Source organism: Plutella xylostella, chromosome 28 (assembly GCF_932276165.1).
Source record: "Plutella xylostella chromosome 28, ilPluXylo3.1, whole genome shotgun sequence".
NCBI lineage: Eukaryota > Metazoa > Arthropoda > Insecta > Lepidoptera > Plutellidae > Plutella > Plutella xylostella.
The window spans coordinates 2,475,107-2,547,195 of record NC_064008.1 but is presented as its reverse complement, the minus strand read 5'-3'; the positions used below and the strand labels follow the sequence as shown (position 1 = coordinate 2,547,195).

Sequence of the window (72,089 nt, the reverse complement as noted above, 5' to 3'; positions counted from 1 at the left end):
TTGAATATCTACTTTCAGCGTCTGTGGTCTTACGGCTCATGTAATACACAGGATGCAAACAACCATCTTCATTGCTCCTCTGCATCAATATAGCAGCATATGCCACACTAGATGCGTCTGTATGCAGCTCTGTTTCTAACTTAGAGTCATAAATCTGCAGCACTGGGGTGCTAGTAAGCTTCTCCTTCAATTGTTCAAATGACTCTTTCTGTTCTTGGTTAAAGTTAAAGTTACAGTCCTTCTTCATTAAATCAGTCAGAGGTTTTGCAATCAAAGAATAATTTTGGATAAACTTACGGAAGTAAGATGTTAGACCAACAAAACTCTGCAGCTGTTTAATCGTCTTTGGTTCAGGAAATCTTCGTACAGCCTCTGTCTTGTCTGGCGATGGTTTCACCTGGCCATTCTCAATAATGTGGCCTAAATACTCCACTCTTTTGACAACCAACTGTGACTTCTTCCAGTTCATCTCCAGTCCATACTGTGATGCTACTTGCAGTACTTCTTGCAGCCGCTCTACGGCCTGTCTTTCAGTTTGAGCTGGAATTAATAAATCGTCGATGAATATTAATACAATCTTTTTGGCAATCAGCTCACGATAGATTATCGTTATAAATCTTGTGAAAACTTTGGGACAAACGGCTAAACCAAATGGTGCTTTCAAGAACTCAAACTGGCCATTGTGTGTAACAAAGGCAGTAAACTTTACTGAATCCTCATGTACAGGTAGATGAAAATAACCATTTTTTAAGTCCAACGTACTGTATACCTTCGCTGATGCTAACTGATCAATGTGGTCCTCAATGATCGGCAATGGGTACTCGTCCTTAACCATCTTCTTGTTGATTAATCTGTAATCTATACAAATCCGAGTAGTACCATCCTTCTTCCGAGTTAACACTAATGGACTAGCATATTCTGACCAACTCACCTGAATTATTCCATCTTTGAGCCACTGTTCAATCTGCCTTTCAACTTCTTCTTGTTCACTGATGGCCAGCCGTCTTGGTCGCTGAGCCACAGGTATGTCGTCCTTCAGTATAATACGCAGTTGAATGGGAGCATCCTTCGTCTTCATTGGTTGGTAGCCTTCTACCAAACCCTGCACCTGTTGTTGGATGGCTGGGCTAGCCTCACAACCTATATCATAAATGCTATCTGAAACAAAACATGAAATATTGCGCAACCAATCCTCACTCGACGGCAATAACATTATGTTCCCTTCATTCATTAACATTGTCACATTTTGTAAAAAGTCTTGTCCTATTATTAACTTATACGGCATAGAGTCTTTAGAAACGACATGGAATGAAACTTTGTGATATTCGTGTCCATCAATAATCACTGGAACCGTCAACTTTCCCATAGAATGCACTTTCATTTGTCCAAGTCCCGACAACGCAAGTATTTCATCATCACATTTGGGACATCCGATTGTGTTGTAGAACGTTTCCGACATTAAATTCACTTCGCTGCCCGTGTCGATAAGTGCGCTTGCCATATTTTCCATAATCTTCACGTCTTTTTCGGGTTTTTTCAACCATATTTCCTTCGTCGTGTTTGAAACATCTTTGTTTACGTTCAACATAACCTCATTGCTGTCAGTTGTCAAACGTCTGTCAATGTCATCGATTGACATATCGATCGGCACGCCATTGGTCCTCGTATCCGCCATGTTTGCGTAGGTGCTGCCCTCTGTCGTCGCATTTTGATTTTCCGCTGCGAACATCGTCCGTCTTGGTCCACCTTGAAGTTGTCGCGTCTCTCCGCCGCCATTGTTGCCAACCTGCCGGAATGACTGTTGTCCCCGGAAGTTTGGACGGCTAGTTCTTGCATCTGATTGGCCGCCGTAGTTTCCGCTTGTTGAAGTTTGTGCCGATTGCGACGCCCCCTCTGGCTGGCGTGGCTGGACATTGCAACTCGTCGCGATATGCCCAAAACCATTACACTTAAAACATTTTAGCCCAAGATGTTGATGCGGGCATTCTCTAGAGTGATGGTTTCTCTCTCCACAGTTGTAGCATCTCAGCGCAGGCAGTCTGGGCAGTCTTGTATGCGTCATAGGTTCCCTAGGTCTTCTGGTAGCACCTTCTATCTTAAGTTTTTCTTTTACCACCTCGTATATACGTAACTTTTCTTTGAGTTCGGGGTACGTGGTCGCCCCATACAACATAATCTTATTGCATTCTGCGTCTTGTATGCCTTCTATGATGTATTTTATGGCCACGTAGTCCGCCATCCTGCCGCGTTTGCCCAACTCCTTCATGACGAGAAGGTAATCGAGGCAGCTCTCGTCTTCATGTTTCTTACGGCTGGCCATGGTTTCGTGTAGTGTTTTTTGATCTATGGAATCCGGAAATTCTTTGGCTAACGCTTGTTTCATCTCGTCCCACGTCTTGAAAGGCCGCTCTGATTTCAGCCATAGCGCCGCGGTGCCCACCAACGATCTTCTCGCGACAATAAGTTGTTGCAACGGAGTCCACTGCAGTATCTCAGCATTGTCCTCCACGTCTTGAATCCACCTCGAGACAGCGTAGATTTTGTCTTGGCCACTGAACTTAGGAACTAAGTCGTCCCCAAATCCAACCTGCATCACGGGCCGTGTTTCAGCCACCACAGTCTCGTCAAAAGAAGCACTTGCATTCACGCGTCGTCCTTTCGGCATGATTTTGTTGTGTTAATTCACTCGCGTCGTAATTTGTACGTCTTTACACACCGAAAACCAGTAACTACGAAAATTTTCACCCACGTATCCACGTGCGTCTTCCGTCTTGTCGTCTTGAAATCTTCGTGAAATCGTCTTGAATCTTCAGGAATCGTTCGTCTTTAGATCAATCGCGGTCGAGCCCCCAAATTGTGGGGAAATTAGACGCAGATTACTGGTTTTACACGTTTATTTTAATTAATAACTTGCGAGTCTCTTGCGAGTGCACACAACATGACAACAAGGTTATAATATGAATCGCCAGTGGCGCCATCTACCATTTCCTATCATCTTACTCGCTCACTCATACTATCTCACTCCCACATATATAAGAACATACCAACTATAAAACATGACCCCGCCTATGACGCAAAAATAAAATTACTTTGAAACAAAACTCATTATTTTGTACTCTTGGTCTTGGTATGAATTATTTTGAAATTTAGGTCATTTGTTTAGGTAACCTATTTCCTGCGCATACAACTTTTAGTATAATGCAGTGCTAATTAGCTTTTGCATACTTTATTCTATACGCGTATGCTTAACTCTAGGAATGTTGCCAAATATTCAAATTAATTGTTTGGCAATTGTTAGCAAGCACCGCTAGTTATTAAAATTGCATTATTCTACTAAACAGAGTATCAAATATCACATAGTTAACCACATGTTTTACACCGTCTGAGAAGTCAAAATTAAAGGTACTTAAGTGTTCACCTATCAGTATCGTACGTAGCGGACTAAACGGATTTTCATAAAGAAACGGTGTCGAAAATGCCGATGAAGTGGACGCACTTGTGTGAATTTATATACAAAGAATACTGAATTCTATGGGTCCGTGGCGTATTATGATGAAAAGTGGACGCTTACCTGCAACATAAATTAACCTATAGGTATATATATATATATTAGTATATATTATATTTGTGCAATAAAGGATTAAATAATAATAATAATATAGTGCAGGAGAGTTGTCACCTAGCGATACATATGATGTACTACTCTGAACGGTGAAATAACCTCCCATAAGGGCCTCAAACAAGAAAGATACATAAGTAATGATAATTACGCACATGTTACTCTTACAAAACAAATTCGCGTTTTGTTTTCACTTCTCGAATGGTGTGAAAACTCCTGGTGGTTGACATATAGCAGACTCGTCCCCGAATGCTTGCAAAAAGCCGTATGCTAATATGGGCTATTAAGCTCTTAGTTCCCTCCATGTTATGTAAATTTCTGTTAGGGAGATGATTTTCTTGTAAGCAAACGGTTAAGGTGTAAATACGTAGGTTAAGTTAGTGCGAGTATGATACAAGTGGCATTTTTACTTGTTGATAAAGTATAGTTTGGTATAGTAAGTTTTGAATAACCAAGCTATGCCAGTCAATCCAACACTAAAATCGAAATATTTAAAAAATTGTGATAAATATTGATGGCCTTATCACAGGGTTTGCACTTCTGAAAAAAAAAAACGCAATTACTAACTTAGTACCTAAGTAATATTAAAATTAATATATAGATTGGCAATAGAAGTCGGTAATTACTGAGATACTTACTATGTTTATATATTTTTTGTGAACCTAATAGCTAACCGTATCGGATTTTTACTTACAAGTTAAAAACCCGCTTAACCTATCTGTGACAAAACCGTGTGCCAACAATAAACATAGGATTTGAACTTCCAAGCAGCTATTTAAGCTTATTCAAACAGCTCATTGTGAAAACGATCGTGTTGCGGGGCATTAGAGTTTAAATCCGACTGTAAGGCAGGGATGAGTGGAGCACGTGGGAAGCGTCAGTAAAGAGAGGTCGATAAACGACCAAGTGGAGGGAATACCCGACTGGCTGTTTCAATAAGTCTATGGCAGTCTTCTAGCAGTAAGGTAGTTACTTTCATACGATTTCGCAGTGTGTGAAGTTTCAGAGCGGCGGTACCACGATGTCAAAATGAAGTAACATTCACAAAGTTATTCGAAAATCGTTGTCAAAACCGCCAGGCTATCGAAAAAATAGATAGACGATAAGAATAGATAGATAGACGGACAAAAAACTCTGTTCTAATTAATGTTTTCTTTTCGCTTAGTCGAATGATATAATTTAGATCCTTAAATATTGCAATAGACACTGTTATTATGGTGGGTTTAATTTTACAACTATTGAAACCTTGAAATCCAATCATATTTTACATAATTAATATACTGAAACATCTTCTGGCTTAATACACAAGCTTGAAAAAAAAAACAAACGAACGATAGCTTATAGCTTAGGGATCACACTTGGGACCTCTATTTTTTATTCTTTTTATAAATGACCTTGCTGAAACCTTATCTAACCCATGCCTGCTCTATGCTGATGATCTGAAGGTCTACAAAGTCATTCAAGACGCAAGTGACTGTATTTTGCTACAAAAAGATCTTGATCTGATTGCGAATTGGTGCAGTAATAATTTGATGCAGCTCAATGTTGGTAAATGTTCAGTGATCTCGTTTACGAATAAGCATCATAAAATCCTTTATGATTACAGATTATCAGGTCGAACTCTAGGTCGTGAAACCACTATAAAGGATTTGGGTGTTTATTTCGATGAACGACTTTCATTTAAACCCCATTATCAAAATATAGTTAGCAAATCAAACAGAATATTGGGGTTCGTGCTTAGGTCTACCAAGGAATTTAAAAAATCTTATAGTTCGGTCACTCTCTATTATAGCCTTGTCCGCAGTATTCTGGAATACGGTTGTATCATATGGTCTCCTTTTTACATTGTTCATAGCGATAGCATAGAGAGAGTACAAAGGAGATTTCTCAGGATATTGTCGTACAGGTGTAATCTTGGACGCACCCTATCTAACTATGACCAAAGGTTAAATAAATTTAACATTATGCGTTTGGATGTCCGCAGAAAACAATCTGACCTAATTCATTTATACAAAATCATACACAACATGATAGACTGTCCCGACTTGTTGTCCCTAATCAATTTTAATACTCGCAATAGATGTCGCAAATACCTACCTTTTACCCTGAGGGTGTACATTAACAACACTTCCTATTACAATCCAATAGTGAGAATGTGTAGAGTTTATAATGAAACCATACAATCATTTCCAGACATAGATATTTTTGACTGCCGTAGGTATAAATTCAAAGGATGCTTAACCAAAATCTTTCAAAATAGCACGCCATTATAAATTTAACTTTGTCAATTTGATTATTTATTTTTCAAAATTACTTTTAATTTAATAGAATAGAATAGAATATTGTCAGTATTATTACTTTTTTAAATTTTATATCGATTAAAATTTTTAATTAAATTTAAATTGTATCGTAAGTTATAATTATTGAAATATGTTTGTAAATTATTATGTAAAATTGTTTGTACCTATTGAATGAAATTATGAACACTTGATAGATATTATGATAAATTAATTATGTAGCATGTTCCTTATATTAATATGATTATGTGTATGCATGCTTTGGAATGAAATCTAGATCTATGTTCTTCAATGCTTATATTCTTAATTTGTAATGATTTTATTCTGTTTTGTGTACCAAATAAATAAAATAAAATAAATAAATAAATAAATTACAACTTTTTAATGCAACGAGATAGAGTCGTAGTTAGTGCAGCTGGGCTCCTTAAGACCGAAACTTCATTTTCCTCAAGCTTAAGGTCACAGCACACATAAACGTAACGTAGATGGATCGCCTTTCGCCTCGCCTCGGGACTAGCTCGCAAAGCGATCCGTTTACGTAACGTTTTTGTGTGCTGTGACCATTAAGCGACCCCGCTGCAACCCCATTCTCATTCACGCAACGTAGCAACAGAAAACTGCCCTCAAAACGCGGAATCAGCTGAAAAACTTCAAGCATGCAGCTATTTCCGCCAAAATGGCTGCCGGAACCGGAAGTTGTCCCGTCGACGGATATGACACCATGTCGGTTCGCATTATGTCGATCACATCTGTCGCCAACTCAAATGACTTTCAACCTTATGACGTATGCGACAGCGTTGGTTTTTCATGAAACGTTGACCGCATCAAAGATAAATGTTAGACGAATGTGGACTTAATGTTTTTAGCAGTAGGTGTTTTATTGTCTTGTTGTGAAAGATATCCGTGATTGGACGAGCAAATGTAGCTGTTAAATTGTATCGGATTAGGGTTGTTTTAGTCTGCACAGGCAGTTAGGACGGCGAATGTTTTCGCATTCCAAATGTGTTTAGAAGTCAAGTTTGCAATTTCCGATCCGATAATAGTCGCTGCAAGATTACCATTCCAGTTCAAAGAACTACCCATGCGTCTAAGCTGAGGGTTAGATCGTTGTTATTATTAACCGAATTAAATTCAGATTTAAACACTACCATACAGCACCAAAGCTTTAAAAACATTTTCCCATGTTTATGCATTCAGCTGGGTGTCGCGTATAGCTGTAGTCTTTAGATGATTTCAGGTATACTTATGTAGGTATTAACAAGCAATAACACGACATTATTTTCTCACACTCATTTTGTAATTTACATTCGAAGCACCAACTAAGGTCATTGCTACGCGCTTGCTACGAAATTACGTAGCACTGCCGTAGCAATTTCGTAGCACTCTTCTTATAGTGCCTCTCCATCATTGGAGGTTGGCAGTCAGCTCTTTGCAGCGCTCTCTATTCTTGGCTAGTTTCCACGGTTTTTACACCGGTCCACTCTTTGATGTTGCACAGCCACGTCAATTTTCTCCTTCCAGGCCTTCTCTTTCCTTCCACTTTGCCCATTATTATGGTATGTAGCAGCTGGTATCGCTTATTACGCAAAACGTGTCCTAAGTAAGCTACTTTGCGCTGCTTAATGGTACGCACGAGATGTACTTGCTTATGCATTCGTTTCAGAACACTCTTACAGCAACGAAATTTCTAAGCAGGAATGACGACAAAGTGAACTTTTTACAACTACTTAGGGTGTCCTCATGACAGAATGACATTATGAAACACTTGACGCCTCCTACAGACACGTTACGAGCTCACTGTATGAGGGAGTGCTGAAAACGGGGCTAAATTAATTACTAACAACATACACCTAATACTGTTGCTTTTCACTATGATGCGAGAATACTCTTGGCTGTCTTGATAATTACTATGAATACAGTATATTTTATAAGGGTTTATCAAATTTTTGTTTGTATTCAGTAGGTTAGAGGGTAGGACATGCAGAAATTTTCATCCGACTATTCACTCATAACAGTATTTTAAGGTGATGAAAATGTGTAGGTATATATTTTATTTTTTAAGGTAAAAGGGTGTAAACAGTTTGTTGTTTGTATCTATGTGAGGCCATGAAAATCATGATTTTATATTTATTTATGTAAGTATTTGTGATTGGACTCCAAAAAATATTTTAGCATTGTTCAAACCCGTACCAATCCAAACTTACGCTCTCATTATAATTTATAACGATAACAAGAGTTGTAGCTCCGATTTGGCTCAACAAAGTACCAGGCGCTCATGAAATGCAAGCATCAACACCATTCCTGAAAGGAGGCATCCCCATTCGCCTCGTGAACGCCACTCTAGTGATTTCATTTTGTCTTTCAAAGGGCCCAAGTCATTAATTCTACATTAGAGATAAGTGACGTTGAGGATCTCAACGTAAAATTATTTAGAGAACAATTTACTTAACTCTATTTATTTATAGGTATACTTACATAGCTATTGAGAATGATTTGGGTGGCTGCTTAACGAGGGTTTTTCCCTCAGGCTTTGACTAAGGAAAAAATATTTAAATATTAAAGCTACCTCTATCCTGTTTACGCTAACGCCCATCCTTGCTTAAATTTCATGAAAATAAAATAAAAGTGAAAAAACATAATAATACAATACAATCCTCTTTATTTGCACCAAAAAACAGAAACAATACAAAATAAAACTTAAAAATAAGAACAGTACAAAAAGGCGGCCTTATTGCTAATAGCAATCTCTACCAGACAACCTTTGGATGGAAGAGAGTTATATAAATAAATAAAATATGATTAGATAATTACGACTCCTTGTGACCGTGGTTGGTAGTATTTGTAAGTTGTGTGAATTAAGTGCCTATTTCCCCCACAACATAAGCTACACTGAATTATTCCACTCGTTAGTATTCTTGTTAAAATTTTATAGTCGTGCAACCCGAAAAATATCCTACTCTAGCAAAACGAAAAACTAAGTTTAGTGACGCAATCGGTAAGTACGCTTAATACAACGAGATAGAGCCGTGGTTAGCATAGTGCTGCAAAGCTTCGGAAAAAAAACTGCAGCGCTAATCAGAACGCTATCTCGTTGTATTAAGCTAGCTGGTTGCGTGACAATTCTCGTTCGTCGATTTAGAGAGTGACCCCCAGAGCCGCGAGCACAGGATTCAAAACCTCCGTATACGTTGCGTATCGTCAAACGACACTGACAAAATGTAAGGAAAATTTGTTAGTTCCAAAAGTGCCATTTGTTTTTTCCATATGTTTGTGTAGATTCGAAAATAGTCACAGTTGACGATACTGTTCTTTTTCCATATGTTTGTGTAGATTCGAAAATAGTATCGAATCCTGTGCTCGCGGCTCTGCTCGCGTTCGTTTGTTCGGAAAGCCAGAGTAACCCTTCTAGGCGGAAATTTTAAGCTTATTTACGAGTTTATTTTATTTGCGACCACACAAAATGGCGCCGGGAATGCAAGAGTGGGAGTTCGTTAGGAAGTCTCTACTTGGCGGGTAATTGCTCTATTCAATTGGGGTCCTTTGAGAGTGGACGGCTTGTTTCAAAACCGCATAATTTGGATGTAAAAAGTGTTTATTTTAACTAAGCTTGGTGAAGGAATATTTATAAATACAAATATTCAATTGGAATATTAGGGCCTTACCACAAAAACTTAGACAGTGTTTAGCAGATTTTTAGAGCTGCCAAACGCCTACAAAATCTGCCAAATTTCATTTTAAACACTCGTTAAACAGTGTTTAAAGTTTTTTGTGGTAGCACAGTAATAGTCTATTATTGTGGTAGCACAGAAATCATGCAGTTTTTTTTTCTTTAGATATTTCTGACAGCGATATTTTGTTGCAGTAGGACAGTAGGTATTTTTATGCAAACTGAATTATTATGAAATTTCAGTTGCATATCTGGCGATTATCATAATTCCTCGTCGATTCATCAATTCATTATTATGTAAATTATGATGAATGAATATAATAATGATAATGAACAGTGATTGTTGATAAGGTAACTGCATTAAAGTCCAAATAATTATATTTTATATGTAATAAATAAATAATTAAGTATATGAGTCGTGGTGGCATAGCGAATAAAAGCTTCTCATTCAAAAGCGAGGTGTGTTCTTATCTTTAAAAAAGCATAAGGAATATATGAGTTCCCCAAGTCACAGGTGACTAGTGTGATGCGAAGTTATCCAAAAGTGTATCTGCACTAAGGTTCCACTTGAAAGACCCAGGTAGGCCCAATGGTGCAAGCATTACAATAAAGTAACTAGAAACTTACGAGAAAATTTACTCTGACGAAGTAGTTTTAAACTAATTATGTAGATGCCTATATTCTACACGCCTTTAAAATAAAGATTTTACTTTTGGAATTATAAAGTAACTCGCTGCTCCCGCGAGCTTCCCTTCGCCTTAAAAAGGTTTTCCCGTGGGAATTTCGGGATAAAAAGTAGGCTATGTGTTATCCAGGGTATCAGTTAACTCTATACCAAAGTTCATTGAAATCGGTTCTGCTGTTTTGACGTGAAGAAGTAACAAACATACTCACTCACAAACTTTGGCATTTATAATATTACTCGTAGTAGGAGACATTAGTAGCATTGACATACATAGTAATAGTAATTATAATAATTTTTCTTATTAATTCAAATAAATAAATAAATATGTGGGGACATCTCATACACTGCCATCCGACCCCAAGCTAGGCAGAACCTGTGTTATGGTTGTCGGACAGCTGATATATCTACACAAATACATAGATAGATAGATACTAAATATAAATATCAACACCCAAGACCCGAGTACAAATATCTGTCTTTAAAAAAATATCTGCCCCAGCCGGGAATCGAACCCGGGACCTTCGGCATAGCAGTCAGGGCCACTAACCACTACGCCATTCGACCGTCAACTAACCCTACCCCTCTCTTCCAGGGCCGAGGCAGCATGCGGCGATGCTAGCGCGCGGCATGGCGCGGCGCGTGTGGGCCGCGGCCCTCCTGGCTCTAGTGACCGCCGCCCCGCCCACCCAGGAGCCGCAGACCTTCGAGGCCGCCTTCCAAGGTACTTAATACGTGAGCAATAGAGTCTAGGTTACGTTGTGTTGATGCTTGTGCTGCCATCTAGTGTGTTAAAAGGGGAGACGCGTCTAGGTAGGATGCGTGAGCTATAGTGTCTAGATAACATCGTGTGGTTGCTTAAGCTGCCATCTAGTGTCTATAGAGAGAGACGTGTTAAGGCGTTCTGCTTGTTCTGCCATCTAGTGTGTTAAAATGGAAAACGTGTCAAGGATTTGTTGCTCTTACTCTGCCATCTAGAGCGTAGAGCGTGGTATTTACTGGTTTTCTTAAACGTGCTTACATCTAGTGTGTTAAAAGCGGCGACGCGTCATGGTGCTGTTAGTTGGAAGTGGTGCCATATAGTTTGTAAAGAAAGGGACGCGTCGAAGCATTTTTGCTTGCTATGCTATCTAGCGCGCGGCGCATTTTAGCTGCAACGCCTGCACGCAAGATGCCGCGCATTCACTTGTTTTGTTGCTTGTGCTGCCATCTAGTACGTATAGAGAGTAGGTGCGGCGGCGATGCTAGCGCGCGGCATGGCGCGGCGCGTGTGGGCCGCGGCCCTACTGGCTCTAGTGACCGCCGCCCCGCCCACCCAGGAGCCACAGACCTTTGAGGCCGCCTTCCAAGGTACTTAATACGTGAGCTATTGAGTCTAGATTACGTTGTGTGGATGCTTGTGCTGCCATCTAGTGTGATAATGGGGAGACGCGTCTAGGTAGGATGCGTGAGCTACAGTGTCTAGATGACATCGTGTGGTTGCTTAAGCTGCCATCTCGTCTATAGAGAGAGACGCGTTTAGGTGTTCTGCTTGTACTGCCATCTAGTGTGTATAGAGAAGATGCGTCATGGTGTTGTGGCTTTTGCTGCCATCTAGAGCGCAGAGCGTGTGAGCCGTACCGCCGGCGCATTCACTTGTTTCGTTGCTTGTGCTGCCATCTAGTGTGTATAGAGAGTAGGTGCGGCGGCGATGCTAGCGCGCGGCATGGCGCGGCGCGTGTGGGCCGCGGCCCTACTGGCTCTAGTGACCGCCGCCCCGCCCACCCAGGAGCCGCAGACCTTCGAGGCCGCCTTCCAAGGTACGTAATACGTGAGCTATAGGGTCTAGATTACGTTGTGTGGATGCTTGTGCTGCCATCTAGTGTGATAAAAAGGGAGACGCGTCATGATGCTGTTAGTTGGCAAGTGGCGCTATCTAGCTGTCTTAGTTACCGCCGCCTCCCCCACGAAGGAGACACAGACCTTCGAGGCTGCCTTCCAAGGTACGCAACACCATCATACCTAAGCTATAAGATGTGGTTTAGTTTATGTTATTGCTCATGTGCTGCCATCTAGCGCGCAGCATGGCTTGGTGATACACAATACGTGAGCTCTAAGGTTTATAGTTAACATTGTATTGATGCTTATACTGCCATCTAGTGAGCGCGGCTGTAATGCATCAAAAACGTGGGCTATGCTGCATTCAAAATCTATCTTATCATTCGTAGGAATAAAAAACGCTATTCCAGTCCATCGCTATTGGTCTTTTGTGGCTATATACGATGCACTTCGAATCCTCTTAGGGTGCCCGTACACAAGTGACCGATATTTTGTATTTTGTAGGAGAAAATGTCATACGCACATATAAAGCATAGTTTCATATTTAGGTATTACAAAAAAATTAACCTAGGACCTACGACCTTTGATCTATGACCTTATTCAAATAAGCTCTAGATAAAAACATCCATAAATATTCTTCTCTTCACATTAACACGCTCGTAAATTAAAGAAAATTACGTTAATCAACGGCCATTAGTGCTAAAACGCAGGTTTAAAACGAAATAAACGTAACGATATAATCGGGACGTAGGTCCGCCGTTTAATCCGGATTTAAAGTTGCCGTCCGACAAATCTCCCTTTTGAAGCCTCATTCATCGCTTTACTTGCATGATTGAGTGTTTTTTGTAGGTAGGATATGATAAAGGTAGGATTTTAAATCTTGCACTAAATACAAATTTGACTTTGTATAATATAGATTCTGATAAAGCTAACTTTGCAAGAGATACCGGTGTCACCATAAAAAAAGTTACTTTTTTCATAAGAAATATTAAAGGAAGCTTTTACCCGTTACAAAGTTAGCGTTGTTGGATTGTATATCCAACATCCTTTTTACCGCCTAGTAGCTTAAGTGTATCAAATACTTTTCTCGATTTAACTCTTCATTCTATTGCTTTTATTGAGTGCCAGTAAAAAAAAAAACTTGAGTTCTCGAGTGGAGACCGCGAACAGGCAAATGCGAAGAGTGGGAAGCTTTCCAGTCCACTGGACCGACGGACTAGCGCCTTTACATAATCACTATGCTACTTCGCTTTGTGGTGCGATGTGAAAAATTATTAGTGTGTGAAAATATTCACCATTTTGACTGATTCATTAATTACCTAAGTATTATTAAATGATACACTTTCTTTGCTAGGCTACTGAAAGTTTCGCCACTTTATTTTGGTAATATTTAAGATGTTATCTTATTTACGTATTTATCTATAAAAGATCACCGGTAGAGGACGATGAATATATACTTAATACATACATTGGATCATCAACAATAGTCCTCTAACTGTCACTTATACATATATTTACCTCTCTCAAGTAGCAATAAGTCCTCGGCTTTCCTCACCCAACCACTACCAGAAATATCAGTACCTATCCCATGCTACATTAAAATTTGCTATTAAACGAATTTTAATTTACACGATGCGTCTGCATCAGTGTAAACGAAGGACTTCCTCTTATATGTCGAGTAAAAAGTTTCCGAACAAACAAAAGGAACATTTTTAATCAAAGCGTCGCGTATCAGGGAGTTTTCAGCTTTTTCAGCTAATGAAGGTTCGTGCGGTTCATTAAGGAACATTATGATACCGCGAACAAACAGTGGTAGTTTATGTCCAGTTTCTTACTTGAGTTAGTTTACCTAAAAATGAACTTAAATCGTACTCAGTCATACTGAAGTTAACGTTTTCATGTACGAAATTTAATTGCCGTTGAATACAACTTAGGGCCGGTTAATGGTAGGTACTGTGGTAGGTACGTGGTGAGTCACGTGTCAAGCATGGATAGCTGCATAAAAAAATTGTTGTGTTTTAAGTAATGGTTGCAATTTTTTACCAAACATTGCAAATGATTGATTAACTACGGATCAAAAAACTGACCCTCAGTTTAATCAGCACAAAGTTCCAATTCCGTTTCTTAAAAATCGCTCCCGATATCGAACTAACCTTTTCATTTCTCGATTGAAGATAAAAAGCTGACATAGCTATAGCTTTCTAGTTACAGAGACTTCCGTCTTATAGCCTTTATACGGCTTAAAGCAGACAAAGGATAGGAGAGCCGAAGCGATGGTGCTTTAAAAATCTACTTAGAAACTGAGAGCCTTTTACAAGTTGTATTGTGTTATACAGGGTGTCTTATGTTGGTGTTTTTTCTGTGAATTTCTATATTAATAACGATGATTTCTAAAATGTAGGAATTAAAAAAAAAAAGTAATCCTAACTAATATTATAAATGCGAAAGTAACTGTGTCTGTCTGTCTGTCTGTCTGTCTGTCTGTTACTCTTTCAGGCCAAAACTACTGAACGGATTTGAATGAAATTTGGTATGCATACGGTCTGGACCCTGGGAAAGAACAAAGGCTATTTTTTATCCCGGAATTCCCACGGGAAAACTTTTTAAGGCGAAGGGAAGCGCGCGGGATCAGTACTGAACGGATTTGGATGAAATTTGGTATACATATAGTCTAGACCCTGAGAAAGAACATAGGCTACTTTTTATCCCGGAATTCCCACGGGAAAACTTTTTAAGGCGAAGAGAAGCGCGCGGGAACAGTACTGAACGGATTTGAATGAAATTTGGTATAAGTACATTGGTCTAGACACTGAGAAAGAACATAGGCTACTTTTATCCCGGAATTCCCACGGGAATTTTTTTTAAGGCGAAGGGAAGCGCGCGGGAACAGTACTGAACGGATTTGAATGAAATATGGTATACATTGGTCTAGACCCTGAGAAAGAACATAGAGTACTTTTTATCCCGGAATTCCCACGAGAAAACTTTTTAAGGCGATGCGAAGCTCGCGGGAACACTGCTAGTACTACATAAGTCTCTAAAATCTCTGGAAAATAATTGGATTTCTATGCATATTTATATCCATGTATTTTAATCATCATAATCACAAACAAAAACACACGCACTTTTAACTCATAACACCCACCCTTTTAGGCTATTGTTAACAAACTTGTATCAAATACAGCATTATGATTATTTTTCCGTTTACAACAAATTCAACAAACCAACGTGTCAACAGCTAAAGTTTGAAGAATAACAAAGGAGATACAAAAAACATTACCTCAATTTCCTTATTTCTCCACAATTTATTTTCAATTATTCTATTTACCATCTATATCTAATACACATCTATCAGAATTCAATACAAAAAAAACTATCAAGAGACAAAAAATACCGGCTCAACTCCTATTACAGGGGGCCTATTATGGCACTCCCGCAACGATAAGTGCTCGGAAGGACACCGGAATAGGGACCTTCTCGCTTTAAGTGATCAAATATGGCGGACGACGTTGGAAATGTAACCTTGGGGGTCACTATGGCAATAGAAAAACTAACGTGTCAGAGCTGTCATGCAGTCGGCAGGTTTAGTGCCAATTTCTCCATAGTCGGTTAGAGCATAACCAGGTATTAGTGGTTGACTTTTGACACATCTGTCAATAATTTTATATGGGGATGACGTATAATTGATAACCAATCTATGACTATGGAGATTTTGGCACTTAATATAAAGAGATAGAATCGTGGTTAGTTCCTAAAAATAGCCCTCCCTAAGCTTCGGATCACTTCAGTAACCACGACTCTATATTGTTGTTAGGCGTACCAATAGCATGACAGCTCTCGTCCGTTCATTCGATTTCCACAGTGACCCCACAGCCGTTATTCAATTAACGGAAACCTGTCATGTCACCTAGTAGATGTTACTAAAATATTGGAAAATGCAGTCGGGTTGTTTTTGCGTCGACGTGGTGGAAATAGCTCGGCTGGGAACGGTTGATAACCTCAAAACAAGTGACAGTTGTTGACGGAGGTGCGGGCTTGTTTTGTTTTGCGTGTGAAATGTACTTGCTTTACTTAGACCCGCATTTTCGTATGACTTACAAAGGGGTTAATGTGCAAAGGGTTCATAGTAATATGTTGGGACATCTCACACACGGCCATCCGACCCCAAGGTAGGCAGAGCCTATAATGTGGGTATCGGAGAGGTGATATATCTACATAGATTGTACATAATCCCCCCCCCTCCTCCCCCCCGCTCATCACCTAGGAGTCTGGACTTTTGGTATGTTAACAAACTAAGCCCCCTGAACAAGTTTCTGAAGGAATCGCTTATGCCGAGTTGCAGAAAGGGACTTTAAGCTAATTTCGACATTAAATCTATGTCTGTCTCTTTCTGTCCGTATACTGTCAAAGCAAGGCAACAGTACATTTAATGCCGACATTAACTTAAAGATCCTTTCCGCAACTAAGTGTTAGTTACCTGCTCACGCAGTCTACACCTCATTTTGGGTCATTTATTGACTGGACTAAGACTCTAGTGTCGATCTGTCTTTAAGTAGTTATATATGTAGCAGCCCCGGCCGGGAATCAAATCTGGAACCTCTTGATAGACACAAAAAAACCTACAATATACCCTGTGTAAATTCTATGAATACGGGGACTAAAGTATGATTAAAGTAATGTTACAGGCAAATTTAACAACCTTCAAGGGCTACAGAAATATTAAAATTTATAAAAAATCCGAAGGTGGTTTTACAACCTTAGAATGAAGGTGATTACCATTTCGTCAGGAAGTACGATTTTGTGACACTTTTACGACACAACCATAAAATATGGAGTACATGATATTTTCATCATTAAATTCAAAATCTCTCCTAAAGGTCTTTTTAAAAAAAAAACATCTAAGTACTCCCATGCGGGGTGGGCAAAGGCATGTTACATCCACTTTTCGCTATAAATGTTTATTTCGTGCTTTATGGGGGATATATTTATTATAGTTCGGGTTAAATAATGTGTTGGAATGCCGGGAATCGCACCCGGGGCCTTCATCATAATAGCCACAGTTACTTACCACCCCATCCAATGAAACAACAATGATAATAATAATATATCCACATAAACAGTTACAGCTGAATAAATACAAGTAAGTAAATGCTTAAGAAACGATAAACCTTCTTAGTATTGTCTCCGATATCCGAAATGGCTTGAAATAATAAAATAAGACGTTTGTAGAGCCAATAAAATAAACATATAGCGAAGGTAAGCAGCCTCCTAAACATTTATGATCAAAGTAGGTGGAGTTTATTGGGATATAACAAGTTTGTTGTGAAAATGTCGGAATTTTATATTACCGGGAGACGTAAGTGGCACATTATAAGTTTATGTTCTTTTCAGGATATATAAATCCATATTTAAAGCCCCTAAAAACAAAAATACCTACTTCTTAAAAGATAATTCTTAATGCCATACGAAAAGGGGTCAAACAATATTGTAATATAGTCATTAGTCATCATTCTGATCATTTTTATGAAGGTCAATCGGGATTCTTTTTGTGGAGCTTCTTAAAATCACGTAAAATTATAATTAAGTACCTATACGTACTTGAAAGAAAACTCCTTAGGCCCGGTTTATAAATCAATAGGATCAAAATAATATCTCTTTTGTGATGTAAAAAATAATAAGCTTTACATTTGTAGGGCTTTGTACGAATCTTCGAATTAATATTCAAGCGGATATTTTGAATCGAAAAGAATGAAATAAACCTGATTTTCCCATCCGTCTTAGGTGAAAGAATTAAAGTAGATGCGTCGAGCTTCTTTCAGAAATTCCATTAAATAAGTTGAGCATCTTTAAAAGCTTTAAGGATGTTTTGATTATTTATGAATCTTCGAAGCTATGTATTCAATTCTTTAAGCCCGGTGCTTGAATAACTGATTAGAAGGGACCAATAATATGATAATAGGCCTGGTCAGAGGCCTACAGAAAACATCTGACAGTCAGGTTGACCACTTACCCGACAACTCTCTCAGCACAAGCTTGCTTGTGTTGGGGTCCACCAACCCGCACTAGGCCAGCGTGGTAATGCCTAAATACCCTTTCTTCATTGGAAGGAGACCCGAGCGCCAGCAGTGGGGACGTGATGGGTTGAGATGATGAATATGATATATTAGCCTTTTCATTGCTTGTGAGTGTATTATACAATGTGTTTTTTTTTCGAACCCGACAAACTTTAAGGGTGTATTCTACGAGTGATTTCATCGAGAAAACACCCCCATATGTGAGGTCAAATCTCAATATTCTAGAAATGGCGGCCATTTTAAAGTTTTAGATCCTTAGTTTTCATAAAAAATCATATCTCGAGATTCAAAATACCATCAAAGGGGAGCTATTTTCAAAGTTATTCAAGTAAATGTAATTTTTTGCTGTTTTTTTGTGTTAAAAAAACTAGGTTAGGTGCTTTTAACTTATTTTATGTAACTTTTTAGCAGTTGTGGATATTTTTATTGGATAGACATAACTTTTTGCGGATAAAAGCATTCTATTTCATGTCCGTAAGGCGTCTAAATCTCGAGATATGATTTTCTATGAAGAAGGCGATTTTTTTTAGTATCTAAATTTTAAAATGGCCGCCATTTCTAGAATATTGAGATTTGACCCCACATATGGGGGTTTTTTCTCGATGAAATTACTCGTAGAATCCCCTCTTAAAGTTTGTCGGGTTCGAAAAAAAACACATTGTATATTTCCTTTTCATGTACCTATACTGATTTTCTCTTCCTCTTTTTCTCGCTATCCCGATTGGTCGGTGGACCGAAACGCGAGTAGCGGGCTATTTATGCCACAACATTCTACAGCTTGGCGATAATTTATCAATATCCCCCGCCCGCTACTTCCGGTCGCCATTTTATTGAAAATATCGCACTTCCGGCTACCGTATTCACAGTATTTTTTAACTGTTTTCCAGCTATTGTGCTAGTTGGGTGTGTGTGAACTGAAAGGTTTTTTTAGGTTGTGCTATTTTGACGTTTTTATTGACCATTCGTTTGTGAATAACTATATTATTTTCGTTAGTTTTGTTCGGATCATAGAATAAATATTAATCCGACTTTTCTTAAGTGGGTGGTACATAGATAATTTGTCACCGAAAAAAGTTCTTCGAGCTACAAATACGCGTACGTTTATAACCCACTTTAGCCATATTTCATCAAAATACAGTCATATTGAGGGCGGATTCGACCAACGTCGAGTAACTTTTTACTCACGAGTAAAGTACCAGTTACTCGCGAGTAAGCAGATTTTGCTTTCTACCAAACCTGAAACCAAGATAACTAGCTTATCCCAAGAATAAAATGTTATACCGCCAAAATTGACCGTGTAACGAGCTTATCCGAGAGTAATTTTGTAATGGCGGCAGCACATCAGCTGATTAGAAAACCGTCATAATGACATATAAACACATCTGTCAAAACATAAACAAAAGTACGTTAAAAGGCAAAGTCTTACCCCCTTATTCATAGAGAAGTTACAAAACGTTTTAACTAATACACTGTTTTGTCCCTCTCTGTCAAAGAACAAATTGTTCTTTGTCGGAGAGGGACAAAACAGTGTATTAGTTAAAACGTTTTGTAACTTCTCTATGAATAAGGGGGTCAGAATAACAACAGCGAATAAAATATTAAAACATAAACAATTTCATACTTTTATAATCCATTCAAACTAAGTTGGCATGTCATTTCTATTATAGAACACTTATACATTTATATTTGTTTACAAAATTACTCTCGGATAAGCTCGTTACACGGTCAATTTTGGCGGTATAACATTTTATTCTTGGGATAAGCTAGTTATCTTGGTTTCAGGTTTGGTAGAATGCAAAATCTGCTTACTCGCGAGTAACTGGTACTTTACTCGTGAGTAAAAAGTTACTCGACGTTGGTCGAATCCGCCCTTAGTCGTGCAAAAGTTATGCGACTTTTTGTGGATATTCAATAAGTAGTCGGGGGTTTTGAAGGTTAGGTATAAATTGTTCGTTGCTTAGGTTATATTTTTTTCAGCCGAGAAGTAATCTGATTGGCTCGCTCGCGTTCGCTTCAAGCTATTGTGCTGCCATTGTGGTCTTTCGTTATTATTGCTATTTAATTATGCCGAGATAATGGAGTATTGTCACTTCAACAAAAGCGTCGAAATGAGTTCAACTCTTGGTTTCATTATTCGGTATTCTTCTGAATTGATGAATTTTTAATGAACTTAACTATTGTACTGCGATATCAACGATATTATGATACGAACCAGATGGAGTGTCAGTGTAAAAGTATATCGTCTCGACAAATAATAAGACCCAATGAGCTCTTATTTTTAAATACTTCAGGCCCTGTAGCACAGGACGCTATTAAGACGTGACAAGAGTTCTCCGTCGCGCTCGCTCTTGAGGCTGCGCGATGTGAGTGAGCGCGATGCAAAACTTTTGTCACGTCTTAAATGCGCCCCGTACTAGCCCTTCTGTTAGAGGATTTGTGACTTTATTCATTTGTACAATGTTAGTCATTAGATTGAACTTAAAACGGTTCGACAGTAAACAAAATGCGGACAGTTTTTAGATTTGTTTTTTTATGTTATATGAATTGTCTAGTTCATATACCTATCGTTTATCAGTAAGGGCCCCTTGCACCAACAAATTAAATCTAGATTTAGTGTCAAATGTCGATTTAAGAAACGTCAGTCCATATAAAATTCGACACTAAATCGAGATTTAACACTAAATCTAGATTTAATATATTGGTGCAAGTGACCCTAAGTATTATACGTGATAATCATGACGGTAAAGAAACAACACCATAACTGCAACTTACCAGTCCGGAAACTCAAGTTGAATTGCTTAGAATCAGAATTTCTGGACGAAGTGAAGTCTCAAATACCTGAGTCTACGAGAATAGTCGAAGCGAACTAGAATAAACTTTACATTGTAGAGTCAACCGATTGGACCAGCTAGGTACGGTTAGCAACAGAATTGTGAACTTCGTTGTAGATTTAATAGAGAGTCTATTCTTCTCCTTAAAAGACAGTCGCAAAATGAAAGCGTAAACTGTCATTTTTCAGTTAGACCTCAAACATACGGGACGTTTTTGAGTGTTTACATAGAATTAATGCATTCAGTTTTTGATATTCGGAAGTATATCAATCTTTGTTCAATTTCCGATGCTAAGAATTGGCCAATATTAATTTATTTGCTATATAATGACGTTTGAGCATGGCGTTTCAAAAAACGTTTCTGAGACCTTCGTAGGAATGAATGTAGTTTTAGGGTTATAAATAACTAGCTGTTCCCGTGGGTATTCCGGGATAAAAAGTAGCCTATGTGCTTTCTCAAATCCGTTCAGTACTTTAGGCGTGAAAGAGTAACAGACAGACTGACACAGTTACTTTCACATTTATAATATTATACATATATGTAGTTAGGATGGTCGCACAACTGTGTTGGTCACATGAGAATCTAAGCTCAGTACATTTGTGGGGCTTCAGGGAATCCCAGTGATTGACTGCAGTTGTGTAACTTGTATGGCGTAGTTAGCGGTTGATAGTGTCTGGCTTCTGCAGGTCAGGTCTGTAGTTATGTATGTAGGTGACACTGACAATACCATGATGTAATCATGTAGAAGTAATACAACCTAACCAACGTTAAAAACCGAAGATGCGAAGCCGATTTTGATAAAAAATGGCTAAGAACATTCAGGGTAACATTAGCGATGATTAAGAAAAAAGCAAAATGAAAATCTGTTTAGCATAGAATAGGATCGGTAGAGCCGTTTGTGAGCTATGCTAAAACACACATATGTACATAGACACGTTCAACTTATAACACCCTAATGCCTATACGGTCTACAGAAAAAATAACCCTGTAGACTCTACAGGGTTTTTTTATTTCCTAATTATATAGGTAAGTACTCCAAATTGGGAACCCTTTTTAAAAATATAAAATCAGCATTAAATAAACGTTTTGCTGATACCGTGGCCATTGGCACCTTTTCTAGAACTTCCTCCGGTTTCAATTTAAAAAGTTGTTTTTGCTGACGCTCCGCAAATGTAACGACGACTGAAGAATTTGAAATTTGAAAAATCCTGAACGTTTCAAATAAAGAGATGTGTACCTAATTTACTGGAACGGGCAAAAAAATTGACTTCTGTGAACGGAGTTTTAAGGTAAGCGTCTACCTATCGGTATCGTATACGTATCGGACCAAACGGATTGTCATGAATGTATGGAGAAACGGCGTCTGCAATGACAATGAAGGGATGTGCTTCTGTGAATTTCTATAAAAAAAATACTGAATACGATGGGTACACTACATAAATCCGAATTACTTTTTTACGAATATGAAAATAACGATTTTTAAAATTACGAATTTCATAATTCCGAATAATACACAATCCCGAATTTTAAGTTTCCGAATAACGAAAATCACGAATAGTTAATAAACGAAAATTCAAACAACATATTTATAAATAAAAATAAAAGTACGACTTTTTATTATATCGAATTGTTAAAATTACGAATCCCGAAGTTTTAATATTCCGAAAATAGAAATTCCCGAATGTATCTTAGTTAACAAGAAATAGTTATTAAGAATAGTGTATTTATTAACAGCATAATCCGTATACAATTTAACAATATTTTTTAAGCTATATTATTTGAGACGCTCCGCTCCGCTTCGCTGCGCTCCGCTTTGTTTTCGATATCTATGTGCACCTAACACGCTCCTCCTCGCTTTGCTCGTCGTCGCACCTATCTTTAGATTTAGGTCCTAAGGTTTTTAAGGTTAAACACCCTAAAAATCCGAGCAATTTTATTGCTTTGTTGTGTTACTTAACAACAAATACTACAAACACTTTTCTATTTACAATATTTTAACTCTATATTTGAAACGCTCCGCTCCGCTTCGCTGCGCTCCGCTTTGTTTTTCAATATCTATGTGCACCTAACACGCTCCTCCTCGCTTTGCTCGTCGTCGCACCTATCTTTAGGTTTAGGTCCTAAGGTTTTTAAGGTTAAACACCATAAAACTCCGAGCAATTGTTTTGCTCTATATTTGAAACGCTCCGCTTTGTTTTTCGATATATATGTGCACCTAACACGCTCCTCCTCGCTTTGCTCGTCGTCGCACCTATCTTTAGGTTTTGGGTCTAAGGTTTTTAAGACGTTTATGGTTTTTTTGTCAAAATCACGAATTATCACATTTTCGATCGGGATTTGTATTTTTCGTGATTATAATAAATCGGTATTTTATTTTTCGTAAGCTTAAGTAATCGGATTTATTAACGTTCGTGTATTTGACAATCGTAATAACAAATCTTCGTGATTATAATATTCGAAATTATAATTTACGGGATTTTTAGAATTCGGCATTTTAAAAAATCGGTATTGCAATATTTCGTAAATTACATATTCGGTGTTTTCAAATTCGGAAAAAAGTTTTTCGGAATATTTGGGTGTTCCCGAATACGATGCGTCCGTTGTATACGCGATGACGAAAGGTAGACACTTACCTTTAGAACCGTCTGAAGGCTGCCTGCATATTCACTACAAACACACACGCTCGCACCACAAAATTGCGCATTGGATATTATTAATTATGAAATCCTTGTTTTTCTAATATTGTCTCTTCTCTATATATTTTATGTGCTTGCTCCTTAATGTTACGCCTGAATTGAATCAAAGATTTTTCCTAAAATTCGTATTAACAACCCTTTGCCTCTCCATTTTAGAACGGGGAGAATATTTTATTGTTAGTTTGAGGATGACTTGCACCAAATATTTCATCATCAGCCTATAGCAGTCCACTGCTGGACGTAGGCCTCTCCCAAAGCACGCCACTGCATGCGATCTTTAGCTTTCCGCATCCAATCATAACCAGCCACCTTTCGCAAGTATTTAAACTATCTATTGCTCTTTTGATCTGATACAATACTGTTAGTGCAAGCGAGCGATAGATTTAAATATTTGTTGCAAGTCACCTTAAATTAGTTTAAGTTAAATTACCTTTGTGGTAGCACTTTTAACCTCCGAATTCTCCGATTGAGTTTGTGGGGCGTTTAGTGAGAAAAGTATCCACAGTTTGCTAGTTTTGCGTTCACTCTTCGCAATTTGAGTGCATCTTTGCACCCTTATCAGCTCCGAAAGTCTGTTTTTTTAAATCTCAGATACTAAATTGTCAGATTCTTAACGATTCATCAACAGTCGATTATCACGCGAATACAATGACACGTCACCTAATCGCGGGAAAATCGACTGTTGTAGAACCGTCCAGAATCTGTCAATTTAGAATCTGAGATTAAAAAACATACTTTAATCCGTAATATTGAAGTCAATTGGTAGCCCACTTACCACATTTCATTTTATATAGGTATTCGATACAGTAATGATCTATCGGATTTAATTACGATATTTACATTGTGTACCCTCACCCCGGCATAGTTAGCCAGTTGACTTCACAAACAAACATATGTGGGGCCGTAAATTGAACAACTAATCCCAAACACTGATGCTATATTGAAATGGAGTATACCGCGCAGGTTTTACGGTCTATTTTTGAATAATTAGATAACTATATCGCTTATTTTGGGGGTTTTCTCAGGTTTATACTCGTAGCTATAGCTATTACATAACATTCATAATCATATTATAAACTCACTTATTGTATCTACTTGAATTAAAAAACCTTGGGCATGGAAAGATCGCATATAGCAATCAATGATCACAGAGGGCCTTACCACAAAAACTTAGACAGTATTTAACATGAGTTTAGCGCTGTAAAACCCCTACAAAATCTGTCAAATTTCGTTTTAAATCCTTATTAAACAGTGTTTAAAGTTTTTTGTGGTAGTCCAGATAATGTTTATGTATGTATTTACAAAAATATCGGCAGTATGCAAGTGTTGCAAAAGGTGGTGTAATAAGGCGGATAGGAAGGGGGTAACTCAAGGGGTCATTCTGGACAACTTTTGTCAAAAGTCTAAATACATTTTCAAAAGTTATAGAGCAACAGTTGTCCAATTACTTCATTATACAACCTTAACTTTTGCATAATACCCCTGCTGGGAAGCAAACTCGGGCCCTCGGTGCTTTGGTCGGAAAACTGTTGCCTTTGGTCAGTTATGGGTTCCAAAAAGCGTATTTTTATAAATATATAACATACCTAGATGTAATTTATTATTTTCCTCAAGCATACGTCTCTTGGAGGCCACAATTCTAAATCACCCATAATACAACGTGACAGGGGTGAGAATTAACTAATATTTATTGGCGCTACTCGCAAACTTCTTTAGTGTACCTTATAACAACCACATAACGTTTAGTTCCGGTTTCATAATATGTGTAGGTATAAAAGTTATCCGTGGGATAAGTTGTTGTTTAATTTACTTTGTTAAAGTAAATTAGTCGTTTAGTTTTCTTTTTGCACCCCTTATAATATATTTTTTCTCGCACCTCTTTTGGGTTGTCTGGTAGAAAACGCTTATAGCATTAATTGCACCCTTTATTAAATCAATTTTAACGAAGATTAATAATAGTAAATAATAGTTACGAAACGAACGGTAACAATCGTATCCAAATATGTTCTGTAAAATCATTCAATACCAACACTTTTGTATGGAAATAATGGAAAATAATTATACACCCTTTTTTAGGTAATAATTAATTTGACAGATTCGTTTCGCACCGAGCGTGGCAACACTCTGGGCCCCCAGTGTTGCCAGCAAAGTTGATTTGATTTCCCCCTCTGTTGTGTCGACTTTAATTAAGATTAATAGCTTAATCATGTGGAAATGTAGGTATTTTTTTATGGTCACACCAACGTTTAGATAAGATAAGATAAGATAAAAATTTATTTATTGTAAACATGGGTATACAAAATGGTGTTACAAAAATATCATAGGTAGTTCTCCATGCTTTGCACTATACAGTACGTACAACTTTTAATCGGTACTTTCGCATTTCAATGAGTGTTTAGGGTCAAAAAAGGTGAAAACTTAATTATTATAGCTTTTATAAAAACGGGAATAATATAATTACAATTTAGAACCCAAACATAAACAAGTTAAAATATCATAACTCGTAAAATATACTGTTCAATTAATAAAATACAACTGTTAAATGGTGATTTTAAGCGTCTCCCTTGAGTGCTCACTTAATAACTCCTTTTGGTTTACTATACAATACAATACTCTACTTTTTTTACTACTTGGTTTACTACATACTACTTTAGCAACATCCTGTATCAACTACCTTTCTAACCATTTCAAATATCAACATAATTTACTCTGCAACGTACATATTTCACGATAAACATTTACAAAGCTCGGTGAAAGAAACTATTTTCAGCGTTTGCAAATAAATGCTTTAACCAGACCCCCTTAGGGGCGACTTTGAGTAATTATACGCAATGTTTTATGGTGGCGGAACATTTCCAATTACCAACGTTTTATTTTAAGCGTAATAGGTAGCATGAATGGCGTTTCTTGGCTTTTGCGTCTTAATAATTTGTAAAATGTAAAATATGGTAGTCATATGTAGTATATATTACAAAAAAAAAATTACCTATTATTTTGTTCTATTGTATTTTATTATTAAAATAAACATTTAATTATGAAGTATCGTTTTTATGCTACGGTGCTACGTAGCTACGGCGTAGCCAAGCTACGAAAAGGGTTCGTAGCACTTCCTACAACTGCGAAATTTTACATTGAATAACTCTTGTTTACATTTAATTATCATAATATTATATAGAAAGTTATAAAAAAATACCTCATGGAGTTAAAACACGAAGTTATTGGCATAAGTCATCATTTTAACTAATGTTGTTCACAAGAAAGTTAAGTAACAATTGCTATAGTTGAAGAATGATCGCACTATCTTATCTCGACACTTGCTGTAATTGAAGAATGAGGGCACTCTTCAATCCCAAACGCTTATTATTCACTCTAGCCCTACCTAGACCTATTTACTACCCATACCTAGTACCTACATTTAATTCTAAAACAGCGGCCGTCAGGCAGGGGCGGGGGCGGAGGGGCTACGGAAAGTTGGCTCGTTTTTCACACTTAATTACTAATTTGTTCTAATAAAAAGAAATTGCCTCTCGAAACTTTGAGTTTTCGGGTTCACTTTTATCTGGAAGGAAACCGAATTGCTTGTTCCGTCCTATTAATGTATAAAGTTGTGTTCAAACATTGCTATTTTCGATTTGATTAACTTTACAAGGTCATTTTATTCGCTATGGACGTAGAATTATTATTGCACAGTGTTAATTTGGTCAAGGCCCCTTTCAAATAAGGCAATAAAATCGCTCTAACGATTTTGGATTTATGACACTTTTTAGACAGACACGTGCTTGTAACTTTCCATACAGTCCTTTCAAAGGAGCCTCCTTCAGTGCACCCTGGGCAGTTAGCGACTGACGCCAATCATATCTGACTGTATAATTCTTTACCACGGGAAAAAAAATCATACTTTAGCTCTAGTGTTTGTCACAAACACTCTCAAGAAAGCTACAGTCCTTTTTATAAGTAATTTTCAGGTAGGTAATACATAATATGTAAAGTTATCTGCTAAAAATGCTTTAACTGAATCTTCTTTTCTCATTTCCGCTCGTATAAAGCCGCTATAAAAATGCTTTGCTTCGAAACCTATCCTCATTTCCGTTCACATAAATTCCCACATCTCATTTAGTTCATAAAGAACAGTGCATCCGCGGCGGCCACTAATCGCAAAATCGATATTGAATCGTGCACCGCGCGATCAAAGCAGGTGTAATGAACCGGCGGTGCATAGAGGGCGCTAGTGTGCCTCTTGAGAGTTACCTGTGGTTAGAATAATGCTCTGTGTTTAAGTGCCAATTTCTCCATAGTCGGTTATCTAACCGACAGGGATTGATTTATAAATTAAATGTCATCCCCATATAAAATTCTTGACAGATGTGTCAAAAGTTAACCACTACTCTCTGGTTATGCTCTAACCGAGAGTGGAGAAATTGGTACTTAGGCTGTTACTAGGGTAAACTAAACGCCAACTGAAAAAAGCAACTTCCGTTTAAAGATAAGCGTCTACTTTTGGCATCGCACGCAACGGACGCATCGCATTCAGTATTCTTTGTATAGAAATTCACACAAGTGCGTTCACTTCATCGGCATTGCCGACGCCGTTTCTCCATACATTTATGAAAATCCGTTCGGTGCAATACACACGATATCGATAAGTGGACGCTTACTTTAAAAGCGTTTTTCCTAAAAGTGACAGGACAATCTTTTATCATCTACTAGTATCTAGTACCTTACCGTTTAAGCAGAAAGGAAATAGGTTTTGTGCGTCAGTCTGGTTATAAAATTTTGTATAATTGGAATAGATCGATTGCCTACTGGTAAAGTATTTAGCTAGCTGTTTTATTTTACAAAATCTGTTTTTCAATCGCATTCTTCCACAAAAAATGTTTCATCATACCGTTTCTGTATTTTCGATACTAATGAAATTCCTGTTTTCACTAAAAGAATGGAAATGAAAATCCTAATTGAAATAAGGCGTTTGTTTTTCATAGAAACAGCGGAATAAATTACGCCTCTCCCCTCTTTTTGAGCACTGATTGAGCCACACAAAGCTAATGAAACAAAAAGATGCAAACATTTGGTTAGCGTGTGTGTGCTGATGGTTGGTCGCCCCGCGTGCTAATGACATACAGGCTTAGTGCCAATTTCTTCATAGTCGGTTATCTAACCGACAGGGATTGATTTATAAATTAAACGTCATCTCCATATAAAATTCATGACAGATGTGTCAAAAGTCAACCACTACTTCCTAGTTATGCTCTAACCGAGAATGGAGAAATTGGCACTTAGATTAACAATATACGAACAAGATGGTGTGTCAAATACGAAAACTAAGCATAAAAGTATCCGCATTTCGTTTACTGTTAAACCGTTTTAAGTTCAATCGAATGACAACAATTTTACAATGAATAAAGTCTTTTAAATCTTTTTAATTCAAAAGAAGAGCTCAGTAGTAGAAGTTAGGTGTTTTTGTCTATACGTTTCTTTTGCACTGACACTCCATTTAGTTTGTATTAAAATATCGTTGCATACAGGCACAGTGTGAATGAACGGGCCAATTGGCTTGAAAACGACTTGTCGATTTATCGAAAACTATATTGAATGTTTGCAACAAATACATTCAGCAAATGCATGGAATTTTTTAATTGCAATTCTATGCCGTGATTCTTTTATTTCATAAAAACAATTATAATATAATGATAATAACGTAACGTTTCGCCTGTTTTAATCTTTATAATTTATCTGAAATGATAGATAGATAGATAGAATACACTTTATTTGTACACCAAAACAGAATAATAAAATTAACAAAATGTAACTTAATTAGGGTACAAAAGGCGGTCTTATCACTAAAAGCGATCTCTGCCAGACAACCTTTGGATGGAGGGAAACAGATATTAAGATTGGGTGCAGTGTACATGTTAAATAGGAATGTAGATTATTTAATATACTACACACTAACTAAAATATTACAAATATACTTAAATAGAGGTAGGTACATACTATATTACATAATACCTATGATGATTCAGAAAGATAACTTTTACATCCTGAAGTAGACTCATACAATAAAGTTACAGAAAATATAGTAATTTTCCTTCAACCACGCAACATTAGAACATCCGACCTCAAATCCGGCCACCATTAGGTAATAACGATCCGAAGCAATTACTATAATCTGGAGGTCTAAAGGGATCATATCGCGAACAGCTAATAAAAGTTGATGTTTTATAGGACTACATGAACATAATAATAAGTTCTAGGTACATATAAATGTAGAAAATTATAAAAAAAAAATCTTGGAGCGTTTCTGACTGTTCAATCTAGAGTAAGTTATGAAAAACTTATTAATGTTGTGAGCACAGAAGAACGCGGACTCGGGAGGACCATTCATACTCAATGATTGTGAATTTATAAAACGTAGGTACTTACCCAATTATTATTTTTGGTTTCTGACTCCTAATAGTTATCATAATTACGTTTTAAAATACGATACTCTTTATTTTATTACCAAAAAACATAAAAGTACAAAAAGTAAAAGAAAAGACTAAAAACAAAAAGGCCTTATTGCTTGTAGCAATCTCCCTTAGATAACCTTTGGATAGAATTTAGAGTAAAAAAATTATTACGAGGTTTTATCCATATGCTTATGCTTAACTTTAGTACAATAAAACCGGAACGAGCACGGTAGTGTAATCTGTAGTGAGTATTTTTTAATTTATTTAATAATGCCTATTGCATTTCCTCCATTTCCCCTAGTCCGAGGATCCCTAAAGCTGCCGCTCAGCCCCAAATGAACTGAAAATATGAATTAAATTCAACCAACGCATAATAGCCGAAGTGTAATCCACACGGGAAGCAAAACTATGTTATCCATTAGTGTATTAAATTAATGGGAACGTTTAACTGATTGCTGTAGTTTTGAAGCTGTGAGTGAAATAGGTTACGGAGGCGAATACTGAAGTTTCAGAGCCTGGTTGTTGCGTTGAATACTCTCGACTCTCATCCTAACTTAATATTATAATCCTTACTTATATATCCTAACTAATATTATAAATAGCGAAAGTAACTGTGTCTGTCAGTCTGTCTGTTACTCTTTCACGCCAAAACTACTGAACGAATTTGAATGCAATTTGGTATACATAGGATATATACCAAATTTCTATATTATAAACGATATATAGACCCTGAGAAAGAACATAGGCTACTTTTTATCCCGGAATTCCCACGGGAAAGATTTTTAAGGCGAAGCGAAGCTCGCGAGAACAGCTATATTGTATAAAACTAAGCGTCCATCTGACAGCATCGTACGCAACGGACGCATCGCATTCAGTATTCTTTGTATATTAATTCACACAAGTTCATTAATTTCCGAATACAAAAAAAAACACGCACTCACGCCTTGTACTAATGTACTCCCTTGCGGGGTAGGCAGAGGTGCATTACTGCACCCACTTTTCGCCAGAGTGTTATGTTAGTCCCAATGTAATAGGGGGCGGGCCTATTGCCATTTTACGGGCACATCCAAGACCCGAGAACAAATATCTGTGTTTAAACAAATAACTGCCCCAGCCGGGAATCGAACCCGGGACCATCGGCTCAGTAGTCAGGGTCACTAATCACTACGCCATTCGGTCGTCCGAATACAAATAGTCTACAATAGCAACAAAACAAAAAAGAGCTGTCACCAAATACTTGCCAACTTTGACTTTTCCACATAACAATAGATTAGACACATCAACACTTTTAATAGCCCTTCAACAACAATAACTCCAAAAACATACACCAAGTATTTTCCGACCTTTGAACGAATTAACACCTTTGAATAAAGTTCGGAATTCTCCTTCGCATGTATCGACCCCTGGGGCGTCACTCTATATGACGAAAAACGAAATTTCGAAGCGGTGCTGCGCGAGCCACGACTCTATCTCGTTGTATTAAACGTGCCGATTGCACGACAGCTCTCGTTCGTTCGATTTTCATCAGTATACATTGTGTTGTTTTTCGCACCATACAAACTTTAAGGGTGGGGTCAAATCTCAATATTCTAAAAATGGCGGCCATTTTAAAGTTGCTTTGAGCTTTTTTATGTAACTTTTTTTGAGCAGTGGATATTTTTATTAGATAGATATGACTTTTTGCGGATAAAAGCATTTTATTTCATGTCCGTAAGGCGTTTAAATCGCGAGATATGATTTTCTATAAAGAAGAAAATCTAATTTAAGTTATTTAGGGTGAATTCGTCCAAACATCACGTTACACGAGAATAACTATACCGGGATTAAAATTATACGCGAGTAAATATCTAGGATAAGTACATTTGCATTCTACCAAGTTATACCATGATTAAATTGAATGAACGAGGAACGAAACTGTAATGCAACTAAAATAAAAATAGCTGCGTTTCAAAGCATGCAATAGAAATGACATGCCAACTTAGTTTGAATGGATTATAAAAGTATGAAATTGTTTATGTTTTAATATTTTATTCGCTGTTGTTATTCTGAGACTTTGCCTTTTAACGTACTTTTGTTTATGTTTTGACCATGGAAGTAATAATACAACAGGAATGCGCACTCACCAAAATGATGCAAACAAAAATAGACCTAACGAATTCACCTTAAGATTTATATTTGAAGTGAAAGAGGCCGCGAGCCGATAGAGAGGGTTACCACAGAGCCCTTCCTCTCTTTCTAACAATTGCCAGGATTTAGTTGTGTAAACTTTAGTAGATTTTGTACGAAGAGAGCTATGCAAAAAAAATAATTAAATTAACTCATAGACTACTGTATATCATAACATTTTCAAAAACAAATTTATAATTAATCATTATAAACATGTAATTTTAATGAAATATTTGGTATTTGTATGAATAATAATTTCATAAAAAATATTGGTAGTTTTTCTAAACACTTTACGACAAGACCGAAGTTGTCAAGATGACGGATGACGTTTAAACTGTTGTGAGAGACGTTATGGTTAGGGTGACCATTCATTCGTACTTTTGAATCACTTTCCATTAATTAGGACCTGTTTCATTCAACTTTTTGTTTTATTTTATACCTAAGTATCATTAGGTATTATTGTGGCTGTTATCTTATAAGGCTGGTAAAGAGTTATGAGCTGTTGATTTTTTTGGTGATAGATATGAGTATTATAAGATAATTTATCAAGCTTAAACCCGGCGGAAGCACTTAGGTTGAGATACGATATATTTTTTTTGAAATTTGAATTTCGCTCATCTTATTATTTACGTCAATCCTAACTCTCTAATTAAAACCAGTCCATCTTATAGTGCCACAAACTTATCTGTTCCGGTGAGAGCGAACTAAATTGGTCCATATAATCTATGTCAATATGAAATTCATTTAGTAAGTAATGAGGTATGGACCAATTTAGTTCGCTCTCACCGGAACAGATAAGTTTGTGGCACTATAGTAGAATTTGGTAAAAGACAGATTGTTGTTGCTAGTTCAAACCTTGGGAATATCTAATTGATATGGAAAAAAACATATCAATATTACATTGCAGTTTGCGCTGCAACAACACATCTATACAAATTTTACCTTCACCCCAATTGTTTACTCAATTGTCATAACACCAAAATACATTCGTATAGTGCCACAATCTTATCTGTTCCGGTGCTGACGTCGCTGTGATTGAATCCAGTGATGCCATCGAATAAATTTTGCCTATTTCTGGTTTAAACGACAATGCATTTCTGCTATTAGGGCGCCTTCAAATTAGTCGCTAGTTGTCGCGCGCAAGCAGCGCTGCTTCCGCGCAACAACTAGCGACTAATTTGAAGGCGCCCTTACCTATTGTTTTAATTAGGTACATTCATAAGTACTTATAGATAAATCAAAATATAGGGTCGATAGTAAATGAAAGAGGATATAATATATCAATCGACATTTGTTGTATGGAAAATTTGTCCACGGCGAACAGAAATAAAATTAGTTCTGATTATGTTCTGATATAGGAGATTAAATCTTTATTAAAATGGTAATGGTAGGTAATATATTATGTGGGTCGTAGGAATAACGAGATACGACTTAAAAAAAACTATTAATTATTATTTTTGAACACTTTATTTTACATTTTATAAAGTAAATAGAAACAAGAGCATACAATTAAAAGAAATTCAGACAGTGTGCAAAGGCTAATTCATCATCACGACCCATCACGTCCCCACTGCTGGGGCACGGGTCTCCTTCCAAAGGCTAATTGCCAAAAAGCAATTTCTTTCAGCCAACTCTTGATAGGTTGGGAAAACAATGAATTGTCATAAATCATCATTATTTCGTCTAAAATCGCTGCAGGTGCGAGAAATTCTTCTTGGTATACTGCCTAAGATTTAAAGCATCATGTCATGTCCTCACACCTGTAATCAAAGAAAAATAAAGATTATATACTTTTCATCACGAGTATCACGACCCATCCCGTCCCCACTGCTGGGGCACGGGCCTCTCGGGAAAATATTTAATAAAATTACATGGAGTATATGGGTAAAATTATTCGTCATATTTGGCAACACTAACCTGTAGCCGCTGCAACTCGTTCTTCCACTTTTTCAAACGGAATTAAAGGCGCCTGAATATGATATTCTTCCTGCATAAAAGCCAATATATATAGTACTACTTTTCTTGCATCACATTACAGCGCTTTTGGCATTATTTCACCCAGAAAATCACAAAACAAATTAAATAACGTAGCGTCAGCCTCTTCGCAGAAATTGACAACTCAAATAACGCACAGAGTATGAAATGACGTTTGACAATGACGTCTCGTTAGTTGCACATTTTGACCACCGGAACAGATAAGATTGTGGCACTATACCTACATTGCAATCGAATTATTTGAATAATAGGTGACTTTGAGACCATCGACACCTATTCGCGACATGATAGATTAGAAGTGATGTCTCATGAATTACCTAAAATTATGGTCACCAAAAATAGAAAGAGATGGAGGGCTCCGTGCTGACTATCTCTGTCGGCTCGTTTTTTTGGTGCAGTGCGCATTCCTGTTGTATTATTACTTCCATGGTTTTGACAGATGTGTTTATATGTCATTATGACGGTTTTCTAATCAGCTGATGTGCTGCCGCCATTACAAAATTACTCTCGGATAAGCTCGTTACACGGTCAATTTTGGCGGTATAACATTTTATTCTTGGGATAAGCTAGTTATCTTGGTTTCAGGTTTGGTAGAATGCAAAATCTGCTTACTCGCGAGTAACTGGTACTTTACTCGTGAGTAAAAAGTTACTCGACGTTGGCCGAATCCGCCCTTAGGCCCCCACATATGGGGGTGTTTTTTCTCTATGAAATTACTCGTAGAATCCACCCTTAAAGTTTGTCGGGTCCGAGAAATAACACACGGTAGAGTAACCCTCCTGTTAATGGCGGCTTGTCATATTACTGACAAACGTTATTGCGTTACCGGATGGAACCGGCGAAAACCGGTTTACCTTTCAGCATACAGCCATTCGACTATCACCCTTATTGACAACCCGGATCCGGCGATCAAAGCTAGTGTGTCGAGAAAATTGCCAGTAAAACCGTGTCTCCAGAGTGAAACAATATGGTTCATTTTTACGTGTCGTAACGTTTTTAATGAGGATGAAAATGGAGTTTAATCTACTTTTTTGTTTTTGCTTCTAGTAAATTTGATCTTTCAAGCGCGAGTGACGAAAAGTGCAAAGGGGATGGTTTTTAAAGTACTTTTTGCTACTTTTGGCTCTATAATTGAATTTCACGATGTCGTCTAGAGTATTTTTTTCGTTTTACATATTACTGATGAGCTCAGTTTAATTATGTAATTTTAGTTAAAACCCCCAAAAAACAATCAGTTTTACATGAATTATTACGTGTATGATATGTACGATACACACTGATCGAGTGGTGTAGTGGTTAATGACCCTGAATGCTATACTGAAGACCCGGGTTCGATCCCCGACCGGGCAGATATTTGTTGAAAGACAGCCTAGCTTGGGGTCAAAACTTCGTTTGTGAAATGTCCCCACATTTTATTAACCCTTCAACTGGCAAGCGCTCGGAGCGGGCCGCTTGCCAGTTGAAGGGTTATAGAATACAAAATGACCTCTTTTCTGATCGGAAGTAAAAAATATGTCTAAAGTTACGGAGTCACAAAAACCCGGTGCTATCATAAATTATGTTCTTAGTTCAGCCAGGCAGCCACATTTACAGTGTGAATTATTCCGAGTGTTCAGAGTAAACTTTTTTTTACCGGATATTCCTTTTCGTAGCTGGCATTTACATTATATTTCTGGATTATGAACGTTAAAATAGTTGTACAGAGTAGTGGTGGAGAGTACCTAGTAGAAAAGTTGAACTAGTTAAGTTTGCTGATTTACGTAGTCGAGCGAGCTTCAGTAATCGTAACAGATCACTGAGGTTACAATACAATACTCTTTATTTGCACCAAAATAGGACAACATACAGAAAAAAAAACTTAAAAATAAAAACAGTACAAAAAGGCGGCCTTATTGCTTATAGCAATCTCTACCAGACAACCTTTGGATGGAAGAGAGTTATAAAAAAAATAGAATTAGAGGTAGCTGAGGTGCAAGTATAATACACTACTTAAACACTACATACACTAAATAAAATAAATAAAAATAGCAAGAAAATAAATAAATAAATACAAAATATACTACATAATATATATTTTTATACCTATACTTACATATAATAATACATAATGATATACAGCAATAATATATTCAACTAAGGCAGTGAATTTAGGTAGTGCCTCTTAACCCTTTCTTTGAAGGAAGCTGCAGAAGGTGCACGGAGGTTAAGCAACACATGGCACGGTCAGACATTAGATGGGTGACCGATTTCAATTGGTCCTTTTCTGGACGCTTCCGTGCTTCGGACGGCACGTTAAGCCGTGGGTCCTGGTTGCTGCTTCGGCAGCAGTCGTTAAGCCTAGTCAGAGGCCTTCAGGAAGCTTCAAAACATGTGACAATTGGGTTGTTCACTTACCCGACAACTCTCTCTGCACGAGCTTGCTTGTGTTGGGGTCCATCAACCCACACTAAGACAGCGTGGTGGACTAGACCTAAAACCCTTTCTTCTTTGGGAGGAGACCCGTGCCCAAGAAGTAGTGACGTGATGGGTCGTAATGATGATCCCTTGGCTCATAATGTACTATTGGTTCTTCCTCCAAAATAACCTCAAATTTGTTCCCAGGTCGCTGCGGTCCCGGCAGTCCGTGCGAGCAGCTGTGCCTGCAGCTGCACGACGGCACCTTCGAGTGCGGCTGCGGCGCCGGCTACGTGCTGCACGTGGACGGGTACGGGTGTCTCGGTGAGTAGCCAATATTCACAACATAATGCAACTGCACTGTAGCTGTATTGTGTAGCGTTATTTATGTACTAGACATAAATACCTACCTAATATAAATTTAATTTAGTAAGACAGTAGTAGTTACGTACCTAAATAAAACATTTATTTAGTTACATATTCGATATGTACTAACTTATCGATACTTACTATCGACGTTTCGATAAACGCTTAAAATCGACACTAACTACAACACTGGCCCTTTTGTTTTGGAACCTGCCTAGTTGCGTATCCCCTCTCAACCCTCCGGCTCGCCTGCCCCGCCATCAGCGGTCGGCGGCCAGCGCTCCTCCCATTCCACCTCAGACCGCGGGACGCCGAGTGCGTGTCTCTCTAACCAGCGCGCATTTCCACTTTGCTCCGCTCTGAACGGACGTCTTATCGCTGCATAATATATAATAACTTATGTTAGTTATTCATTCTTAAAGTCTAAATTCAGTGTGTGAATCTTCCCCACTTTCGGGGTCCACGGTACGGTTTACCGACTCCACCGTTCACCTACGTGGCTTCTACGGCTCGCCCTCTACGTGCTGGTTCGGCAACCCCCTACCTTCGTGTTGCTGACCACGCCGCGCAGCCGAGCTACACGCCACGCGCACGCAACGGCCACGTAACCTGCCTGCCTACCTACCTGGGCACTGGAGAAGAGGACTTCCACGCCGGTCGCGTTATCGGGATTCCACGCCGATACTCTTCGACTCAGGGGAGTCCCTATCCGTGCCAACTGAAAACTGACTGATCGTGTAGTGTAGGCCTAACCCACGTTGACCTTTAAATAAATTTGTGTCAAGCTGAACCCTGGCTTCTCATTTCTACTCTCCTCTTAGCTAGCCATTTTTCATAAGCGCGACACTGGCGCCCTCCACGTGGTTCTAACGGTCAGTCATTTTTTGGTTGGTGACGTAGCTTGATTTGTGTGCGTGCAATTTGTAAAGACTTTTTTTCTATTTATTTCAGCTACACTTCGTAACTAAAGTGCTGTGCGACATTCCAATATTTTAGTGTTGTGACAAAATTTAAATTTATCGATATCGATAAAATATTGTTTTCTATTTTCCTTAATTTTCTGTTCATTTTGTTTCGCACAGGACATTAGTTATATATTTTATTCCAGCGTGTTTTGCACACTTTGCAATTTTTTTATCTCTGTAATTTTTTTTGTGTGCAAAGAAAAGAATTGTCTAGTAATTTTTTTTTGTAACAGAACGGAATCATTTAGTTTAGGTAAATCTGTTCACACTTACTGGTTCACTTTAGATTTGCGAGATTTTTTTTTCCAAATTCTAACCTAAAATATGGCACGTGTTATAAAATTTTTGTCTCTTCAAAAGCCCGAGCTTTCCTACGAAGTAGCTATTCGGGGTGAGAAAGCTGATGGCACGGTTGAAGAATTGCGCAAACAAATAACGAAATTATGTCGATTGTTTCCTTCGGAGGATATTTTAGAATCTTCAATAAATATAAAGGAGGATATAGCCGGAGTAAACTTGAGTTTGGATAAACTGGAGAGTTTTATCAAAACGTTGAATACCAAACCTGACCTAAATGTATTTAAACGTGCTCAAAACCTCGCTAGCCACTTGTTCCATAGGATCAATCGTATTGATGCATCTACTTCACCCCAAATGCTGGAAGCTTTGGAAGTCTCTATGGGCCGCTTTCAATCATTAACTGAAGAATTGGGTGAATTTAAGTTCGCTGACAATGAGCCTCAGCCTCAAACTTCGCAGGGTAACTACACTCCCATCTGCCCAATTCCTCAAATTAACGTCACGTGTGATCGCGGTTCTTCCAACGACTTCTCTAGTCTGCGATTTAACGGCAAATCTTGTGCCCGCGCATTTATAATACGGGTGAACGAGTTTATCAAGGCGCGTAATATCTCCCCGAATAAGGTGTTGTCCTTTGCAACCGAGATTTTTACTGACGAGGCCTTACATTGGTTTCGCTGTATTAAAGAGCAGGTATCCTCATGGGATCAGGTCTGTGAACGCTTGAAAGACGATTTCACTCATGCGGATTACGACTACCGTTTTCTTTCTGAAATTAGGGCACGTACGCAAGGTGAGAAGGAGAATATAACCATATATCTCTCAATTATGGCAGGTATGTTCTCTCAGCTAAATAGGGAACTGTCCGAAGAGGAGAAATTGGAGATTATTTTGCATAATATTCGTCCTGCATATGCCACAGTACTAACGTCTTCCCCAGATATCAAAGACATCGAGTCGCTTAGAATTCTCTGCAAGAATTATGAGAACGTGCAATCACGATTGTCTCAATTTCACGAACCACCTAAGATAACCTCTGCTACTTTGGCTCCGGATTATGCCTACCCTTATCACACAGCACCTTCAGAAAACGTAAAATCTTACCCTAAACCGTATCCTGGTAACAATAAATACCCCAACTATGGTCAAAATCAAAGATCCGGCTACACAAATTACCATAACAAGCCTAACTTTCAAAACAATGGTAATAATAATAATTATAGACAAACTTTTCAAGGTCCTAAACCTGTTCACACAGTTGAAAAGAAGCTTTTCTGTCCTCGCTGCCGGGTTGATACCCATGGACTTAGAAGCTGTAAAGCTGAACGTAAAATTGTTTGTTTCCGCTGTGGTCGTCCCGACGTCAAATTTCATGACTGTCCCGACTGCCAAAACGCTTCTTTTCGGCCAAAAAACTAAATAAGCAGAATTGTAGTACCAACCACTTTGATGAACAAGATTGGGCTTGTTGGTTAAAGTTCATCAAAAATTTCTCCACTTACTATAAAGTAACTTCAATTCTGCAATCTAAACCAGAAAACGATTCTAGGCCTTACGCAAATATTTTGATTAACAACATACAAGCTTGTGGCTTGCTTGATTCTGGTGCTGCCGTTACCATCTTAGGTAACAACAGTTATAATGACCTAAAATTAGATTGTCCCATTCTAAAAGATGACTGCGTGACTGTAGTTGCTGCTGGTGGTCAAACTATTAAAAGTGTTGGATATGTGAATTTACCTATCACATTTGAGGGTAACTTTCATATCATTAGAGCTTATGTGGTTCCTGCAATTGATACTCCTCTCATATTAGGTATCGATTTTTGGCGTAAATTCCAGTTATGTCCCAAGTATCTTGGCTCTATCGACATAACCAGTTCTAATGTAGCCCCTGTTTCAGTTTTGTCCCTTTCCACCGACACTCATGTCACTTCTTATGATCATTTGGATGATAAGCAGCGCATCATTGCTGACAATCTAATAGAACAATTTAAAGATATCTCCATGGAAAGAAAGGGATTGGGTAGGACCTCTTTAATCACCCACCGCATTGATACTGGTGATTCCCCTCCCGTCCGTCAAAGGTATTATCGCATGTCACCTGAGAAACAGCGTATCCTTACACAAGAGGTAGACGAAATGCTGAAGCTGGACGTAATAGAGCCTTGTGAGAGTGAGTGGTCCTCTCCAGTCCTCATCGTCTACAAACGTAACGGTCAGCCTAGGTTTTGTCTCGACAGTCGTAAGCTCAACTCAGTGACTAAAAAAGATGCATATAGCCTTCCTTACATCTCTGAAATCCTGGATAACCTTAGGGATGCTAAATACATGTCCTCAATCGACTTGTCAAAAGCTTTTTGGCAAATACCTATCGCAGAGGAAGACCGAGACAAAACGGCGTTTTACGTTCCCGGGCGCGGTTCCCTACGCTTCAAAACTACAGCATTTGGCTTAACCAATGCCCCTGCGACTCAGCAACGTCTTGTTGATAAACTGTTTGGGCCAGATTTTGATTTGAAAGCTTTCTGCTATTTAGATGATATCGTCACTGTGAGTAGCTCCTTTGAAGAGCACGTTTCCCTTCTACTCTGTGTTCTTCAAAAGTTGCAGCAGGCTAATCTCACAATAAATATTGATAAATGCCAATTTTTTCGCAGCCAGCTTAAATATTTAGGCTATGTGGTGGATGCACAAGGCTTGCGGACAGATCCCGAGAAGGTAGAGGCGATCCTAAATTTCCCTACCCCTACTTCCAGGAAAGATCTAAAACGTTTCCTTGGGACTGCTACCTGGTACCGCCGCTTTGTTCCAAATTTTAGCACCATTGCTGGACCACTCAATAAGCTGACTTCGAACAGAAAGAACGCCCCACCATTTTCTTGGTCTGCTGAAGCAGATGCCGCTTTTGTCAAGCTAAAGGAGTGTCTCATATCAGCACCCGTTCTTTCCTGTCCCGACTACAACCTACCGTTTGAGGTTCACACCGATGCCAGCAATTATGGGGTAGGTGCAATGCTGACTCAAACTGTAGATGGTGTTGAACGTCCGATTGCGTATATGAGCAAGTCGCTTACGGGAGCAGAAAAGAACTATAGCATAACGGAAAGAGAGACTCTTGCCGTTTTGATAGCACTTGAACATTGGCGCTGCTACCTCGAAAATGGGCAGTCATTCACTGTCTATACAGATCATTCTGCCTTAAAGTGGTTCTTGTCTTTAAACAATCCAACTGGCCGGTTAGCTCGCTGGGGTATCCGTCTCTCGATGTTTAACTTCGATATTAAGCATCGTAGAGGTGTAGACAATGTTATCCCCGACGCCCTTTCCCGTGCTGTCCCTATCTCTGCAATTTCCACAGCAGATTACATTTCCACCACTAATGATAGTTGGTATAAAAATATTTATAACCAATGTTTGAATAACCCTTCTGGTTTTCAAAATTTCCAAATTAAAGACAAACGCCTATTTCGACTTTCCCGAAACAAATGTCACCTCACTTCTGAGTTTGCTTGGAAAGAAGTAGTACCGAACGAATTGCGTCAGCAAGTGATATCCGAAAACCATGCTACACCTACAGCTGGTCACTTGGGTATTCACAAAACCTACCATCGTTTGGCTCTGCACTACTTCTGGCCGGGTATGCACGGTGATATTGTCAAGTTTGTTTCCTCTTGCCCCACCTGCCTTGCTTATAAACTGCCTAACCATACTACCTTGGGTGAGATGGGAAGGCCAAAACAATGCTCTCGTCCTTTCCAGATGATTTCCATCGATTTTGTCGGCCCCCTACCTTCGAGTCGGAAGCAAAATACATACTTGCTAGTGGTAGTATGTTGCTTCTCTAAGTATGTCCTGACGTTTCCAATGCGAAGGGCTACAGCCGATGGAGTCATCAAACACTTAGAGGATTCTGTTTTTCTGGTCCACGGAGTCCCCCAGACCATCTTTTTGGACAACGGCAGCCAATTTATTAGTAAAAACTTGGATTCCTTCTTTAAGAAATATAAAGTCCCTAATGTTTATTTTACGCCAAGGTACACTCCTCAAGTGAACACTGTTGAGCGTTACAACAAAACTGTCATGACGTGCGTCTCAACTTTCATTGAGAATGATCATAGGTCATGGGATACTAACCTACCCAAAATTCAATTCGCCATGAACAATTCTGTAAATGAAGCTACCGGTTATACACCATCATTTCTTGTTCATGGTAGGGAACTCGTCACCTGCGGATCCCACTACCTGGATTCCGATTTGGGAGACGAAGTATTGTTTTTACCTCGCGATATTTATTGCGAAAATGTTGGTCATCTGGCCGGTATCTTCAATAACGTCCAAGCTTCTCTTTGGAAAGCGCACATGAAAAATTCGTCTCGTTACAATTTAAGGCGAAGAAATGCCGAATTTCAAGTTAACGACATAGTTTACAAGAGAACGTATTTTCAGAGTGACAAAGACCAACATTTCAGCAAGAAATTAGCCCCCAAATTTTTAAAATGTCGAGTCACTGCAAAGAAATCTCCTCTAGTTTATCAATTGCAGGACATGACTGGCAAGGACCTTGGTGCTTGGCATATTAAGGACCTGAAGCTAGTTAATTATGCACAGTAGTCAACTTTTTTTTCCCTCGTTAAAACAGTTACCCTTTAATTTTTATGTCTTATCAAAGACATCTGCTTAAGTCAACAGATTTTTATATCAGTTGCCTTTCTTATGTAAGGACGCCTTATTATTTTAATTTATATTTAATAAGGTTATTTTGAAAGGTGAAGTATGACAGAATTTGAAAGTGAAGTATATTTTTTTTAAGGTAGTATCTTTGATAGGAGCATTAGTTTAGCTGCGGATTTTTTCTATCAGTAGGCAAAATCCTTGGGCAGCGAGCGGGGTAACTGTAGCGTTATTTATGTACTAGACATAAATACCTACCTAATATAAATTTAATTTAGTAAGACAGTAGTAGTTACGTACCTAAATAAAACATTTATTTAGTTACATATTCGATATGTACTAACTTATCGATACTTACTATCGACGTTTCGATAAACGCTTAAAATCGACACTAACTACAACACTGGCCCTTTTGTTTTGGAACCTGCCTAGTTGCGTATCCCCTCTCAACCCTCCGGCTCGCCTGCCCCGCCATCAGCGGTCGGCGGCCAGCGCTCCTCCCATTCCACCTCAGACCGCGGGACGCCGAGTGCGTGTCTCTCTAACCAGCGCGCATTTCCACTTTGCTCCGCTCTGAACGGACGTCTTATCGCTGCATAATATATAATAACTTATGTTAGTTATTCATTCTTAAAGTCTAAATTCAGTGTGTGAATCTTCCCCACTTTCGGGGTCCACGGTACGGTTTACCGACTCCACCGTTCACCTACGTGGCTTCTACGGCTCGCCCTCTACGTGCTGGTTCGGCAACCCCCTACCTTCGTGTTGCTGACCACGCCGCGCAGCCGAGCTACACGCCACGCGCACGCAACGGCCACGTGACCTGCCTGCCTACCTACCTGGGCACTGGAGAAGAGGACTTCCACGCCGGTCGCGTTATCGGGATTCCACGCCGATACTCTTCGACTCAGGGGAGTCCCTATCCGTGCCAACTGAAAACTGACTGATCGTGTAGTGTAGGCCTAACCCACGTTGACCTTTAAATAAATTTGTGTCAAGCTGAACCCTGGCTTCTCATTTCTACTCTCCTCTTAGCTAGCCATTTTTTTCATAAGCGCGACAATTGGGAGACGGCTCGGCTGCGGAGCGGAAGGTCGCGGGATCGAGCCCCGCCCAGGTAATAATGTTTGTTGTTTATCTATGTAATTATTATTTATCTATGTATTTGTATGTAGTGTGACACCCATATTACAGTTGCCGCTACACGGGTCCGTTATCGACATAGACAAACGTCATTACATCGCGGTTCGACATAAATACTGCGCTGTGATAGGTGGAACGTGCATCAAACGAATTTATCGACGTCTATATCAGATCGCAGCCACTGAATGTAAAGGAATGTGTAGACATACCCCCCACAATCTAGACAAAGTATGTAATGAGTGTGTCGCACGGACTGACTGACACCAACTATCTACAGCTGACACACCTGTAGATAGTTGGTGTCAGTCAGTCCGTGCGAGCAGCTGTGCCTGCAGCTGCACGACGGCACCTTCGAGTGCGGCTGCGGCGCCGGGTACGTGCTGCACGTGGACGGGTACGGGTGTCTCGGTGAGTAGCCAATATTCACAAGGTTATGTAACATCACTGTAGCTGTGTTGGGAGACGGCTCGGCTGCGGAGCGGAAGGTCGCGGGATCGAGCCTCGCTCAGCCCCTAGTGTTTGTTGTATATCTATGTAGATAATTATTATTTATCTATGTATTTGTGTAGATATTACGGTAATCAAGGCTCGATATGTGCTGCACGTCGACGGCTACGGGTGTCTGGGTGAGTAGGGAATATTCATGACATTATTCACATTGGTTTACCACAGCACTGTAGCCCAGGCGGTAGTGGTTTCGGCTATTTTAATATACAGTGTGTTGTTTTTCGGACCCGACAGAGTTAGTAAATTAGTAACCTAAATTAGATTTTCTTCTTCTTTATAGAAAATCATATCTCGAGATTTAAACTCCTTACGGACATGAAATAAAATAAAACGCAAAAAGACATCTCTATCAAATAAAAATATCCACAACTGCTTAAAAGTTACATAAAAAAACCGGCCAAGTGCGAGTCGGGCTCGCGCACAAAGGGTTCCGTAGCAGCAAATATAATAAACTTATTATGTCAATTTATACACCTGGTGAATGGAGCCTAAACTCTCCCGATAATAAGTTAACCAAAATTACAGTTAAATCAACCTATCTCAAAAACTATAAGAGATAGATAGAATAGATAGATAGAATACACTTTATTTGTACACCAAAACAGAATAATAAAATTAACAAAATGTAACTTAATTAGGGTACAAAAGGCGGTCTTATCACTAAAAGCGATCTCTGCCAGACAACCTTTGGATGGAGGGAAACAGAGATTAAGATTGGGTGCAGTGTACATGTTAAAAAGGAATGTAGATTATTTAATATACTACACACTAACTAAAATATTACAAATATACTTAAACAGAGGTAGGTACATACTATATTACATAATAATACATATATAATAATACATATATATTATATAACATACATACAATATATAAATATAATAAAAATACATACACAGTGTTAAATTGGATTCAATTACAGTTTTAGACTATGGATTTAATGTAGTGTTCCTTTACCATTCTTTTAAACGAGGCTAGCGTAGGTGCTTGCCGGATAGTTTCCGGAAGATCATTCCACAAAGTGACTGAGCGAACTGTGAAAGAAGAACTGTAGAATTTTGAGGTATTAGGCGGGATATTGAGGCGGAGGTTATGGGAAGAGCGTAGTTTCAGGTTGTGAGATTCACAACGAAACTGAAAACGCTCTTTTAAGTATGGGGGGTAGGTTGGATTAAAGAGAATAGAGTATAGAAGAGAAAGAATGTGGGTATTACGGCGAAGACGAATAGGGAGCCACTTGAGCTTAGCACGAAATTCGGAAACATGATCATATTTGCGTAAGCCAAATATGAACCTTATGGAAAAGTTTTGGAGACGCTCAAGCTTATTTAATTGCTCTTCGGTTAGATCTAGATAGCACGAGTCGGCATAATCTAATATAGGTAGAAGTAAAGATTGAGAAAGCTCAATTTTGGTGGCCGTGGGCAGGAAGTTACGCAATCTACGGAGTGATCCTGCTGATGCAAACATCTTCCTACTAACTTCTTCCAGCTGCTTCTTCCATGTCATGCATCTGTCCAAATACACCCCCAGGTTTTTGACCTCTTTGCTCCAGTCAATACGTACACCATCGAAAATTATTGAAGGAAGGGAATCAAAGTCGATCATGGATATAAATCTGGGGCTACCTAGTATAATCACCTGGGTTTTCTTTGGATTGACCCTTAGACCAAAGTCGTTGCTCCACGTAAGTATACGTTCCAGGTCAATATTTGTCCTGTTTATTACAACAGAGAGGTCGGATAGTGGAGCCTGGCTATATATTTGTAGATCATCTGCATAAAGGTGGTAGGAAGAAGACAAATTATTAGAAATACTATTTATGAATATGGCAAAAAGAAGAGGGGACAACACGCCACCTTGCGGGACTCCGGCCGAGGTGCTGCACCATGAAGAAAATGACTCTTCAATGCGTATCCGCTGCCGGCGCCCATGCAAGTAACTATGAAACCAGTCAGTTACCGTTGGAGATACGTTAAGAGAGCGCAATACCCCCAATAGTATGTCGTAATCGACCGTATTAAAGGCATTGCTGAAATCGAGTAGTGACAGCACCGTCAGCTCACCATTCTCCATACCCTGACGAACGTCATCCGTGATCTTCACCAAAGCCGTTACTGTGCTATGTCCTGGGCGGAACCCAGACTGGTACGGATTCATTAAATTGTTTCGCACTAGGAAACTGTTAAGCTGGTGATGGATCAGACGCTCAAGAACTTTAGAAAGGAAAGGAAGGAGATACTTTGATCAAACCAAAAATCGTTGAAAGAGTTAATTAGCATGCATCACCTCTATTTTTTTTAGAATTTTATACCCCGTAGTTATAAAAATAGAGGGGGGGGGACATACTTTTTACGACTTTGAGAGCTGATATCTCAAAAACCGTTCACTTTAAGAAAAATGTTTTTTAGAAAACTTTATATCATTTTAAAAGACCTTTCCATTGATACCCCACACGGGTATGTACATCGAAAAAAAAAATTTCATCCCTCAGTTACATGTATGGGGGGCCCCACCCCCAATTATTTTTTTTACTATTTAGTGTCATATTTTTGTAGCGGTTCATACAACACATATTCCCATCAAATTTCATCACTGTAGTACTTATAGTTTCCGAGTAAATCGGCTGTGACAGACGGACAGACGGACAGACGGACAGACGGACATGACGAAACTATAAGGGTTCCGTTTTTGCCATTTAGGCTACGGAACCCTAAAAAGTTCAAATCAACTTTAAAATGGCCGCCATTTCTAGAATATTGAGATTTGAGCAAACCAATATATTCAAACTTAATATAGACAATACTAATTTATAGTGACCATAACACGAATAAAATTATTGGCTACCACGCTACATAAAAAAATATATATGACCCGTTCAACGTATCTTAATCTTACGCAGAATGTTTAGGTATTGGCTGTGCTCTGAAAGGTACTTTATGATCAAATAACTGTCTGTGTTTAAATAAATGTGGCATTACTCTTATAGTATTTATCAATCACCCCTCGTAAGTCCCCTTTTTATTCCAAACTCTGTTAAAATAAAATACTTATTAATATATTTTTAATATTTGTCATAAAAATATTTTTCAAATTCCAAACCCTCATAAGGACCCAACAGATTGCTAAAATATTCCACCGCTGTCGCAGGTATTTCGAATTCACGTTTATACAGGCGGATCTAAAAGTAATTAATTATGGTTTTAAGAATTAAAATTACTTTTATATTTTTTGTAATATTTCATTACAGTTATTAGTAGACCTAACTGATTAAATAGTGTTATGTATAGATTCACTCAAATTAGATAATTGTGAAATAATTTGCGTCTCCGTAAAAAGTTTTTCAAATAGCGAGGGTCAAGTCATCTACTGCAGACTACCACTTATGCAACACCATGTATAAATATGGATAACATTTTAATCGCTATATCCCTATATCAGAATCATCAGATTCGGCTAATGGCAAAACAGCCTGTATACTATCAATTTAATTTAAGCCGCATTTAGCAATGCCAGTCGCCATTTTAACCCTCAAATTGGTAATAATTAATCAAAACAACATGGTTTAAACTGACCTGCAAATTCTCGTGGTTATTTTTAATTACTAAAGCAATTTTGGCAACCCTAGTTGAATAATTGAGGGTACAAAATACCCCCTACGTGGATGTAACTTTATACTTTCATTATTTAGTTATTAATTTACAACGTAGGGGAAATCCTCTTTTCACCGCTGACAGAAAAAGATGGGTGTTATAATTTTGAAGCTGCTATCTGTCTAGGTGTCCATCTGCAGTTCTTAGTGAAAGATTGATAGGTACATTATTTAAAACGATATTTTTATGTTAGGTGGAATTTTATTCATGAACTTACCTGAAGCAGGTCAATGTACGTGACACACATTGAACAACCAAGGCATAGCATAATTGTATTATCAAAATCTATACTGACCCACTTGGAAGCCAACCATTTTAATATGTAATGTTATTAATAGGAACCTCCCCACTTAACACAATTATTTCAATAACCTAAAAGTATCGATTTTACTCCAAAACGTTTAGCTTCTAAGTGCAAAATCTACTTTAGAGACTTAAAAGCCCGTGAAATCGCATCAAAGCTTTGTAAAATCGAATTTTCTTAAGCCATTGGGGCGCCTCTACTCCGAATTCTTGAATATTAGTGCAAGCACATCCAATGCATACCCGCATCTAGTGCAAGGTAACAGGGTCGAGTTTAGCACAGATTTAAGGCTGAAATTGTGTAGGTATATAGGTGGTAAATGACATGCCCCCATTATATTAAATCACAAGATTAAATGGTCAAACTGAACACATTCGATACATAAAATTCAATACCAAATTTCACAGAAATAATCATAGTAGGTACCACTTATTTAAAAACAAAATGGTAATTTATGAATTATGTTTCTTTGGGAAGGTTAGTCAATTTAGTAAATTAGTGCTGTGGGGTAGCCACCACCGAACATTAGCCATAAACAGTCCTTTATTAGCGTCGCTCGCTTATCAAATCTGACGTAACTTGTATCTGTCAAACATCTAACAACTGGATTATTATTAAAATATCTAATGTGTCGGTGGTGGTACGGTCTTTAATTTGACACTTTGCTTCTGCAATATATAAGGTTGCCTGTAAGAGATCGCTCTCAGCGATAGGCCGCCTATTGTACATTAGTTCTAGTCTATAAGTATTATTTCTGATTTATGTGGTGTTCAATAAAGCAATATTCTATTCTATTCTATTATATTCTACGGTAGCTGTAGCATCATAGTAGGTTAACCCAGAGTAACCCTAGTTCACTTTGAGGCGGCTTTCAAACGAATTGTGCAACATCTGAAGTGATTGAACCAAAGCGCACTCAATGTTCTAGATTCTAGATAGTTCTGTTCAAAGGAAGAGATCTCGAGAGCAAGAGTTGCAATTTCGGTGGTTGGAATTTGAGCCTTAGGATGCTAGAGTCAAGAGACGTGATTAGCCACAAGATTCACTTGTGTGGTACAGATGTGTCTCGTATAGAGAAATCGTCATAGTCAAGGTACATTCAACGGTGGAAAGGAAAAAAATAGCCAAGCGCATTTTTTTCGACAATGATTTCTATACATTTATAAAATCAGTGATTTTTTCCGGGTTTAGCAATGTAGGTAGGGTAGGTTGCATTGTCTAAAATAAATGTCACTTACCCTCGGTTTCGCAACTGAGTATTTGAGGTTGAGTCGTTCTCAAAGCCTACTTAAGTTCATACTTATTAAATTTCTGTTTCTGAATTGAGATTTCTTATGATTGAGTTTGGTTTGAGCAGCAGAGCTTGAGAAATCTCAAATTTGACAGTTGGCATGCTTAACTTCATGCTTAGCGACAAAAATGCGTTTCACAGCGCGTTTGACAGCGCTCAAACCGTACTTGCTCAAAGTTGAGTCTGTCAAATTTAAGTAACCAATTTTGGCTACTTAAACCTTAATCAAATATTTTTACTCGTGATTATTGTGAAATATCAAGTATTATACAAGAGTTTTGTTTGCTGTACAATGTCCAGTGACGATACTTCGTTAATCTTATCTTATAACACCATTCATAAATGCCATACCGTCACAAGAAGCATTTAATAGAGCCCCAGAACCCAACAAGAATCACCATTGAGTGATGCTTTGTGGTGCTAAAGAGAAGATTCCCATATCTACATTATGGAATGCAACTCAAATTGCAGAAGGGCACAAGGGCATTATGAGATGTTGCACAACATGGCTCTAGAACTAGACGATTATACTTGTGGTTCTGGACAATGAAATAGAAGAGGAACCATATGCTGTGCAGCCTTTGCCTCAAGAACTGCAAAGTTTTGAAAACAAGAAGAATATGCTGTAAGAACCATGTAAGAACAGCACTGGTGGAGACATATTAAATATTTATGAATGTAAGGACTTATATTAGATTTCATGGCTATAAATAAAAATATTTGTTTAAACTTTTATATTCTTTAATTAATAATATATTTTATCAGGAAACAACAAAAATCACAGTAATTACTTAGAAATCAAAATAATGCTCCGGGTTTGATTTGTTGTTGTTGTTGTTGTTCTAAGGTACCCTGGTGGTACAGAGGGTCTTCGCGGGAGTGCGCCACGCCGTCCGGTCCTTAGCAACCGCTCTGGCCTCCTTCCAGCTCAGGCCTTGCGCTCGCAGCTCGCCGTCGACTGTACGCCGCCATATGTGCACGAGGCGACCGTGTCTGCGGTGGTGCGTCCCTTCTGATAGTGTGGCCGATCAATCTCCAATTCGCCATGCGACTTCTTACTCGATATGTAGTTGGTTCATCGATCCCTTAGTCACAATCAAACAGCAGAAGCGACTTGACCACGGAGTTGAAGAGGGGTTTTTACGCAACGCTTGAGCATGTTGGAGTCCCACACAGATCCGAGTTGAGGGAAGGCAGTTGTCGTTATTTATTCCAGCATTCACACGGGGCTACCAAGTCAGTGCTCTACTTGGTTGCTCACTGGGTCCAGTCACTGAACTAACTAATTATTATTTTCCTTTCCATTTTAATATTTGGTTAGAATCCTTTAATTTAATTTAATGGATAACTATGGTAAAATACACAAGATTATATTTGGTTTTGAAGATGAATATTTATGAAATGACAATAGATTTGATTGATTGACAATGAAATGACAATGACATTTCCAGTGGCGGATTTACCTATAGGCCAAAAAGGCCAGTGCCTAGGGCGGCAGATTGAGAGGGGCGGCAAATTTGGCAAATAAGTAGTTTTTTTAATAATTAATTATACGTGTATCATCTGTACCATCCATGTATAAATTACTATTATAAAATACGAAAACGATTAATAAACGCTTTGTAATATTTCGATAAAACCGGATCCTGGATCATTACATACTATCTATCTTTGTCACTGCGAAAACAGAATTTGTAGCATACTATTATTTATCCAAACTTGGATAGCACTTCGCATTGCACACCGCTGCCCCCCTACTCTTGAAAGGCAATGTATTGCGTCTGTCTTGCGTTGGCAACATTTAGATTTTGGCCAAAAAAGTCTTTTGGCGTTTTTGTAAAATAACTTCTAAATTGTATGCATTATATTCTTGTTTCTAGGTTCTTAAAATAGGCATTACCTAGCTGATTACATAAGTATTTTTAGTCTTTGGGGCCGTCCATTAATCACGTGAGGCTCAAAGGCCCCCCCTCCTTGGAGGGGGTACGGAAAACCTCTCGAAACATCACGAGGGGGGAGGGGGGGTCTTGTTAGACATCACGTGTATTAATTTTTTGACAAAAAGCGCTAGGTATTTCTGAACCGAAATTTTGAACGGCGCAAAATTTTCTACAATAATAAATTTTATTGCAAATACACATTATAAAATGTTTTCCAATTCAAAACGCAATTTTCGATACATTTGTATCTATGTATTTGTGTAGATATATCAGCTGTCCGATACCCATAACACAGGCTCAGCCTAGCTTGGGGTTGGATGGCCGTGTGTGAGATGTCCCCACATTTTTTTTTTTATTTTTTTTTAATAGTCTATGTGTTTTCCCACTGCTGGGCAAAGACCTCCCCTTTAATTTTCCACTTCTCCCGATCCAATGCGGCTACCTCCCAATCCGGCAAATATTTGACGAGGTCGTCCCGCCACCTCCTTCTCGGCCTGCCTCTCCGCCGGCGCCCGTCGCCCGGCACCCACTCGGTCGCTATCTTGGCCCACCGGTCCGGGTGCATTCGGCAGACGTGGCCGGCCCAGTTCCATTTGAGCTTCGCGGTCTCGACACCAACATCGATTATGCGGGTTTGGGAGCGTAGTGCGGTGTTCCTGACACGGTCTGTCAATTTTACACCTAGAATACTACGCTCCATCGCTCTTTGGCAGACCTTCAGTCTGGTCTTTTGATGTTCGGTCAGTGACCATGTCTGTGCGCCGTAGGTTAGGACGGGCAAGATACACATGTCAACGAGTTTGCGCTTGAGTGACAGTGGAAGGTTGCCCTTCATCAGCTGCTTCATAGACCAGTAGCTCTTCCAGGCGTTATCGATGCGTCTATCGATCTCCTTGTCTTGCCTGTTTTCAAATGAGACTAGCTGGCCTAAGTAAATGTACTCGTTGACATATTGTATATCCTGACCGTCTACCGTGACCCTATGTTTCACGCTGTTAGACATGATCTTCGTTTTGGACCGATTCATCGACAATCCGACTTGAAGGCTTGCCGTGCTGAGATCTTGCAGCATGCGTTCGAGTGTTGATGCCGACGGGGAAAACAGCACGATATCATCGGCGAAGCGAAGATTGGTTAATCTTCTGCCACCGATGTCGATACCTTTGCTTTCCCATGAAACCGCGAGCTTTCTGAATACCTCTTCGAGCGTGCAGGTAAATAGCTTTGGAGATAGCGGATCTCCCTGTTTCACGCCTTTTTCTATGTCAAAAAGTGGTCCAGGTGACTGTAATTTTATTTTTGCCGTGCTATTTTGATAAATGATTTTGATGAGGTCTATATATGTGTTGGGAATTTTTTGATTTTCTAGAGCTTCGAAAATTGAAGAATGAGATAGACTGTCGAAAGCTTTACTGTAATCTACAAAGGCTAAATATAAAGGTGTGTGGTATTCGGAACACTTTTCAACTATCTGGTTAAGGGTGTGGAGATGATCTGTGGTGGAAAAGTTGGGTCGGAATCCAGCTTGTTCAGGCGGTTGATTTGCGTCCAGTATGTGGGAAATGCGACTTTCTATTATTTTTATAAAAATTTTGTAAATGTGGGATATCAGGCTGATAGGTCTGTAGTTACCAATATCGGATTTATCTCCCTTCTTGTGAAGTAATACTATATTAGAATGGCATAGCTTTTTCGGAACTTTTCCAGTCGTCAATATAATATTGCACAGATTTGCTATATGGGGTATTAAGACCGACTTCCCCACTCTTAACAGATCTGAGGTGATTCCGTCATCTCCTGGGCTTTTGTCACATTTGAGGCTCATAATGGCGCGATGAACCTCAAAACCTGTTATAAATGGGATAGAGTCGGGGCGGGAGTATGTTTTACCTGAATCTAAATTTGTATTATTATTTTTGGCGGGATCTGAGTAAAGGGCTTTATAAAATGAAGTACAAATTTTAATGACTTTATCCCTTCCTCCTTGTTCATTGCCATTTTCATCTGTCAATGTCCCCACATATTTATTATTTTTTCTAGTCAAAAATAGCCTTTACATAGATTTCCAAAAAAATACACGTGATCCAGGGGGGTGGGGGGGGTCCCAAACCTCACCGAATATTACCAGGGGGGAGGGGGGGTCAAAAAATGAGAAAAATGACCTCACGTGATTAATGGATGGCCCCTTTGTAAAAACGCTTTTGAAGAGAAGTTATGATTTTTTAAATGTTGACAACGAAAGACAGACGCAATACATTGCCTTTCAAGAGTAGGGGGGCTGAACGAATGAACCGATTTAGTTTTTTTTGTATCACATGTGTTCTACGGGAGAGTGTTCTTAGACAATAAGTTTGATGAAAACCGATTTTTAAAAGTTACAGATGTTTTACGGTTTAAAGTCTTTTTACGGGTTTTTTATTTGCCTGTCAAATTAATTTTTTAGGTTAACATTAAACTCTTCAGTACATAACTAGCGGATTGCAAAAGTAATCTAATTAAACGACAGAAATATGATTAAGTTCACATTCGTACTAATAACGGAATTAAACTAACGTATTGAATTTCAAAAGTCAGTAGGGGCGGCAAAATATTAATGGCCTACGGGCGGCAAATTTGTAAATCCGCCACTGGACATTTCGAATTTCACAGATTGGATTTTGAAATGCGTTCCGTTGTCTATCCTGGTGATTCGAAATTAAAAGAAATATCTGAATTTATAACATTATGGCCTAATATATTATAAATAGATAATTCTTTTAATAATTTCACGTATTTGAAATTAAATTCGTCAATATTTTTTAACAAAAATCCTATACAATAGTTTTATCGATTAAAACCGGTTTTTTGTACATATAATGAAACGTAAAGTCGTGCTTAGAGGCACCTTGTTTAAATACTTAGCTAAGTACGGTTTGATAAAAACTATGTTCGACTTGTGAAACGTAGAAAACCTAAGTATCTACTCAACCATTGAGCAAATCTCTACTGAGATTTTCTTGAATACTCTATTCTGAAACCGGGTGTTAGTCATGTTTACCTTTTCCCCGCTGATATACAGGATATTCAGATTTAAACGTGTAATATAGGCGGAAAAGGGTGCCTCAAAGTTTCATACTGAACAACTCTTGATTTACGACGTTTGAATTTGCAAAAATGTTTTTTGCTTCAAACTCAAACTCAAACTCAAATTTTTTTATTCATCGTACAAATATAAAATTTTCTGATGAACGTCAATTTTTACAAATTACTCTCCGTTTGGATAAGGGGGGGCTCTTTCTGTCTAAGGAGAAGAACGGAGGCAAGAAACTCCTGAGCCATCTTTTCAAAAAAAAGACTTAAAACTAGTTGGTATACAATACATATAAGCTTAATAATTATTATTATAATAATATGAGCAGAGCTAACTACTTATCACAGCCATGCATTAACGTCCTCTAAGTAATCATCAATTTTATAATAAGCTTTTTTACTGAGTTTCTCTTTAATGTAACACTTAAACTTATTCTCTGGCATTTGAGCAACTTCTGCTGGAAGCTTATTATAAAATCTAATACAGTACCCTAAAAACGATTTATTAACTTTCGCCAGACGCATCGCTGGAAAAGCCAGCTTATGCTTGTTCCTAGTATTAATGTCATGATTACTGCCAATTGTATCAAAAGTTGAAATATTCTTTCGTACATACATTAAATTGGAAAAAATGAACTGACATGGAACTGTAAGGATGTTAATTTCTTTAAATAGTTCTCTCAATGAATCCCTGGAACCAAGTTTGTATATAGAGCGGATGGCTCTTTTCTGTAATACAAATATAGTTTCAATATCAGCTGCTCTACCCCAAAGCAAAATGCCATACGATAATAAGCTGTGGAAATAACTAAAGTAAACTAATCTGGCGGTTTCAACGTCGGTCAGCTGTCTAATTTTCCGTACAGCAAAAGCTGCGGAGCTCAACCTTCCAGACAATTTTTCAATGTGAGGTCCCCACTGTAACTTTGAATCTATAGTCATCCCAAGAAAGACAGTATCATTAACTAGGTCCAATTTATTCCCATCTAGAATAATGTTAGTATCGCATTGTGTAACATTCGGCAGTGTAAATTTAATACATTTCGTTTTCTTAGAATTCAATAGAAGATTATTAACGGTAAACCAATCGTGTATGTCAGATAGAATTGAATTAAATTCATTAAAATTATTTTCTCTTCTTTTAAATTTAAAAAGCAAAGAAGTATCGTCAGCAAATAAAACTATATTAGTCAATTTTTCAACCATAAAAGGCAAGTCATTAATATAAATGAGGAATAAAAATGGTCCTAGAATAGATCCTTGAGGGACGCCTATTTTTACATGAGCCCCCTGTGATTTAGTATTGTTAATATCGACCCTTTGTTGTCTCTTGTCTAAATATGAAGATATCAAATCTAAAGCCTTTCCTCCTATTCCATAGTATCTAAGTTTCGAAATTAAAGTCTGATGGTCTACACAATCAAACGCCTTCGACAGATCACAGAAGACTCCAATAGCATCGTGATGGTCTTCCCAGGCGTCAAATATGTGCTTTATCAACGCAGTACCGGCATCGGCTGTTGATTTGCCTTTTGTAAAACCATACTGCTGGCTATGAAACAATCGAGCATCATTGAAATGCAAAAGCATCTGACTGAGTATGACCCTCTCAAATATTTTACTCAAAACTGGAAGAACCGAGACAGGCCTGAAATTTGCAGGGTCCTCCATATCCCCACTTTTGAACAGAGGTATAATTTTACTAAATTTCATAAGATCTGGGAACACACCTTCAGCGATACATTTATTAAAGATGTTAGCCAAAATTGGGGCGATTTTATTAATAATAGAAAGAACAAATTTAACTGACATTCCCCACAAGTCTTCAGTTTTCTTCATATTTAATGACTTAAATGTTTTTATAATAGTTAATGTATTAATATATCTGAATTTAAATTCCTTATCGGTTGAAGGTGCGTTCTCCTTCGTCAGGGTTTCAGCTGCTGCAGCCGAAGAATCTAGGTTACACGTAGTCTCTAAAGGAATGTTCGTAAAAAACTCTTCAAAGACCCTCGCCACCGCATCATTCGATGTTATAATGTCATTGCCTACCTTCAAAGATAAATTTGTCTCGCGTGTTCGATTCTTCCCCGTTTCGTTATTAATAATAGTCCAAACGGCCTTAGATTTGTTAGCAGAGTCTTTAATCTTGTTATTAATAAAAATTGTCTTCGCACAGTGACAGACACATTTATACATCTTGCTATATTTCTTCACATAAGATTGAAAGTCAGGTCGAAGTATGAATGTTTTCATCTCAAACAGATCATATAATGTCGCCCTGCTTTTGCGAATACCCTCTGTAGCCCAGTCACAAAATTTAATTTTATTGTCAATCAAAACTTCCTTCGTTTCAAAATTACTCTCAAACTCATCAGCTATTATCTTAAACAAGTTACTATACATCTCATTAGAATTGCAATCTAATTTAACATTCGGAAGTTTTTCGTCTAGTTTCTTCAAGTAATTGTCAATTTTCTTTGTAGTAATCGGTCTGCATCTCACCTTAGTTTTATTTGTCTTGTCAGTGTTTACTAAGGTAATGGTCTGCCCACTGTGGTCTGACCTCAGGCAATTAATCACACTACTGTCTTTAAACTCACAGTTACAGAATATGTTATCTAGACAAGTGGCTGACGTGGGTGTAATTCTAGTTGGTTCCAGAAAAACATTAAAAAGATTAAATGATTTAAAAAGTAACAACAATTTCGACCTATTAGGAGAGTCACCTAATAGGTCAACATTAAAGTCACCACACACTATTACTTCCTTTTTACTATTGGAAGCTAACCTTAGAACATCCTCCATGACAGTCTCAAAGGTAATAAAATCACCAGTAGGTGGCCTGTAGGTACATACTATTATATACTTATTAAGCTCTGCACATGAAATTTCTATATGGTGTTTAACAGAAAGAGCAACTATATCCTTTCGTTCTTTACATTTACAATTTTCTTTAAGAAATATAAGTGACCCACCATGCTCGTTGATATTTCTGTTAAAACAGCTTATAAGTTTGTAATTTTTTAATTGGAACATCATTTTATTCTCGTCTAACCAATGTTCTGTGATACATAAACAATCAATGTTAAATTTTTCCGAAAATAGTTCTATTTCTAACAATTTAGAAGAAAGACTCTGAATATTCTGATGTACCAATTTAAATTCATTCTTAAATGTCTTGTCCTTCGATAGTTTTGAGCCGAGAGAGCAGTGAACTGAATCAATCTTTATATCAACGCTATGATGCTCTCCCGTTGTCTGAAAATCTAATTTAAATCTACTGTACTATTTTCAGTATTACTACTGACGGTGTCAATAGGGACACAAGTTTTCTTCGTTATAATGCTTATAACTGAGTTAATAAGAGGAGCTACTTCTGTAGCTAAACGTCGTTTCTGATTTAAGGACAGAAATAAACTGTCCCAGGTCAACTTAAAATTATCTACATACAAATTAGTATCAAAGAAATTGATACAGTCAGATTTATAACACGCATTGTACATATTTTTATTTAGGCTACATGTCATATAATTGTATTTGTCAGGCAGTGTGCAAGAATAAGGAAATGCACAAACAAATATATGTTTTGCAGGAATGCTTTCTAATATAGCAAAACTTCTATTTATATCAGAATTTGACATACCTAAACTATTTCCCACCATAATTAATATAGTAGTTTTTTCGGTGTACGACCTCTCTGAAATCAGTTGTACTATTTGTGCGAATGAAAGTTCTGGGTAGCAATGATTAACAACATTTCCAGTTACATGATTACCCAACATGTGCCCGAAATCCTTGCCAAGCCTATCGGAGTATACAACTGTGCTGTAATCCTTGGCTGAACTGCTACTACTTGTATCAGTAGTAAGCCTTGTCAAGTAAGTGGGTGACATCTTAGGTAACTGCTTATTACCTACTATTCTACTAGCTGCCTGAGCATAGGTGGGTATCCTATGTAATTTATTATTGGAGGTCGGAAAAACATCTGCTGTAGCCGATTTACTCTGGATGACCCTTGAGGATGGCGTGGCCGTCGGGAGGCTGGTGGTGGCCCTCGGGAGGATGGTGGTGGCCCTCGGGAGGATGGTGGTGGTCCCCGAGAGTCTGGTGGTGATCCCCGAGAGTCCAGTGGTGGCCAACAGGATGCTGTTTGTGGCCTCCGAGGTGGTGGTGGCCCTTGGGAGGATGGTGGTGGTCCCCGAGAGTCCAGTGGTGGCCAGCGGGATGCTGTTTTTGGCCTCCGAGGTGGTGGTGGCCCTCGGGAGGATGGTGGTGGTCCCCGAGAGTCCAGTGGTGGCCAGCGGGATGCTGTTTGTGGCCTCCGAGGTGGTGGTGGTGGCCTCCGGAGATGCGGTGGTGGCTTCAGCAGGTGAAGACTTCTCCGGCAGCATCTCAACCCGAACTAAGCCCACACTACTCAGCACCAGCAGCTGGTTTTCGTATTCCAGAGTTCTCTGTTCTAGGGCAGACTTCAGTGTGGCCAGCCTAGACTGTAGCATGGCAATGTTGAACTCGCACTCCTGGTTGTTGTCTGCGAGCTTCTGGTTGTAGTCTGACATCTCTTGTTCATATTTATTCACCAGTAGTTGAAGTCTCACTCTATCCTTTGTCAATGGAAGGTGCGTCTTATGCTTTTTCAATGCTCGCTCAGACTTCCTGATATATTTCTTTATTTTAATATATTTTTTAAGCCTGTTTGCACCTGTGATATTGTTTGATTTTCTTGGAGTTGTGAGGTCTATTGTTGGCATAGGGGTGGGGTGTAGGGTGACTAATTCATCGTACAATGCCATTGTCTTATCTGTTTCCTCGCTTGCATGTGCTTCATTTATTTGCTGGATCTCTGCGTGTGCTTCAGCCAATTGCTGCTCTAGGCTATAGATCTTAGACAAGGCAGCTTCATGTAAATCCTGACACTCTTTGTATGATCTAAGTACAATCTGTAGCTCATCACATTTGCCTTGCAAGTCTTGGTATTGGATGTCCATTTCAGCTATGTCATTCTTTAAGTCCGAGTTCTTTTTTAAAACGGAATCAAATTCCTTTTCATTGTCCTCCCGCTCTGCCATCAGTTGGCTTGAGAGGTCACGAGATGCCTTGAGATCCTCCAAAGCTGTCCTCAGCTGGATCTCCAGGTCACGGCTCTGCACCTTCCGGGTCGTCATCCTCGACATGTCTGAAACCACCCGGGGTTACCCGTTAGTATGTTGATAGGTAGAATTGAGAGGATGTTTATCCAAGATATATACAAAATAACCCTCTTTAGGTATAACTTGATCAAACCAATCAAAACTTGATATATTGTAAGTCTATGTAAAAATGATCAAAAGGTAACTTATTTGTTAGTTATAATATACAATGTAGTCATGAACACAAACTATGGGTGGGGAGGGAGTAATATGCATAATATGTTACTTAAATGAATAGGTACTCAGTGGTATTATTGACTTAGAATTATGTAAACTTTAAGCCAAAAAAAACAATCACTTGATCATTATTCAATGAAGTACTAATACTAATAGCAATTAAGTAGGTGGAGACTATGGTATAGTAATAATAGGGAATAAGGGATACAAAAGCTAATAGAAAGTTTGAAAATTAGAAATGAAAACAACAGAGTTTGAAAATGACAAAGTCTAAAAGTGGGTTAAGGAAGTGTGAAAAACATTTCACGTATGCAGCAAACTAATGAATAATGATTAAATAATTTAGTGATTATGATTTTAAATGAGTAATACTAGTAAAAATATGTAATTTTAACAATACTCCCCTGATAGATATCCGTTGGCAAATTCGAACTTTGACAGGTGCCGCTGCTTCAAATATCCGAGTCCCGTAAGTGTTTTATTTCAGGGTTTGAAGGCTTGTCTTCATTTGCACAGCTGTATAACACTATATTCTTTAAGTTAACACTAGTTTTAAACGTAATTAGACATTAAATTTAGTAATATTAAAATAAATTAAATCAGCTGGTTTTTTTGACACCCGGTTCGTAGGGTTGCCAGGTTCAAAAAAACTTCGCCATAGAAACTTAGTTAGTTACGTAACTTTTGATATGGCGATTAGAGTTTTTATTTTACTAATTTGAAAAGGCGGAACCTTTTATAAAAACTCCATTTGGGCTACACAACTGTTGCAACGCCCACTATAAAGAGTAAATTTTATGATGGCGTTACAGTTATCTATGCTAGGTGACAATACTGACCAGCTTTTATTGTGGGACAACAATATGATCGCAAAAATGATAAAATTTGACCCCGGAATTCCCATGAAAAAAACATTTATTTATATTTGTAGGTCCCAGGAAACGCTGTAGTGTGGCAACACTTCCCCCTACAAATAAACGTCATTCTAACATCATACTTGGGTTTGATTGCGCGCGTCCTTACATGGCGACCGTGCCAGCCGGCCTGCCTCCGTGGCAGTGCCGGCGGACCACATATTAAATTAAAAATATATAAAAATAAAAAATGAACTAAAGTGGTAAAAAGTGATAATGTGAAAAATGGACAATTAAAATACATATATAAAGGACTAATCAAATCTAATACTCGTACATATAATCATGCGTTAATTATATCAATATACCAAGAAAATAAACATACATAATTTTATAGTAATAAATTTAAAAAACCAAAATCGATCTACAAAAATAAATAAAAATGGATGGCGCCGGGAGACAAATTGGCTGTTGAGGAGAAGGCGCTGGGAGTGTGCGAGTCGGGTAGCAGAGGATGTCCTCCGAGCTACAGCTGCGAGGCTGGAGGAGGATGCTGCTGCCTGATGCTGCCCAGAGGGACGCGAGGAGCTGGACGCGCCCACAGTTGGATCCCCGCAAGTTCGACCGCCGCGCCACCCAGATGAGGAATTTATATATATTTTTTTTCGGCATATTAACTACTTAGAAATTCAGGTTTGCAAATTATTTAAATTCTTTTTTTTTGAGTTGATTTACATTTTTTCAGTTAAATTCGTTAAATTCGTAAAGTTATTGTTGTCAAAATATAAGTAAAGTATTTTTGTAATTTTATGTAGAAGATGAATACATAAATATTTCAGTAAGAATAAATAGTATTCGAATGCTTAAATAGTAATTCAGTTCTAAAGTATTAATATTAGTAATTCAGTTATAAATTGTTGCATGTTTATTTTCTTTGGGAAAAGATATATGTAATTAGTTATTGACGCTTGTTGACGACTAGGTAATTTCATCAAGTAAATCTAGTAAAAATTATAAGAAAATCAAATACTTATCGTGCGTGTCGATACTTATTGTCAATTGTTATATTACCTACATAATATTATATTTCATTTCAGGATATTTTATTTTACAGGTTTAGAGTACCTACCTACATGCAAAATTTCATTTTTTCGAAAAAAAAAAGACTTTGGTTTGAATATTAAAAAAAAAAAATATTTTGATTTCTAAAAGATAAACATATTGATACCGATAAATAATGGAACTCATAAAATTACCAAATAATAAAATATATATAATAATAGAAAATCTTAACTTATTTTTTATAATTTGTACGAAAATATTTTTTTAATTTAAAATGTCTAAATTCCGTTAAAGTACTATTCAAATTTCAAAATTAAACTGCTAACCTAATCAAATTACAATAAATTAAATTATATACTTAAATAGATACATTTTTGTTTAAAATATAAAATAATCCAAATTACAAATTCAATGCATTGCACAATTTCCTATTTACTTACTTAATCACTTAAATTCAAAATGTTCTTTGGTACTATAAAAACTTTTAGTCTATAAAAACATTCCTTGACTAGCCATTTTTTTAGCTATATTTAAATTGATTATTTGCATTTAAAAATTAAACCGCTATTCATTTATTAAATCACATAATATTATAGATACGAAGATAAGAAATAATAAATATAATATTTTATTACACTTAATTTACAATTATAAATACTTAAACAAATAAAAAGTGAAATAGAAAAATAAAAATCAATTAATTAAATAATCCACTATGAACCAGATATTGGTCAAATAAAATTAATAGTACGTAAATATGCAATTCAATAAATACAAATCTTAATATTTTAATTCTAGTAATAAAGTTAATCCCGCGTAATTACTTATTTCATACCTACGTATGTATGAGTACGTTTAACCATACTTAATCAAAAACTATATGTATTTTATCAGTAATTAGATTTTTTTTAAACCCGTCATAACAATTTTTCTTGTATTAGATTTTACCTTGTGCAGTAATAAAGAGTTTGTCATAGTCTTGCAACGCAATAACCCGATAGTATTTTTCCCCATTTTCTTATTAAGTATAAAAATATCGTATCAAAGTTCAATTACATATTTGAATCCATATAACAAAAACATACTTCTCACAAAAATGGTCACACGCTCAACAGATATCGTATTTCGATCCGCCGCGCATGCAGTGAGGAGCCAGATGATCATGCATATTGGGAAACCATGTCATGTCTCGATGCAACATTTAAGCTATAGTTTTAACAGGTCTAAAATACTTAAAGTTATCATTTTTGGATGTAATATCATTCATTATAATATCAGAATAACAAAATAGAAACATGCAGTAGTCAAAAATTCAACGCGTGAGATAATTGAATACAATATAGAAAAATTATAACTGATGATAAAAATACACCTACTTAAGTACAGTTAGATTCAGAGAAACCTGACCTGTAATTTTTTCACTAAATTAAAATAATGTAATGCCCGAACCATATTGATAAATCGAATATTAAAATATATCTCAACAGTATAATGAAGTTCCAGTATCAACATAAATTTCAACACGTATTATTAAAATGTACAGTATCTCGAAAAGACACGTACGTCACTACAGAATATAGATAAATAAATAATAAATAAATTTAGTAAACTAATAAAAATATAACTACGTACCAGAGTTAGATTACGATAAATGATTTCGAAAAATAGTTACTGATTTTAAACTTAGGTACCCATAAATAAAAATTATGACGTTTGGAATGTAAATAATAAAAATATAATAAATAAATATTAGATATTGTTACGTAAACATTATGGTTTAAAAAGAAAACAAAATCGTAATAGAAGAAAGATAAGTAAAATATAAAGTTTATTTTGCGAACAAAGACACGGCTGGATGTAGTATTAAAGATCTTTTTGTCGTTCCAAGAAATGATGATTAGGTACGAATCGTCTTGTCGTCGTCGTATGTAGATAAGCGAAGGGTATAGGTGTCGATGTTTATGTATAAAGCTTGGTTAGTACTCGTTTGAGAAGTGAGTATGAATTATGGTGAAAATGATCATGAGTAAGCAATGATAAAGAATATATGGTAATGTATGAAGGTTCAGTAGCTCATGTGCACGTGAGAAATGTATGGTTGAGGATACTTTGATCTCTAAGACGTTGATAAACAATTGGACTGATCACCCAAGCGTTAACAATATTTTATTGGTCGAAGGATTCTAAAGGACATGAGTATTATAAAGAAGGAAATATGAGTAAGGGACATACAGAGCGCAATTACCAAGATAATTAGCGATTACGTATGGTCAGAGGACTTATATAAATAAATAGTTAATAGCAAAGTCATCTAAGGTACATATGGTAGGGTACAACAAGGTGTCACGTCCTTATTTCTGATCATAGTGCGGTCGAGAACCCTCCGTGAAGAATTTTGGAATTGCCTAAGAGTAGAGCTAGTTTAAATGTGCCCTTGTAATATTTATGGAACATGTGTTTTTTTTATATTATAATTATTATAGAGTCGACTCTCGTTGTTTTGCGTACCCTACAGATAAATATATAAATAAATAATGAAGACCAGCGCTGGCCCACCAAAGAGTGGAAATCATTATATGTACCTTTCGTAAATGTATGTGTGTGAAATGATAAAAGTATAAATAAATAATAAAAAGATGACTTTGAAAATAAAAGAATATGAATGAAATAAATAAGCAAAATAAATGAAATTAAGTATAAATAAATGAATAAAGGTAAATAGGAAAATAAATGAATATGAATGATGAGAAATATACGCAAAAATAAATAAAATATAGTAAATGTCTAAATAAATATAAAAAAAAAGAAATATCTATAGAAATAAAAAAATATAATGGTTAAATTAATAACTTACGTCAGTTTGGTAAAAAAAAAGGAGACAAGAGAAAGTTTTAATCATGATGTAGTAAATAAATCATATAGGTATAAACTAATAATTTACATTTAAATATATTTACAAGTACAGTCAAGGACAAATCCTCCTATAATCATTAGATAATTTTGAATTTTAGCTGGACATAACTTGTGTTAAATGAGTTTCTTGTAGAACAAGTATGTACGGAGTTTTAATAATATTGAAACTAAATAACTTGAAATAATTAATATAAATACTTATTGAAATTTTATTATTAAATCTAAAAATATGTTTGGAGTATACATTTTAAGGGTACCTATACAGCTATAAAGATGTAATAAAATAAAAGATTTTTAAATAATAAATACATTAATTATGGGGTAATAAATTATCAATAAGCGAGTCGTCAACAATGCGTCAACATTACGTTATAAGTAGTTTAAGTTACAAATGTATAATCATTCGTATATTTTATATATTCTTAATTAGATGATGTTTTAAGCTGTGCTTGCTTCTGATTATGACTTCCTTCATTCAACATGATGAATATCTAATAATAATAACAGTAATAACATACATAATTTTAAATATTTTTCATTTATTGGTTTCAAATGTCATACGAAAATAGGTACTGTTGAGGTACTGTGTATTACCTAATTTGAGTTGTTAAAAGATAAAGTGGCAGATAAATATTTGACTACGAAAGAAGTAAAAACTTAATCATCCTATAGTGCCTAAGTACATATCTATAGATAAAATATATTAAAGTAGGTAATCAATATAAAAAAAAAAAAACTTATGATGTCAAGATTGTCAAGTATAGGTAAAATTGTTTTGTGTCTTCAGTGCTACAAAAAACCGAACTTCTCTATCTTTATTATTATAAATTTTAGGTTTTCTGAATATTATACAATTCATAAGTAAGTATTTCTGTATAAGCAATAGATATTAGTTACCTTGGTGAAAGAACGAAATTTAAATTAAACTTGGTATGCATTAGGATATAAATAACTAAAATTGTATTCAAAATAAAATATTCATCCTCAGAAAATTATACTATACTTGTTACTATATTGCATACTTAAATTCATTATAATATTATGTAAACTTTTAGCAAAATTATAGTTTCTTGTTGTTTTGGCTCTATATAATGGTATACCTACTATAAAATATTTTAAATTACCACGGTGTTATCGATATGTATGAAATCATAGTTATTTTGGTAATAATATTGTATTAACTTGTACACTATAAATATAACTAAAATTATCTTGACGTTATTCACACTTAAATGCATCATATATATACTTTTAATAACCTTTAATGTTTAAGCCATGAATATTGCTGTAAGTAAATTTAACTATAACCATGTTTGTCTATGTATATTATTTTAAATTTGGTTTTTTTTTTCACAAGACTTAAGTAGTAGAACAAATTTTTAAATAGAAAATTAAAAAATGATTTATGTAACATTTTTTTTCGAAAAGGGGGAAGGTGTAGTGTGGCAACACTTCCCCCTACAAATAAACGTCATTCTAACATCATACTTGGGTTTGATTGCGCGCGTCCTTACAACGCTAGTGTATGAATATACAAATACAGAGTCGTTTAAAAGCACTCGATTTTGTCAAAGCAGAATGCATATGCAATTTGTGCTTGTTTGTTTCGTCGAAACATTTCGCTTCTGCTTTCTGCATTGTGTGCGGCAATCAAAAGAGACAAAGCAAAGTTTCTGTGTACGCTTGTACAGTTAGCAAAAGAGTTAAGTATCTACCTCTGGCGCTTACACTTTCATATTAAAATATGTATATTTTATTTATTTATGTAAATATATATTTTTTTATATTTGCCATTTAACATTACATTTGCTATTTTAGTAAAGCTATATTGAAAACCTTGCTAGGTCAGATATCTGCGTGCCAGGATGAAACTAAGAATAGTGGCATCGCTTTTCACTTGTATTTTCTCAATTACTATCCAAGTGAGCAGCTTTGAGGCAGACATTTATGTCGATCTATGACTCGACTCAAGCGATTGCAAAGAGGTTTTATCGAGTAAATTCTACTCTTTTTTACAACACCCTATATGTATACGTTATAACCTTTATATGTATACCCCTTTATAGTTAGAAGTTAGAACAATAAGCCAATATGAATGATCGGTGGACAAATCGAAGTCTGCCCAGCCGTGACGAATCGACGCCAGTTCACAAACAAATCCCGATGATAAAACTCCACATCAAATATCTAACCGGAGCCACGGTATTATAATACTAATTAGATGGAGTATCAGTGCAAAAGGAAGTATCGACAAATAACACTCCACTTCTATCACTAAGCCCTTATTTTGAATTAGTTTGGTCAGAAGATTTGTGACTTTATTAATTGGTCAATGGTTGAACTTAAAAAGGTTTCACAGTAAACAAAATGCGGTATTTTTTTACTTTATTTTTGTATGTTCATATCTCACACCATCTTGTTATTATTATTATTTAACTCTTTATTGTACAAATATTACAAATAAAAGTACAAAGGGTGTACTTAACGCTAAAAGCATTTTCTGCCAGTCAACCCGCAGGAGGTACAGGAAAAATAGGTAATAAGGTGTACAAAAAAAAAGAATTAAAAAAAGGAAAAGAATAGTAAAGCTAAGTCACTTAATATTATACCTAATTAACCTATATAAATATATATACAAATATACCGATACATACAATATATCTTGTTCGTATATTGTTGATCTAAGCAGCTCTATGGTTAGAACAATAAGCCAATATGAACGATCGGTGGACAAATTGAAGTGTGCCGAGTCGTGACGATCGATTCATTCCGTGAGTTCACAAACAAATCCCGATGATAAAACTCCACATCAAATGTCTAACCGGAGTGTAAACAAAAACAATTCTGTTTTCTGACACTGATGGATGGTTGTGTTTGCCAGCATTACGGATTACGGGTTGTTTAGACGGAAAATTACTCGGGAAATCAATCGTTTTACTGTGTTTTGTAATTCTGTAAACATATCAATGTGATTATAAATATTATACCTACAGACTGCACATCACATAAAGAAACAGTAAAAAAATGGCGGACGGATTCTTTCTCTATCTCACTCTAATCGTAAGCCTGTATTCCGTCCTACTCCCACTTTAGTTTTTAGTGACGTTACTTATCCCCGTTTTTTCTCCGTATACATAGAAAATGAGGCCTTTTCTGATAGGAGCAGTTAATTTTTGACTTATCTTAATTTACATCAAAAAGTAACTAATTCACTTACATAATAACGAGTGACGACAGCCATTTGTAAATTCTTTCTTTATCTGGCATCACTATACTGCAATTTAATCCCGAATTTGAGAAAGTTCCCTGTATATTGGGTAAAATATTATGAGACACAGTCATATGCAATAAATTATCTTCTTTTGCAGAACTGAACGCAACGCGGCCTTCAGATAGCACGCTAGCCACAGAAGAAGACGTGTTGTACCAGAAAGATGTCTCAATCTCTGCCGCCCTGGAGCCCGAGGCCAAGAAAGTACCAGGAGTGCAGCCGGCCAAGGAGGTCGCGGTCACTGAGGCCACGGAGCAGCCTGAGGAGTACGTGAGGACGGGAGAAAGGTACGTGAGATGAGAGTTTTTGGGAAATGGGTACTAGGAGTGCAGGGACGGCAAAATTAAGAAAAATGCGATAATAATACGGTCTGAATACGGATAAAAGGCAGAGGATGATTTATCACCTTAGACCAATATACGGATCGCTCATTAGAGACCCGTCCGTAAAGATATAAATGTTAAACTAATGACAATTTATCCTAATGATAGTTTTATATAGTGCCCATGCCCACGCGGCAGACTTCAAGCGGCTCTAAGCTTTAAGAACCGTACAGTCTGGGCCAAAGAAACCTGACCCATTTACCTACGTATGCCTTGTTTCAGATCAAAAGAGCTAGACGGCCTAGCAGACCTCATAGAGGACGGCATCAGTCGGACGGACCTCAACATGATATCTGACTCTGAAGATGGCCTGGTGGGCGAGGTGCGGAGACTGGCTACTGTCACTACTCTAGCGCCTAACTTGGAGCAGAAGGTAATATTATCCAGCGTTGTCATCTTACAACATAAAACACATTATCATATTTTCTAAACCAAATGATGTCTGGGTCCATTGCAGTATGCATTATAATCAAAAGTGCATTCACCTTATTGGCAAGATCACCGCTACTCCCATTGCTCTAAACTTAAAATATAACGATGATGTCATACGGAGTACACACGGCAACGTTAAATGGTTGGCAGGGCACACTAACGCAGGAAGTGTATGTGTGTGTCAGCGACGTCGACGTAATTATTTAGTTCTGGGCAAGCCACACACGGATATTGTAAGCATGTAGTTGTGCCAGTGACAATGATTCATTGTTTTTATGATATGAAGCAAAATTTTGCAAGGCATTGTAATAGATTGAATGGCTCAGTTGGTATGATACAAGACTTGCATGAATCGGTATGGTGGTTCAAATCTCACTGAACTTACAATATTCCTTTTTTGTTTTTTTAATAAATTTAATTTATTTTTTAAGATGGTTAATAATAGTATTGTAGTATATACGAATAAAAGCAACACAGAAAGTAAATTAAACAAGTTATTAAGTGTTAAAATTACCAAATTTATTCTTGCCGTAACATAAACATTAAGGATGTTACGTTTTTGTTGTTTTTCGTTTTAAAACATAGTTGTAGTTTATATTAATAAGGAAAAATTTCAATTTGCAGTTTTAAATCATAATAAACATCAGACAAGGATGGACTGGCTGTTTTACTAAAGTAAATAGGCAAGTCATTAGTTATATGAATCAACATGTTAATTAGCTAGAAATAAGATAACTTATTCTCACCTCAGTAACAATAACATCATTAACACATTGGCTTACCCATAATTGTAAATAATGATAAGTATTTAACAAAATAACAAAAATCTTATACAAATGGAAAAATAAAAATTACTGAGCTAACCCCAATAACTATAATTTTCACCACTTTTTCGCCATAATATCTTACGTCCATCCTTGTCTGACTTTTCATCACTAAATATCACAACATTGTTGCACCAATCAAAGTTTGAAATAGTCAGTCGCAAAACGCACTCTGTTTCGACGATGCTGATCGGTTAGAGCAATTTTCTTCGCCGGCCTCCGACACCGCAACCCAGCAGCACGCAAGTGAACCCGTACGGATTGTAGGGATAGAGGATAGATAATGTGTTGTGGCCGTAGAACGGGTGCTGCAGAACGGATCAGCGCTATGTGCAGCTACGATTTCTCGATGGCGTGGTGATGCATCCGTATAGACGACTACTGTCTACATGTCCCGAATCTGCGTATCGGTGAACCCATATAAAATTGAACAGTTCTGCAAACAAAAAAAACAAATACTTAGCATATACAAATACAAATATTCTAACAGTCAAATAAAATATTTGCAATTCTATGTTACTTACCGTTAAACGTCTTGCGATTTCACTGATTGTAATATTTTGTTCATATAAATACAATTATCTCCGCCTTTTTGAACATGGTTTAGTTTTAGTTAAGACTTTCCATAGTGACTGCGAAGAGTAATTAATTAAATTGACAAATCACAAAGTGAATCACTATGCAGACGCAGAGGTGAATTGTCACTAAAACTAAAAACAAATTTCGTTTATTCATATTGTATGAGGGTAGAATGGTTTTAATTCTCAAATGAAGAACGAATCATATATTTTTGCCGAAGAGAAATAGTTGACAGCTATTCAGCTTGTAGTCATTTGTCAGTTTCAAATAAATTAATTTTACGTGACGTGACGTTCGGACCCGTTTAAATAACGCAAAATTTGAATTAAGTAAAATAAAAATAACCATCAGTGGACTCGAACTCACGACCTATGTTTCGTGAGTCTAACATTCTACCATTGAGCTACGAAGTATATAGACATAAGCAGTGAAATTTTGCTACACTTCAATTTTATAACTATTTAACTAACACTACCGGTTGATATTTTTATGTCACAGCTGGTATACGGGCGGGCGTTTGCCTACGCGCAAACTCGTTTGTGCTGCTGTGTGTGTGTGCGTGCGTGGTTTGTTACTGGTGTGTAAACCGATTTCTGCGTTTATGCACACATAGACAACGTTAGTGTGCACACATACACTACGTTAGTGTGCCCTGCCAACCATTTGACGTTGCGTGCCTACTGATTACTGATCAGGCGGGTACTAAACAACTAGCTACGACTAATACCCGATACCTCTGGCCTTTAAGAATCATAGTTCGTGTTTGCTAGCTCGGGCTTGAATCATTTGGGGTTAACACTACGACACATCAGCAATTAACATAGGCCTAATGCCAAGTTATCTCAACAAACATATTATAAACTTTAATACAGGATATTGCAAAAAGGCGCTTTTTTATGATTTTCCTTAGAAACTTTGTTGGTCACGTGACTTTTCCATTGGGAATGTAATTTTTTTTCGCGAATGTAGATATTCTGATTTAATTTTTGGGTTGAGATATAACATGCTGCACATGTAGGTTTCAGCGTAGTATACCCATTTTGCAACACCCTGTATAATCATTCTTACCTCCCCAGATGCCCACAGCGACAGTGGCGCCGCCGTGGACGGCCGCGGCGGACAGCTGCGACTGCGCGTGCGACAACCGCAGTTGCGACTGCGCACGCGCTGGCAAGTGCAAGCCAGGTGAGTTTATGTTGTCCTGGTAGTTTTGTACAGTTTAGGGCACAAAAATGGAACCCCTGATATATGTACAAAGGTTCCATTTGAGAAACCTAGTGACTCTAAATGCGCCGTAACTGCAAGCCAGAGTTTATGTAGTTCTGATAATAATTAATATATTAAGGGCCTGTTTCACAATGTCTGGGTAATGGCTACCTGTTGGTTAAAATACAAGCTGTCATACTTTATCATTATTTTTAGAAAATGACAGCACGTCTTTTATCCGATAGTTAGCCATTATCGAGATATTGTGTAACAGGCCCTAAACATTGCAAAATTACA

The 72,089-nt window shown here is 37.4% G+C and overlaps 2 protein-coding genes across 2 annotated transcripts in view; one reads left to right on the top strand and one right to left on the bottom strand.

Moving 5' to 3' along the window:
- Nucleotides 1-3,030, bottom strand: part of LOC125490897 (uncharacterized protein K02A2.6-like) — a 5,324-nt gene extending 2,294 nt beyond the window's left edge. Inside the window, exon 1 of the mRNA XM_048631346.1 lies at nt 298-3,030. Coding sequence (XP_048487303.1) covers nt 298-2,665 — 2,368 coding nt within the window. The 5' untranslated portion in view covers nt 2,666-3,030. The remainder of the gene's footprint in view (nt 1-297) is intronic.
- A 39,833-nt stretch (nt 3,031-42,863) lies between these two features.
- Nucleotides 42,864-71,794, top strand: LOC125490822. The gene is made up of 5 exons (XM_048631162.1): nt 42,864-42,911; nt 44,429-44,540; nt 68,466-68,655; nt 68,974-69,124; nt 71,663-71,794. Exons 1-5 carry the CDS (start codon nt 42,864-42,866, stop codon nt 71,792-71,794), a joined length of 633 nt encoding a protein of 210 aa, XP_048487119.1.
- The last annotated feature ends 295 nt before the right edge of the window (nt 71,795-72,089 follow it).

Bases quoted from the DNA above. Each gene is read 5' to 3' on its own strand.
- LOC125490822 (XM_048631162.1), top strand. From the start codon at position 42,864: ATGACTGGCAAGGACCTTGGTGCTTGGCATATTAAGGACCTGAAGCTA. The intron at 42,912-44,428 runs GTTAATTATGCA...ACCTGTAGATAG, and splicing joins ATATTAAGGACCTGAAGCTA to TTGGTGTCAGTCAGTCCGTG. The intron at 68,656-68,973 runs GTACGTGAGATG...GCCTTGTTTCAG, and splicing joins TACGTGAGGACGGGAGAAAG to ATCAAAAGAGCTAGACGGCC.